This window comes from Salmo salar, chromosome 04 (assembly GCF_965601325.2).
Source record: "Salmo salar chromosome 04, fSalSal1, whole genome shotgun sequence".
Lineage (NCBI taxonomy): Eukaryota > Metazoa > Chordata > Actinopteri > Salmoniformes > Salmonidae > Salmo > Salmo salar.
The window spans coordinates 13,015,742-13,087,830 of NC_138294.1; the positions used below are offsets into that span (position 1 = coordinate 13,015,742).

Genomic DNA, 72,089 nt, shown 5'->3' on the forward strand with positions numbered 1-72,089 from the left:
CACAGTCAGAGGCTGGCACAAAGATAGCATTGAATGAGCTGTATTCTGCCATAAGCAAACAAGAAAACACTCATCCAGAGAATGCGCTCCTAGTAGCCGGGAACTTTAATGCAGGGAAACTTATATCAGTTTTACCAAATTTCTATCAGCATGTTAAATGTGTAACCAGAGGGAAAATAACTTTGGACCACCTATACGCCCCACAGAGATGCATACAAAAATCTCCCTCACCCTCCGTTTGGCAAATCTGACCATAATTCCATCCTGCTGTTTCCTGCTTACAAGCAAAAATTATAGCAGGAAGCACCAGTGACTAGATCAATAAAAAAAAGTGGTCAGATGAAGCAGATGCTAAGCTACAGGACTTTTGCTAGCACAGACTGGAATACCTTCCGGGATTCCTTCAATGGCATTGAGGAGTACACCTCATCTGTCATTGGCTTCATCAATAAGTGCATCGATGATGTCGTCCCCACAGTGACCGTACGTACATACCCCAACCAGAAGCCATGGATTACAGGCAGCATCCACACTGAGCTAAAGGCTAGAGCTGCCGCTTTCAAGGAGCGGGACTCTAACCCGGAAGCTTATGAGAAATCCCGTTATACCCTGAAACATGCATGAGAGCACTAGCTGTACCGGAAGACTGTGATCATGCTCTCCGTAGCCAATGTGATAAAGACCTTTAGACAGGTCAACATTCACAAGACCGCAGGGCCAGACGGATTACCAGGACGTGTAGCAAGTGTCTTCACTGACATTTCAACCTCTCCCTGTCCGAGTCTGTAATACCAACATGTTTTAAGCAGACCACCATAGTGCCTGTGCCCAAGAACACTAAGGTAACCTGCCGAAATGACTACCAACCCGTAGCACTCATGGCTGTAGCCATGAAGTGCTTTGAAAGGCTGGTCATGGCTCACATCAACACCATCAACCAGAAACCCTAGACCCACTCCAATTTGCATACCGCCCCAACAGATCCACAGATGATGCTGTCTCTATTGCACTCCACACGGCCCTTTCCCACCTAGACAAAAGGAACACCTATGTGAGAATTCTATTCATTGACTACAGCTCAGCGTTCAACACCATAGTGCCCTTAAAGCTCATCAATAAGCGAAGGACCCTGGGACTAAACACCTCTCTCTGCAACTGGATCCTGGACTTCCTGACGGGCCACCCCCAGGTGGTGAGGGTAGGCAACTACACATCTGCCACGCTGATCCTCAACACAGGGTCTAGCTGCACTATCAAGAGCATCCTTACTGGCTGTATCAGTGCCGGGTGAGGCAACTGCTCAGCCTCCGACCGCAAGTCACTACAGAGGGTCGTGCGACCAGACTAGTACATCACTGGGGCCAAGCTTCCTGCCATCCAGGACCTCTATACCAGGCGGTGTCAGAGGAAGGCCCTAAAAATTGTCAAAGACTCCAGCCACCCTAGTCATAGACTGTTCTCTCTGCTACCACACTGCAAGCGGTACCGGAGCGCCAAGTCTAGGTCCAAGAGGCTTCTAAACAGCTTCTACCCCCAAGCCATAAGACTCCTGAACATCTAGTCAAATGACTACCTAGACTATTTGCATTGCCCTCCTCCCCTTTCCACACCACTGCCACTCTCTGTTGTCATCTATGCATAGTCACTTTAATTAACTCTACCTACGTATACATACTACCTCAACTAACCGGTGCCCCTGCGAATTGACTCTGTACCGGCACACACCTGTATATATTATTTTTTACTGCTGCTCTTTATTTACTTGTTACTTTTATCTCTTATTCTTTTCTGTATTTTTTGAAACTGCCCTGTTGGTTAGGGGCTCTTAACCTGATGTGAATAGGGGGCAGTATTTTCACGGCCGGCTTAAAAAAACGTACCCGATTTAATCTGGTTCTCTTGCCCAGAAACTAGAATATGCATACAATTAGTAGATTTGGATAGAAACACTCTAAAGTTTCTAAAACTGTTTGAATGATGTCTGTGAGTATAACAGAACTCATATGGCAGGCAAAAACCTGAGAAGATTCCAGGCAGGAAGTGGCCTGTCTGTGAAATTGTAGTCCTTCTGTTGCATCTCTATCAAAATTACAGTATCTGAGCTGTTACGTGACACTTTCTAAGGCTTCCATTGGCTCTCTAAAGCCTTCGGAAAGCGGATTGACACGTCTCCTGTCTCTGGGCAAAGTATAGCAGGTCAGTTTCTGAGTGGTCTGTCTGGTGACTCAGAGACTGGAGATGCGCATTCACGAGACCTCGCAATTTTTTATTTTCCTCTTTGAATGAATACAACATTGTCCGGTTGGAATATTATTGCTATTTTACAAGAAAAATAGCATAAAAATAGATTTTAAACACCGTTTGACATGCTTCGAAGTACGGTAATGGAACATTTTGAATTTTTTTGTTTCGATATGCGTTACCCTTGGCGATGCGCGTTACCCTTTGGATAGTGCCCTGAACGCACAAACAAAACTGAGATATTTGCACATAACTATGGATTATTTGGAACAAAAACAACATTTGTTGTGGAAGTAGCAGTCCTGGGAGTGCATTCTGACGAAGAACTGCAAAGGTAATACAAATTTTCTAATAGTAATTCTGAGTTTAGGTGACCCCGAAGTTGGCGGGTGTCTGAATAGCTAGCCTGTGATGGCTGAGCTATGTACTCAGAATATTGCAAAATGTGCTTTCGCCGAAAAGCTATTTTAAAATCTGACATAGCGATTGCATAAAGGAGTTCTGTATCTATAATTCTTAAAATAATTTATGTATTTTGTCAACGTTTATGATGAGTAATTTAGTAAATTCACCAGAAATTTTGGGTGGGAATGCTAGCGGAACATCTAGATGTAAGAAGTTAAGTAAGCATTTCACTGTAAGGTCTACACTTGTTGTATTTGGCGCATGTGACTAACACAATTTTGTTTTATTTGATTTGAATTTATTGAAAATAAAAACAGAAATACCATATTTACATAAGTATTCAGACCCTTTGCTATGAGACTCGAAATTGAGCTCAGGTGCATGCTGTTTCCATTGTTCATCCTTGAGATGTTTCTACAACAGGATTGGAGTCCACTTGTGGTAAATTCAATTGATTGGACATGATTTGGAAAGGCACACACCTGTCTATATAAGGTCCCACAGTTGAAAGTGCATGACAGATTAAAAACCAAGCCATGAGGTTGAAGGAATTATTAGAACTACGAGACAGCATTGTGTCGAGGCACAGATCTGGGGAAGGGTACCAAAACATTTCTGCAGCACTGAAGGTCCCTAAGAACACAGTGGCCTCCATCATTCTTAAATGGAAGAAGTTTAGAACCACCAAGACTCTTCCTAGAGCTGGCCTCCCGGCCAAACTGAGCAATCGGGGGAGAAGGGCCTTGGTCAGGGAGGTGACCAAGAACCCAATGTTCACTATGACAGAGCTCCATAGTTCCTCTGTGGAAATCAGAGAAGCTTCCAGAAAGACAATCATCTCTGCAGCACTCCACCAATCAGGCCTTTATGGTAGAGTGGCCAGACTGAAGCCACTCCTCAGTAAAAGGCACTTAACAGCCCTTTTGGAGCTTGCCATAAGACAACTGAAGGACTCTCAGTCCATGAGAAACAAGATTCTCTTCTCTGATAAAACCAAGAATGAACTTTTTGGCCTGAATGCCATACCAAAGATGACTTTAGACTGTAATAGCTGCCAAAGGTGCTTCAGTTTTTCATTGTTAGTAAATTGCAAAACATTCTAAAAACATGTTTTTTCTTTGTCGTTATTGGCTATTGTTTGTGGATTGATGAGGAAAAAATACATCTTTAGAGAAAGGCTGTAACGTAACAAAATGTGGAAAAAGTCAAGGGGTCTGAATACTTTCCGAATGCACGTGGAATAGCATCCCAAATCCCTATTTAATGCATTGCTATTGACTAGTCCACTAGTAGGGTGTCATTTGGGATACAGGCTCACTCACAGAAAGCCAGTCTCAGGGAGATGTTGAGAATGACTTGTAGAACACACAGCACTCCAAAACACACAGCAGCCAGCCTGTAGAGTCTTGTTCTTTCATCTGCAGAGGAACACGCACTATGATTAAAACACAACACATATCCTCCTACATCACTAACGATTATGATTAGAACTTTGAGAAACAAACATTTCCATTGCGCCATTGGCTTTCCACCGATTTAGGGTTGGCAGGAAGAGTTTGCTCAAGAGTGCTGTCATCATAAAGCTAACTCTCTCTCCTCTGCTCTCATCCTTCTAGACCTATCTGCTGCCTTTGATACTGTGAACCATCAGATCCTCCTCTCCACCCTCTCCGAGTTGGGCATCTCCGGCGCGGCCCACGCTTGGATTGCGTCCTACCTGACAGGTCGCTCCTACCAGGTGGCGTGGCGAGAATCTGTCTCCGCACCATGCGCTCTCACCACTGGTGTCCCCCAGGGCTCTGTTCTAGGCCCTCTCCTATTCTCGCTATACACCAAGTCACTTGGCTCTGTCATATCCTCACATGGTCTCTCCTATCATTGCTATGCAGACGACACACAATTAATCTTCTCCTTTCCCCCTTCTGATAACCAGGCGGCGAATCGCATCTCTGCATGTCTGTCAGACATATCAGTGTGGATGACGGATCACCAGCTCAAGCTGAACCTCGGCAAGACGGAGCTGCTCTTCCTCCCGGGGAAGGACTGCCCGTTCCATGATCTCGCCATCACGGTTGACAACTCCCTTGTGTCCTCCTCCCAGAGTGCTAAGAACCTTGGCGTGATCCTGGACAACACCCTGTCGTTCTCCACTAACATCAAGGCGGTGACCCGATCCTGTAGGTTCATGCTCTACAACATTCGCAGAGTACGACCCTGCCTCACACAGGAAGCGGCGCAGGTCCTAATCCAGGCACTTGTCATCTCCCGTCTGGATTACTGCAACTCGCTGTTGGCTGGGCTCCCTGCCTGTGCCATTAAACCCCTACAACTCATCCAGAACGCCGCAGCCCGTCTGGTGTTCAACCTTCCCAAGTTCTCTCACGTCACCCCGCTCCTCCGCTCTCTCCACTGGCTTCCAATTGAAGCTCGCATCCGCTACAAGACCATGGTGATTGCCTACGGAGCTGTGAAGGGAACGGCACCTCCATACCTTCAGGCTCTGATCAGGCCCTACACCCAAACAAGGGCACTGCGTTCATCCACCACTGGCCTGCTGGCCCCCCTACCTCTGAGGAAGCACAGTTCCCGCTCAGCCCAGTCAAAACTGTTCGCTGCTCTGGCACCCCAATGGTGGAACAAGCTCCCTCACGACGCCAGGACAGCGGAGTCAATCACCACCTTCCGGAGACACCTGAAACCCCACCTCTTTAAGGAATACCTAGGATAGGATAAAGTAATCCTTCTAACCCCCCCCCCCCCCCCCCCCCCCTTAAAAGATTTAGATGCACTATTGTAAAGTGGTTGTTCCACTGGATATCATAAGGTGAATGCACCATTTTGTAAGTCGCTCTGGATAAGAGCGTCTGCTAAATGACTTAAATGTAATGTAATGTAAATGTAAATCTCAATTCTGAAAACAGGAAGCTACTGTATGAAGAAATTACATGTAACTTTAGCATGATTTAAAGGGGCAATCTGCAATATCACATTATTTTTTTACATTTAAATGAATGATATTTCCCCATTGATTCTGAAGAATGGAACTTAAAACGTAAATGCTCTATGAACTTAGTTTAACTTTCTAACCCCATCAGGACCCAAAATATAAGTTTGTTCTACCATGGAATTGTAAACAAACACTGTGTAGCCTCAGATGGTTGAAACTATCATTTTGATCTCGTGGATGATCAGTCCTTGAAAACATACTGTAGCTCTGTCTATGAATTTGAGAGTGGTTACATTTTTACAACCCCGGCGGGGTGTCCACTGTGCTGTTGTTTAAAGAGGTTATTTTCAAATAATCGTATATTTAAAAAGTTCCTAATCGTTTTTAAAATTGAAGTGAAAAAATACATTGAATTGATACATTTTAGTGAACGTCACCCCAGCATGTTTTGAACCCGAAGCTCCATACCAACTGAACCAGCTCCATACCAACTGAACCACCCAGAAGACAGAACAATAAAAATGTACAAGTGTTTTTCTATTATGTGGTATTAGTGTGTGTTTTGTGCATTCGGTTCATGCCTGCATTGTTAGGTGTGTGTTACAGTGTGTGTGAGAGAGGATAAGATACACAGAATTATTTGTCCTTACCTGAGAGTTGGGTCTCACTCTTCATGCTCCTCGTTGCTCTGTTCTGGTTTTCTTCAGTAACTTCATTTAATTCAATCACCTGTTTGTTGACGTAGTTGGCCATCTTAACTAACTGTACCGACTATCAATGATTACCCCAATCAATGAATCAACTAATTCAGTCTGTTTGGCTTCTTATTGTAATATACATTATTTTTGCATTTACTTATACTATTAACTTACTTATGATTACCTTTCTAACTGACTCCTAATGGTAATATCTACTGTATGATTACCTTTCTAACTGACTCCTAATGGTAATATCTACTGAATGATGACTAGTAGTTGAGTATTTGCTTTGATATGCGTCTCCACTGGTACCTCTCTGATGACTGTCTGTGGTCGACTGCAGTTGATAGAATGTTTTAAGTACCCAATCACTTTCAAGCAGGACGTCATATTTCGCAAGGCCTGTTTGTGGCATTGTTCATAAGGAAGTGACATTATGGCTTGCACTCCATGACTAGCAATCGATGGCCAAATAGGGGAATTTTTTCCTCTATACTGTCTGTGTGACATCAGTTTGAGGAAATATTCAGAAGTTTGTAAGAAATCTGTCTGCATCTTTTAGCAGAGGTTTGAAAGGGGAACTTCACAGATGTGCGTGTGTTTGTGCGTGCGTGTGGTTCTGACTGTGTGCAGTGTGCGGCTCTGTCTGTGCAGCTTTCTGTTCTGCCCTCTGTGTCCAACTGCAGGTCACACTTTAAAGGTCCAATCACATTTGATCAGAAATCTGGTAGACCATGTTCAAGGACATTGTTACTTTATTTATTAATTTGTGCTTTTGTTAAAATTCTCACTCACTCACCTGTTCCATATCACTGTTTATGATCACCAGGTCTGCTCCTCTCTCCAGACAGTCCTCTCTGCTCTCATTCCAGGTTTTAGTCTCAGTAGACAGGAAGTACCAACTGGATTCAAACTTCTGCCAGCATTCAGGACAGGTTTGTTCTACAAGACAAAAACATTTTACTTTTTATTATTCTGCACCTCTTATTATTAAACAACACAAACACAAGTTTTCTGCATATGAGGCATGTGCAATTGACGTCATGATCATATACTCTCTTTAGTCAGGTTGTTGTATCTGATCTCTAGCTGATCTCTCTCTCTCCTCAGTCAGCTTGTGTTAAATAGGCTTTAAGTTTTCTATATCTTTAGTCAGGGTGTGGAGGCTGGTCTCTCTTTTTTCAGGTTGTTGTAGCTGGTCTCTCTCTTTAGTCAGGGTGTTGTAGCTGGTCTGTAGTTGGTCACTCTCTGCAGCTGTGTTGGTCTTATAAATGGAAAACCTCTTTCTCATGATCATTTATTAAGTAAACGATTAGAGAACTTTCTCATGATCATCTCTCTCCCTATGTAGCTGGTCTCTCTCTTCAGTCAGTTTGTAGCTGGTCTCTCTCTTTTTTCAGGTTGTTGTAGCTGGTCACTCTCTTTAGTCAGGTTGTTATAACTGGTCTCTCTCTTTAGTCAGGGTGTTGTAATTGGTCTGTAGCTGGTCTCTCTCCTTAGTCAGGTTGTTGTAATTGGTCTGTAGCTGGTCTCTCTCCTTAGTCAGGTTGTTGTAATTGGTCTGTAGCTGGTCTCTATCCTTAGTCAGGTTGTTGTAATTGGTCTGTAGCTGGTCTCTCTCCTTAGTCAGGTTGTTGTAATTGATCTGTAGCTGGTCACCTTCTTCCACTTCTTTTCACCTTTTTATCAGATTCCTGAGTAACATCCACGTCTACTGGGGGAAGTTTGTCATGGAAATTCAGTACTTAGAGACAGTTGGTCATTTATTCAAACAATCATCTTTATTTAATATCGATTAATTATTGCAATAATGAAACCGTCAGCCCAACAGTCTTGACTGACTGTTAAGCTGAGAGCTTATCCTTTACAGACAATGCACAGTTTATATAGGGAATACCTAGAATGCTTGGTTCCACACCTCCCATATAGTTTGGGGGGCACCATAAGCCACTTTGGGCTCATCCTGTCTTTATCTGCACCTGGCGTTATCTTAACCCCTGACCTTGGCCTAATTTCCCAGATGCCAGGATGTCTAAGGACCATTGAGGCCTTTGTTCTAGTCCTCTCTATCCCAATTACAACCACCCCACATCCTGTCGCTGGATTGCCAGCTGCCAATTGTCAGCTCAAGCTATCCCTAATAAAACCATACGCCCAGATTAGCTGCAGAGTGTTAGAGTGGAGACCATAAAATACAGCATTAGCAGGAAATAAATATCATACTGTTTGTTAAGTAAATAATTGTTAGATATCCAACAAATCAGGTAAATATCTAATTTAAGTTCCACCCACATACACCAGACACATAAAGCTTCTTATAAATGTCTGTTACAACTCTATATCACTAATGAAAATGTTGAATATATATATACAGGGGACTTTAATTACCTACTGTTTATCTTATTGGAAGCCTCTAACATAAACCAGGTAGTCTGGGATACCCCAGAGCAGCTTTCTAGGCCCTTAACTTTTTTCAGTTTTTACTAATGACCTACCACTAGCACTGAGTAAAGCCTGTGTGTCAATGTATGCTGATGATTCAACATTATACAAGGCAGCTACCACAGCAAGGGAAATCACTGCAACACTTAACAAAGAGCTTCAGCCAGTTTTAGAATGGCTGGCAAGTATTTAGCTAGTCCTAAATATATCAAAAACAAAAGGCATCTATTTGCATATTTAAAGTGAAATCTGCAGTTGCTACATCAATTTTTTTGTCTTAAACATTTATGATATGTCCCGATTTGATTCTTGAACAATATAATTTATAAATGCCTCATGACTTTCTTTAACTGTTGTACCCCATCAGAACCCCAAATATATACTTGTTTTCATACATTGTTTGTAAACAAAGTAACTATATAGCCTCAACTATCATTTTTTATATAATGGATGGCCATTTCTTGCATCCATAGTGCTGTTTATGGAATTGAGTGGTTTATATTTCAGCTATTTATCGAAACAGGGGTGGGGAGTACGCTTTCTTTTAGTTTCAACTGCTGATTGTCCTTTAGAAGATAATATAAATATACACTGCTCAAAAAAATTAAGGGAACACTAAAATAACACATCCTAGATCTGAATGAATGAAATGATCTTATTAAATACTTTTTTCTTTACATAGTTGAATGTGCTGACAACAAAATCACACAAAAATAATCAATGGAAATCCAATGTATCAACCCATGGAGGTCTGGATTTGGAGTCACACTCAAAATTAAAGTGGAAAACCACACTACAGGCTGATCCAACTTTGATGTAATTTCCTTAAAACAAGTCAAAATGAGGCTCAGTAGTGTGGGTGGCCTCCACGTGCCTGTATGACCTCCCTACAACACCTGGGCATGCTCCTGATGAGGTGGCAGATGGTATCCTGAGGGATCTCCTCCCAGACCTGGACTAAAGCATCCGCCAACTCCTGGACAGTCTGTGGTGCAACGTGGCATTGGTGGATGGAGCGAGACATGATGTCCCAGATGTGCTCAATTGGATTCAGGTCTGGGCAATGGGCGGGCCAGTCCATAGCATCAATGCCTTCCTCTTGCAGGAACTGCTGACACACTCCAGCCACATGAGGTCTAGCATTGTCTTGCATTAGGAGGAACCCAGGGCCAACTGCACCAGCATATGGTCTCACAAGGGGTCTGAGGATCTCATCTCGGTACCTAATGGCAGTCAGGCTACCTCTGGCGAGCACATGGAGGGCTGTGCGGCCCCCCAAAGTAATGCCACCCCACACCATGACTGACCCACCGCCAAACCGGTCATGCTGGAGGATGTTGCAGGCAGCAGAACGTTCTCCACGGCGTCTCCAGACTCTGTCACATGTGCTGTGTGAACCTGCTTTCATCTGTGAAGAGCACAGGGCGCCAGTGGCGAATTTGCCAATCTTGGTGTCCTCTGGCAAATGCCAAACGTCCTGCACGGTGTTGGGCTGTAAGCACAACCCCCACCTGTGGACGTCGGGCCCTCATACCACCCTCATGGAGTCTGATTCTGACCGTTTGAGCAGACACATGCACATTTGTGGCCTGCTGGAGGTCATTTCTGGCAGTGCTCCTCCTTGCACAAAGGCGGAGGTAGCGGTCCTGCTGCTGGGTTGTTGCCCTCCTACGGCCTCCTCCACGTCTCCTGATGTACTGGCCTGTCTCCTGGTAGCGCCTCCATGCTCTGGACACTACGCTGACAGACACAGCAAACCTTCTTGCCACAGCTCGCATTGATGTGCCATCCTGGATGAGCTGCACTACCTGAGCCACCTGTGTGGGTTGTAGACTCCGTCTCATGCTACCACTAGAGTGAAAGCACCGCCAGCATTCAAAAGTGACCAAAACATCAGCCAGGAAGCATAGGAACTGAGAAGTGGTCTGTGGTCACCACCTGCAGAACCACTCCTTTATTGGGGGTGTCTTGCTAATTGCCTATAATTTCCACCTGTTGTCTATTCCATTTGCACAACAGCATGTGAAATTTATTGTCAATCAGTGTTGCTTCCTAAGTGGACAGTTTGATTTCACAGAAGTGTGATTGACTTGGAGTTACATTGTGTTGTTTAAGTGTTCCCTTTTATTTTTTGGCGCAGTGTATATAAAAAAAATATTCTTTTTTATCCATGTTTCTGTGTCATGTATTTGTGTAAGTCTTTGTCAGTGTGTGATAGATTCCTTAGTTCTTACCTGAGCGATGGGTCTCACTCTTCACTCCTCATTGCTGTGTTCTGGTTTTCTTCAATAACCTTGTTTTCTTCAACAACCTTGTTTAGTGCAATAACCTGTCTGTTGACTCAGTCATCCATCCTAACATTATGATTACCTTTCTACCTGACTCCTAATGGTAATATCTACTGTATGATTCTAACTTCAGTGACTAGTAGTTGAGTAGTTACTCTGATATGCGTCTCCACTGGTACCTCTCTGATGTCTGTCTGTGATTGACTGCAGTTGATAGAATGTTTTAAGTATCCAATCACTTTCAAGCAGGACGTCATATTTTGCAAGTCCTGCTTGTGTCATTGTTCATAAGAAGGCACGTTTTGGCTTGCACTCCGTGACTGGCAATCGATGGCCATATAGGGGCCTTTTGTCCTATCTATGCTGTGTGTGTGTGTGTGACATCAGTGTGAGGAAATATTCAGAAGTGTGTGTAAGAAATCTGTCTGCATCTTTATCAGAGGTTTAAAAGGAGAACTTCACAGATGTGCGTGCGTGTGTGCGTGTCTGCCTGCATACAGCGTGTGTCCTCTAAGTTCTGTTCTGTTCTGTCCTCTATGTCCAACTGCAGGTAACACTTTAACAATCCAATCACATTCAATCAGGAAGCTGGTAGACCTCAGAGGACGTTGTTCATTTATTTATTAATCTGTGCCTTTGTTCTTCTTATTATAAAAGGGATTGATGATAATAATTGATCATGAAAAAAATACAGAGAAATTATTAATGAACTTAGCGGAAGCATGGCAAATCACATGACATGTTGCTAATAAAAACAATGAATACAAGCATTTTAGAGCAGAGTGTCTACACACTCATCAATACGTAACATAAAATTCCTCTCCTCCTCAACCCTATTAGAGAAGGTCCCTCTCCGAGGATTGTATTCTCCAATATGTTTTGAGAAGGAAGGGAGGAGAGAGGATGCTGGGAGTAATCGAGGAAGGATGAATTGAGGAAAAGCCCATATGCAAGTCTGTAATACCACTATTTCAACTCTATGGTGAGTTCATCTCTCACTTTAACCACTAGGTGGAATCATCTCGTAACCTTTCAGCACTGTAAACAACCATCAACATGAGAAAGGTAGAGGTAGAGAGAGAGAGATTTGTGTACAGCCTACATGCAATGTTACATAATGAACTATACATCTTAACATTGACAACAGCTATTGGGTGATATATACCTGATTTGTTTTGTGTGTGTGTGTGCCTTTCTTTCCAACGTCTAGTTCAGAGTGCCATTGTAACAAAATATATAATCCGTCTTCATTGTTCCTTAAACAGCAGTACCTACAAGAGGCCTTTTTCACACATCCAGTACTGTGGATATGAACAACGATAGTCCCACCATCCTCTGTAGCCTGATGACCAGTAAGGTAACACCACACAGTTCTCCACTCCACCACCATAAGGGCCTCCACTCCTCCAATAGCTGCAGTAGAAACAACAGTTACACTGATCACTCTCTCTAACCCTAGAGTATGAACAACACAGAGTTAGACTGACAACTCTCTCAGAACCTAGAGTATGAACAACACAGAGTTAGACTGACCTCTCTCTCAGAACCTAGAGTATGAACAACACAGAGTTAGACTGACCACTCTCTCAGAACCTAGAGTATGAACAACACAGAGTTAGACTAACCACTCTCTCAGAACCTAGAAGATGAACAACACAGAGTTAGACTGACCACTCTCTCAGAACCTAGAGTATGAACAACACAGAGTTAGACTGACCACTCTCTCAGAACCTAGAGTATGAACAACACAGAGTTAGACTAACCACTCTCTCAGAACCTAGAGTATGAACACAGAGAATCAGTCCAACTCCTTAAACTGTGGTCAGTGTTATTAGAGAGCAGTAGTCTGTATCCCATCCGGCCTTGATTGGGAGTCCCATAGGGCAGCGCATAATTCGCATAATTGGCCCAGCGTCGTCCTTGTTTGGCCAGGGTAGGTCGTTATTGTAGATAAGAATTTGTTCTTAACTGACTTGCCTGGTAAGTGTTATTATAGAGCAGTAGTCTGTTACCTTAGGGTGGTCAGTGTCATTAGAGCAGTAGTCTCTTACCTTGGGGTGATCAGTGTTATTATAGAGCAGTAGTCTCTTACCTTGGGGTGGTCAGTGTTATTATAGAGCAGTAGTCTCTTACCTTGGGATGGTCAGTGTTATTATAGAGCAGTAGTCTCTTACCTTGGGGTGGTCAGTGTCATTAGAGCAGTAGTCTCTTACCTTGGGGTGATCAGTGTTATTATAGAGCAGTAGTCTCTTACCTTGGGATGGTCAGTGTTATTATAGAGCAGTTTCTCTTACATTGTGATGGTCACTGTTATTAGAGCATTAGACTCTTACCTTGCCGTGGTCAGTGCGGTGCCATCCACCCATTTCCAGGTCCCCCCAGTAACGGAGTTAGTTAGACCAATCCAGACAATCTTGTTGATGCCACAGAGATACTCCTGTTGGTGAGAAATATACTGATATTGTCAATTACTATAGACCACATGTGTTAAATACTAGAAGATACATTACTGACCAATTACATTTGATTCTCACTCACTCACTCACATGTTCCTCCTTGTTGTTTATGATCATCAGGTCTGCTCCTCTGTTCAGACAGTCCAGTCTGCTCTCCTGCCAGGTTTTCATCTGAGTCGACAGGAAGTAACAGCTGGATCCCAAGAGCCTCCAACCCTCTGGACAAGATTTCCAGATTTTCTGACAAATGTTTAGCTCTGTTGAAGAAATGTACATAATATGTGAAATATATAACACGTGTTTATTGTACTGTATATTTTCATTTACATTGTCATTTAACTATTGCTGAATCCATGATTGGTGTGCACAGCACACAGTGTTGTTCCACCCTGGTCTCAGTAACATACGTAACATGGTAAACGTTGGTATGGTATGTAAAATCTCACATAGTATGTATTAATTTGTAGATGTCCATCATCCATTTTGTATGATATGTTATGAATTTCACTTTGTTGTGGCTAACGTTAGCTATGTGGCTCGGTTGCTAACATTATCTAGGCTAGGTTTTAGGGATTATGTTTAGGGTTGGGGTTACGTTAAGGTTATGGGAATTGTTAGCTCACATGTTAAGTATATACGTAGTTACAAAGTAACTAAAAAGTAGTAAGTAGTTGCATAGTTGCTAATAAGTTAAAAATACTGAATTCGTCCATGATGTGATTAAAACACGCAACCTTTGGGTTGATAGACGGTTGCATCATATGGCCACCCATCTCCCTTCTTTTTTTGCCTTAAGTAACCTTCTGTCTTATGTAACTAAACCAAACGTAACATATCATAGTAATTTGAGTGCCACAGATTTACTTTTACTATGTTACGTCTAGTCTTTGTGGTCAGGCTGTAAATTCACCCTTCGGGAGAATGAACGGTAGAGAAGAGGGATGCAGCCCTAGTGACTGACTTGACTACTTACCACACTCAGAGAGCCTCTCCTCCAGTGCCACCTTCTCATTGGTCAGAACACTGACCCTGTCTCTCAACATGTCCCTGTCTTTAGTCAGGGCATTATTACGCTCCTGTAACTGTATTTTGTCATCTGTTTTCTCTGACTGGTCTCTCTCACTCTGTAACTGGTCTCTCTCACTCTGTAACTGGTCTCTCTCACTCTGTAACTGGTCTCTCTCCTTTAGTAACTGGTCTCTCTCATTTAGTAACTGGTCTCTCTCACTCTGTAACTGGTCTCTCTCACTCTGTAACTGGTCTCTCTCATTTAGTAACTGGCCTCTCTCACTCTGTAACTGGTCTCTCTCCTTTAGTAACTGGTCTCTCTCCCTCTGTAACTGGTCTCTCTCCCTCTGTAACTGGTCTCTCTCCCTCTGTAACTGGTCTCTCTCCCTCTGTAACTGGTCTCTCTCACTCTGTAACTGGTCTCTCTCACTCTGTAACTGGTCTCTCTCCCTCAGTAACTGGTCTCTGTCCCTCAGTAACTGCCCTCTCTTCCTCTCTAGCTGGTTCATGTTCCTCCGGCATTGGTCTCTCTCCTTCTGCAGCTGGTCTCTTTCTGTACACAGGCCAATGATACGACTACTGGTATCTGACTGGTCTCTGTCTTGCGGCAGGCCAGTGGTGTTGTAACATGCCTCTAACTGGTTTCTCTCTTCGTTAGAGCCAGCTGAAAAACAAAGACGTTCTTGCATGTTTTGCGTCCCAAATGACCCCCTATTCCTTCTATAGTGCAGTACCATGGACCAAAGCCCTATGTACCCTGGTCAAAAGTAGTGCCCTTTAAAGAGGATAGGGTGCTATTTGGAACACAATCCTGGTTGTGGTGTTTACAATGTACACCATGTTCAGTGACGTACACAAGGCCAAGTGCACCAATTACAGTAGATTCTACTTTCTCCATGGACCATGTCAACAATATTGACAAACTACCATTCCCACAAGTTATGTAACATCAAGTCTGAATTGAGATCCTTGCACTGTAAGTACAGAACTATGGTGTGATAATAAAATACACATCTGTCCTATGGGCCCTGGTCAAAAGTAATGCACTACACATGGAATAGTGTCCCAAATGGGATAGAGTCCCAAATGGCACCCTATCCCCTATATAGTGCACTACGTTTGACCAGAGCGCTAATAGGGTGTCATTTGGGACAAAACCTCACTCACAGAAAGCCAGTTTCAGGGAGATGTTGAGAATGACTTGTAGAACACACAGCACTCCAAAACACACAGCAGCCAGCCTGTAGAGTCTTGTTCTTCCATCTGTAGAGGAACACACACTCGCTGACACACATACACACACGCAGACAGACACACACACCATCATCACTAATGATTAAGATTAAAAGAGAACACACATCCCTAACTTATTCTGAGAACCAAACATTTCCATTGCGTCATTGGTTTTCTTTCGATTAAGGGTTGGCAGCAACAGTTTGCTCAAGCTTGTGGTCATCTCCAATCTGATAAACAGGAAGCAACTGTATGAAGAAATGACCAAAGTAACACAATATAGCCATAGCATGATTTAAAGGGTCAATCTGCGATTTCTATATTTAAAAAAAATTAACATAAATTTAAATTAATAATATTTACTGAATTGATTCTTGAAAAATGTAACTTAGAAATACCTCATGATCTTAGTTTAACTGTCTAGTCCCATCAGAACCGAAATATAAACTTGTTTTACCATGGAATTATAAACAATGGAATTGTAAACAAACACTGCATAGCCTCAAATGGTTCAAACTATCATTTTGATCATGAATGGTCACTCCTTGCAGACATACTGTAGCTCTCTCGATGAATTTGAGAGTGGACACCCCTCAGGCGGGGTGTCCACTGTGTTGTTGTTTAAAAAGGATATTTTCAATTAATCATATTTAAATAGTTCCTAATAGTTTCAATAACTGAAGAAAAAATACATTGAATTGATACATTTTAGTGTACGTGACCACAGCAGGTTTTGAACCCCAAGCTCCGTACCAACTGAACCACCCAGAAGACAGGACAAAATGTAGAAGTGTTTTACTAGTGTGTGTTTGTGTCCGTGTGTGAATGCGTTCGGTTTGTACGTGCAGACCTGCCTGCGTGCCTCAGCTACTGTGTGAGAGACTAAGATACTTAGAATACTTAGTTCTTACCTGAGAGATGGGTTTCAGTCTTTACACTCCTCGTTGCTCTGTTCCGGTTTTCTTCCATAAATTTGTTTAATTCAATCACCTGTTTGTTGACGTAGTCGGCCATCTTAATTAACCGTACCGAATATCAATGATTACATCAATCATTCAATAAATCAACTAATTAAGTCTGTCTGACCTCTTATTGTAATATTTAGGATTCTAACTTAGTTTTACTTACAGTATTGACTTACTGTATGATTACCTTTCTAACTGTCTCCTAATGGTAATATCTACTGTATGATTACCTTTCTAACTGACTCCCAATGGTAATATCTACTGTATGATTACCTTTCTAACTGACTCCTAATGGTAATATCTACTGTATGATTACCTTTCTAACTGACTCCTAATGGTAATATCTACTGTATGATTACCTTTCTAACTGACTCCTAATGGTAATATCTACTGTATGATTACCTTTCTAACTGACTCCTAATGGTAATATCTACTGTATGATTACTTTTCTAACTGTCTGAGCAGCAGTTGGTGTGATGTGTCTAAATCCTGTACTTCTCTGTTCTCTGTCTGTGGCTGAAAGCTGGTGACATGATGTTTCAAGGCTCTATCCACCAATAGGAAGGCTGTAGGTGTTAGAATATTTCAAGGCTCTATCCACCAATAGGAAGGAGACTATTGGGATGTGAGACAAATGGCACCATATTCTCTTTAAGTGCACTACATAGAGAATAGGATGCCATTTGGGATTAAGCCTTGTGGACCAGAGAGTTGTGTGTAACTTCCTCTTCATCCCTTGATCATTCTGTTGCGTGCTTTATTTCTTCCTCTTTTTCATGTTTTTTTGGGCCTAATATTATAAGTGATTTGTCATCCCAAACACAAGTAATAATTGGTCAACAGTAGGTCTAGTAAATGAATATATTAACTAAGATGATGCTGTTTACTTTGTTTGTTGATTTGGGTCGAAAACAAGACATCTAAATACATTTTGCAATAGAAATAATTAAACAAAATCAACTTTTTACAATAAACAAATCTTCAATCTCTCCTGTTTGTCATCATGTCAATTAGCAATCTATTACACACTGCTTCACCATACCATAGGTATTCATTAGTCCTTTAACAAGTAGATGTTACTTCATATGTGGCGGATGAATCAGAATTAGTTGGGTAACATAGATCATTAAAATGTTTGATTTGCATAATATGCTTATGTGAGATACTTGTCATATGTGAATGTATCTGTTAAACCATGTGAAGAGATGGCGTGATTAATTGGGAACCAATTATTTGTCTCCACAATGTCTGTGTGCAAGTCACTCCCCTCAGTGAGCTTGTCCAGGAGTGGAGTCAAGAGGGGGTTTACTTGAGATGGGAGTATCTAGAGTTGTCAATTGATTTATGCCATTGGATGAGCTAATGGTTCTGTTCTATACCGTACCAGGGAGAGACGGTTCCAGTTTGGGGTAGGAGGACCAGATACTGGTCTATACAATGAACACTGTTGATACAGCAGTTGCTGTCTGCTATGTTTTATAGATACAGTCGTATGAAAAACTTTGGGCACCCCTGACAATTTCCATGATTTCCATTTATAAATAATTGGGTGTTTGGATCAGCAATTTCATTTTGATCTATCAAATATCTGATGGACACAGTAATATTTCAGTAGTGAAATTAGGTTTTTGGATTAACAGAAAATGTGCAATATGCATCAAAACAAAATTAGACAGGTGCATAAATTTGGGCACCCCAATAGAAACATCACATCAATATTTAGTAGAGCCTCCTTTTGCTAAAACTACACCCTCTAGACGCTTTCTATAGCCTCTAATGAGTGTCTGGATTCTGGATGAAGGTATTTTGGACCATTCCTCCTTACAAAACATCTCCAGTTGAGTTAGGTTTGATGGTTGCCAAGCATGGACAGCCCGCTTCAAATCATCCCACAGATTCTCAATGATATTCAGGTCTGGGGACTGGGATGGCCATTCCAGAACATAAATGTCCGGGTAGATTTTGAGCAGTGTTTTGGGTCGTTGTCTTGTAGAAATATCCAGCCCAGGCGTAACTTCAACTTTGTGACTGATTCTTCAACATTATTCCCAAGAATCTGCTGATATTGAGTGGAATTCATGCGACCCTCAACTTTAACAAGATTCCCAGTACCGGCACTGGCCACACAGCCCCACAGCATGATGGAACCCCCACCAAATTTTACTGTGGGTAGCAAGTGTTTTTCTTGGAACACTGTGTTCTTTTGCCGCCATGCATAACGTCCCTTGTTATGACCAAATAACTCAATCTTTGTTTCATCAGTCCACAGCACCTTATTCCAAAATGAAGCTGGCTTGTCCAAATGTGCGTTTGCATACCTCAAGCGACTCTGTTTGTGGCGTGTGTACAGAAAAGGCTTCTTCCGCATCACTCTCCCACACAGCTTCTCCTTGTGCAAAGTGCGCTGAATTGTTGAACGATGCACAGTGACACCATCTGCAGCAAGATGATGTTGTAGGTCTTTGGAGGTGGTCTGTGGGCTGTTTGTGACCGTTCTCACCATCCTTCGCCTTTGCCTCTCCGATCTTTTACTTGGTCTGCCACTTCTGGCCTTAACAAGAACTGTGCCTGTGGTCTTCCATTTCCTCACTATGTTCCTCACAGTGGACACTGACAGCTTACATCTCTGCGATAGCTTTTTGTAGCCTTCCTCTAAACCATAATGTTGAACAATCTTTGTTTTCAGGTAATTTGAGAGTTGTTATGAGGCCCCCATGTTGCCACTCTTCAGAGGAGAGTCAAAGAGAACAACAACTTGCAATTGGCCACCTTAAATAACTTTTCTCATGATTGGATGCACTTGTCTATGAAGTTCAAGCTTAATGAGCTCACCAAACCAATTGTGTCTTCCAATTAATCAGTGCTAAGTAGTTACAGGTATTCAAATCAACAGAATGACAAGGGTGCCCAAATTTTTGCATAGCCTATTTTTCACATCTGATTTAATTTCATACAACTTAATATTACTACACTAAAAATCTTTGTCTGGACAATACCCCAGTACTCAGCTTTTATTAGAAAATGAATGGCATGCCACTGTGATCATTTTCTGTGACGACAGAGTAAATTATTATGCAGCCTCAAGAGGGGTGCCCAAACTTTTTCATACGACTGTATCTTTCATACAAAACTTAACATTTGTGAACTGTTCCTAAGATCTGTTGTTCGTCATGTACGTTCAGAGGGGTGTATCTTGGCTATAAAAGATCTTTGTACTTTTGTGTAGTCACTTTTTCAACGGTTCATTAGAGATAGCGCATCATTGAAGGTCAAGTGCTTTTGCAAAAGCATCTTAATTATTAAAGATGTAGTTTTAAGTATAACTCTGACTGGTGTGCGAAGTTTGTAACTCTCCTCATTTGGTAATGCAGAAATTAGCCACCACACATACCATAGATATTCATTAGTCCTTTAACAACTGTTACTCCATACCATAGTTATTCATTAGTCCTTTAAAACCTCTTCAGCGTCTCGTCCCGCAAGCGGGATCAAAATCCAGGGAAAACTCCTAGCGACATTAGCATAACGAAATGTAATTGAAAAACAAATTCAAATATAGGACTGTCTCATATCGTTTTATAGATACACCTCTCCTGAATCGACCCACGTCGTCCGATTTCAAAAAGGTTTTACAGGAAAAGCAAATAATTAGATGATGTTAGAGGAGTTCATCGTAAAAAGCAGCAACATAGCCATTTTCCGACCAACCACATGCATCACAAATAACCAAAAAACAGCTAAATGCAGCACTAACCTTTTACAAACTTCATCAGATGACACACCTAGGACATCATGTTACACAATGCATGCATTCTTTTGTTCAATAAAGTTCATATTTATATATGAAAACAGCATTTTACATCGGCGTCTGACGTTGACTAACTATTTTCCCGTCAAAAGCATCCGATGAAACAGTGCTACAATTTACTGAATTACTATTCGAAAACAAGTTTAAAATGTAATATTGTCATTCTAAGATTTATAGATGAATATCTCTTGAAAGCACCTGTCATACCAGATTTAAAAATAACTTTACTGGGTAATCACACTTAGCGATAAAAGGGGATGCGATACTCAGAAAATGAGCTAGTAAATACAGCTCGGCGCCATCTTGGAACAATCGCATATCACATCTAATGTTGTATAATATTGTCAATAATCCCTTACCTTTAGTTGTCTTCATCAGAAAGCACTTCCAGGAATCCCAGGTCCACAACAGATGTATTTTCGGTCGAAAAAGTCCATCCTTTATGTTCCATTAGCTTGCTGTTGTTAGCGCGTCTGAAGGCTGTATCCAAAAGCTCTGCCGGCCGCGGGACAGCCGTGTCGGAATTTTTTTTTTTTTCCCATTTAGGTTCGTTCAAACATGTCAAACGTTGTATAACATAAATCTTCAGGGCCTGTTTCAACAAGAGAGCCAATAAGATTCGAGGGGGACGATTTCATTGTGTTTCAAAACGTTTCCAAAGGTGGGGGTAGACAGGGCCGCCGGCGTCATAATGGTGATGGCCCTCCCCCTGTGACCAATTTCCAACGCGTCTCATTCACTGAGTTTCGACAGTAGAAGGCTCAAAACACTTTGTAAAGACTGGCGACATCTTGTGGAAGCAATAGGAAGTGCTCAAATAACGATAGTTCACGGTGTGAATAATAGGCAACGACGTGAAGTTGAGTCCACAATTCAGAATTCCACTTCCTGTTTCAATCGGTCTCGGGGTTTTGACTGCCATATGAGTTCTGTTATACTCACAGACACCATTCAAACAGTTTTAGAAACTTTAGGGTGTTTTCTATCCACAGGTATTAATTATATGCATATCCTAGCTTCTGAGTTTGATTAGTAGGCCGTTGAAAATGGGCACGAATTTTTTCCAAAATGCGCTGTGGCGCCCCCTATCCTAGGGTAACGTCAAGAGGTTAACAACTAGATGTTACTCCATACCATAGTTATTCATTACTCCTTTAACAACTAGATGTTACTCCATACCATAGTGATTCATTAGTCCTTTAACAACTAGATGTTACTCCATACCATAGTGATTCATTAGTCCTTTGACAACTAGATGTTGCTCCATACCATAGTGATTCATTAGTCCTTGAACAACTAGATGTTACTCCATACATAGTGATTAATTAGTCCTTTAACAACTAGATGTTACTCCATACCATAGTGAGTCATTAGTCCTTTAACAACTAGATGTCCTTAATGTTAAATTACAATATACTGTATTACAGTAACTGGTCTGTAGCTGGTCTCTCTCCTCAGTCAGGTTGTAGTCACTGTCCAGTGTGTGTGTGTGTGTGTGTAGAGCACATGGAGATGTGTGAAACTTAGTCCTCAGCCTGAAGTGTCCTCACTTGCGCCAGCGAATAGCTAACTTTTCACGTGGCATTGACTGGTAAGACTCTTCAGGAGGGCTCAGTAAAGATGGGCTCAGACATTTCCAACAACATACTGTTTTCTGTCTAACATGTCTATGTTAAGACTACACAGGTTCTTGTGATAATGTTACCTCTGCCTGTGTCTGTCCCTGTGCCTTACTGTAAGTGACATTGTTTTAACTGAAACTGTCAAATCAACAAGTCACTGGCCTCCACGTGACTTCCCTCACTTTACCTTCTAACGGAAACATTTGTTTCCCACCCTGCACATGGTTTAAACATATGATTCAGGTTATAATTGAAGTTATCATATATTTTAGTGGATAAAAAAATTTGACCCTCTGAATTCACATATAGATCATATAACATTACTGAGGCTTTAACACCTCAGCCTTCAAACTGAGGTCACGTTATGGCTTGAGGCCAGCCACCGATTTCATCCCATACATCACCAATGGCCTGATGCCATATAGGGGCCTTTTGTCTTTCTATACTGTCTGTGTGTGACGTCAGTGTAAGGAGTTATTCAGAAGTGTGTGACATCAATGTAGAGTTATTCAGAAGTGTGTGGGGAAAATCTATGTCAGCATTTCTCAGAATTTTAAAAGGGAAGTATGTGTGTGTGTGCGCTCAGTAATGTTCCGAATTCTGTGTGTGTCCAACTGCAGGTCACACGGTTTTATGAAACCATTTTTTTTAACTAAGCATAAGCCTATGGCAATGTTGCTAATAAAAATAACGAAGAAGCATTTTACAGAGTAATGGTATTAGACACGCCGATGGGCTTTCCTCAATTCATCCTTCCTTGATTCCTCCTTGTACCCTCTCGCTCTCTTCGCTTCCTTCTCAAAACACATTGGATAATATTGTCCAATGGGAAAGACCGTGGACTTTTTCCTCCGGTAGGGAGGAGATGGGATTAGAAGAGACAGGAGGAGACGAGAGGAGACAGGAGGAGAGGTGAGGAGAAAGGAAACAGGAGGAGAGGAGAGGAGTTGGGAGTAGAGGAGATGGGAGAAAGGAGCCTTAGTGTCAGAGAGAGACAGAGGAGGAAGAAGAAAATTAAAAGACTGAGGAAGAGAGAAAAAAGACAAATAATTGTTGTGTTTAGATTTAAAGAAGAGTATGTAGACATACTGTACTCTGTATTTCACACAGAGTGAGTCTATGCAACTTATTATGTGTCAAGGTTAAGCACATTTTCACTCCTGAACGTATTTAGCCATAACAAAGGGGTTGAATACTTTGACTCAACACATTTCAGCTTTAAATCTTTTATTAATTTGTAAAAAAAAAAAATGAAAAACATATTTCCACTTTGACATTATGAGTTATTGTGTTTAGGACAGTGACAATGAAATCTCATTTTAATCCATTTATAAATTCAGCAAAGTGTAAACAACAAAATGTGGAAAAAGTCTAGGCTGTGAATACTTTCTGAAGGCACTGTAGCTGGTATCATGACTTTCAGCATGACAATCAACATCTTAACTAAGAGTGAGAGAGAACTATTTCTCACACATCCAGTAACTTAGAGATGAACACGGATAGTCATGCCATTTTCGTTGGTCTGATGAACTGTAAGAGAACCACACACAGTTCTCCCCTCCATAACCATTAGGCTGTCCACTCTCCCAATACCTGCAGTAGAAACAACAGAGTTAGACTGGCCACTCTCTCAGAACCTAGAGTATGAACAACACACAGAATCACACTGTGGTCAGTGTTATTAGAGCAGTAGTCTCTTACCTTTGGGTGGTCAGTGGGCTGCCGTCCACCCATTTCCAGGTCCCCTCAGTAACAGAGTCAGTCAGACCAATCCAGAAACTTTTGCTGAATTTGAAGAGAAACTCCTGTTGGTGAGAAAGATACTGTAACGCCCTGGCCATAGAGAGGGGTTTTTGTTCTTTATTTTGATTAGGCCAGGGTGTTACATTGGGTGGGCGTTCTATGTTCATTTTTCTATGTTTTTGTATTTCTTTGTTTTGGGCCGTGTGTGGCTCCCAATCAGGCACAGCTGTAGTTCGTTGTTGCTGATTGGGAGTCACACATAAGGAGCCTGTTTTTCCTTTGGGTTTTTGTGGGGGATTGTTTCTGTTTAGAGTTATTCCTGACAGGACTGTTTTGCTGTCTTTTGTTTATTTTTGTAGTGTTCTTTCATTTATTAAAATTCCTAATGATGAACACATCCTCCGCTGCGTATTGGTCCACTTTTTCAGACGATGACTTCGCTGTTTCGTCTGACAATGAAGACAGCCGTTACAGATACTGATATTGTCAACTACTATAGACCACATGTGTTAAATACTGGAAGATACATTACTGACCAAGGGATGTTTGATCATAAACCCCCCCCCCCCACCATATCTCTCTCTGTCTCTCACCTGTTCCATATCACCGTTTACGATCACCAGGTCTGCTCCTCACCCCAGACAGTCCTGTCTGGCGTAATACCAGGTGTTCTTCACAGTAGAGATGTAGTAACAGCTGTGCTCAAACCTCATCCATCCATTAGAGTAACAGTTTTGCTCTGTTGAAGAATACAACACAATAAATAAATATAATTACTTGGGGCTATCCAAAAAGTGTTACCTAAAGGTTTTATACGGTTGACATCATTGAAGCAAAACCGTTTCAATTCCTCAAGGCTTTAGGATTGAGATACACATGGAACAGCTGGGGGTCCCCCTGAAATACACATGGAACAGCTGGGGGTCCCCCTGAAATACACATGGAACAGCTGGGGGTCCCAGAGAAGAGGTTTAAAAACCACTGGTCTTGTCACGACTTCCGCCGGAGTCGGTCCCTCTCCTTGTTTGAGCGGCGCTCGGCGGTCGATGTCACCGGCCTTCTGGCCATCGCCGATCCACTTTTCATTTTCCATTTGTTTTGTCTTTGTTTTCTACACACCTGGTTTCAATTCCCTCATTACATGTTCATTATTTAACCCTCTGGTTTCCCCCTTGTTTGTGAGCGTGTTTGTTCTATTGTTCTATTGTTATTACGCCCGTTTATTTCGTGGTACTGGTATTTTTCCCGCACCTTAGTATTGTGTTTATACTGGTGTTATCTTGTATTAAATACCTTATCCACGCATCTCAGCTCTCCTGCGCCTGACTCCTTTCACCAGTTACCCACAGCCTTGACAGGTCTATAAAGGGTGCACATTTTTGTATTGACATTAGCATTTCACACGTAATTCTAATCCTCAAAGCTTGATGAGTTGATAATTTGAATCAGCTGTGTGCTGCTATGACAAAAATAAAAATGTGCACCCCTTTTGGTGCCCCTGGACCAGGATTGAGAAACACTGGTCTAGAGAGTCTACTGAAAGAAGATACAATATCTTGGATGTGGTTTGCAAGTTCCTTAAACATGTCTAACAGAGGACGAACTTAGGGAAGTTGAGACCTTGTTGTGAAAGTCTGATATATTGTGATGATTAGATAACAATACACTCACAGACTAGTCTCAGGGAGATTTTGAGAGTGACTTGTAGAACACACAGCATCCCCAAGCTCACAGCAACCATCCTGTAGAGTGTTCTCCCTGAATCCTCAGGTCCTGAGGAGATGCACACTGATGTGAGAACACACACACACACACACACACACACACACACACACAAACACAAGCATACACACACACACACACACACACACAGGTATAAGAGGGTGGGGGTGTGACATAATCAGCCACAATAGGACTGTTTCTCACAGCTGTTGTATGATATAAAGTCTACCAATCCATTCTTAAAGATATAAGTTATAAATGCCTCATGCCTTAGTTCAACAGTCATTCCCCATCAGAACCCAACGTATAACCTGTTAATTAATTGTTTCTAAACAATATTGTAAACAAACTGTATGTATAGCCTCAAAAACACAGTTCAAACTATAAGTTGCTATCAGTTAGCATTTTTGTTTAGTGCTTTTGTTCATGTGTTTAAGTCTTTGTCTGTGTACGGTATGTGTGTGATAGAGAGCTTTCCTTGTTTTTACCTGAGCGATGGGTCTCAGTCTTCACTCTTTTCTTTGTACATACTAACTCAATCAGTGTCTGTATGTAGCCTCGCTACTTTTATAGCCTCACTAATGTATATTGCCTCGCTACAGTTATTTTTTCTGTTTTATTTCTTTACTTACCTATTGTTGTTACGTGCCTCCTAGGAGGAGGGAGGTGCAGGAATCAGGAGCAGGAGAGCAAGGAAGTCCCAGTGGCACAATCGTTTATTAAGGAGTCCCAACTCAACAACAACATGGGGGAAACACACCCAAACGAAGTCGCCACACACAGGGAAAGTAATGCAACACACGGAGGAGAAACCTCTACTCCTAAACAAATTCCAAAACGGCACAACTACCGTGAGAAAAGAAAATCCCGTGGTGCAGACACGCACCCCTAACAAAGTAACACAGCAAACACTCCCGCACAAAGACTAGTAGGCAGCGGAGGTAAATAAACCCACTGAAATCAACTAATAGGACACAGGTGTGACAAAACAGACAGACACAAACGAAAAGGAAAAATGGATCGGTGGCATCTAGTAGGCCGGCGACGACGACCGCCGAACCCCAGCCCGAAAATGGAGAGGAAGTCGTGACAATTGTTCACCTAATACGTTTTTTGCACTGTTGGTTAGAGCCAGTAAGTAAGCATTTCACTGTAAGGTCTACACCTGTTGTATTTGGTGCACATGACAAATACATTTTGACTTGATTTGCTCTGTTCTTGTTTTCCGCAATAACTTTGTTTTCTTCAATAACCTCTTCATTGACGTAGTCATCCATCTTAACTAACTGTTTGATTACATTTCTAACTGACTCCTAATGGTAATATCTACTGTATGATTACCTTTCTAACTGACTCCTAATGGTAATATCTACTGTATGATTCCCTTTCTAACTGACTCCTAATGGTAATATCTACTGTATGATTCCCTTTCTAACTGACTCCTTATGGTAATATTTACTGTATGATTACCTTTCTAACTGACTCCTAATGGTAATATCTACTGTATGATTCCCTTTCTAACTGACTCCTAATGGTAATATCTACTGTATGATTCCCTTTCTAACTGACTCCTTATGGTAATATCTACTGTATGATTACCTTTCTAACTGACTCCTAATGGTAATATCTACTGTATGATTCCCTTTCTAACTGACTCCTAATGGTAATATCTACTGTATGATTCCCTTTCTAACTGACTCCTTATGGTAATATCTACTGTATGATTACCTTTCTAACTGTCTCCTAATGATAATATCTACTGTATGATTACCTTTCTAACTGACTCCTAATGGTAATATCTACTGTATGATTCTCTTTCTGACTCCTAATGGTAATATCTACTGTATGATTCCCTTTCTAACTGACTCCTAATGGTAATATCTACTGTATGATTCCCTTTCTAACTGACTCCTTATGGTAATATTTACTGTATGATTACCTTTCTAACTGACTCCTAATGGTAATATCTACTGTATGATTACCTTTCTAACTGACTCCTAATGGTAATATCTACTGTATGATTCCCTTTCTAACTGACTCCTAATGGTAATATCTACTGTATGATTCCCTTTCTAACTGACTCCTTATGGTAATATCTACTGTATGATTACCTTTCTAACTGTCTCCTAATGATAATATCTACTGTATGATTACCTTTCTAACTGACTCCTAATGGTAATATCTACTGTATGATTCTCTTTCTGACTCCTAATGGTAATATCTACTGTATGATTCCCTTTCTAACTGACTCCTAATGGTAATATCTACTGTATGATTCCCTTTCTAACTGACTCCTTATGGTAATATTTACTGTATGATTACCTTTCTAACTGACTCCTAATGGTAATATCTACTGTATGATTACCTTTCTAACTGACTCCTAATGGTAATATCTACTGTATGATTTCCTTTCTAACTGACTCCTAATGGTAATATCTACTGTATGATTCTCTTTCTAACGACTCCTAATGGTAATATCTACTGTATGATTCCCTTTCTAACTGACTCCTAATGGTAATATCTACTGTATGATTCCCTTTCTAACTGACTCCTTATGGTAATATCTACTGTATGATTACCTTTCTAACTGACTCCTAATGGTAATATCTACTGTATGATTCCCTTTCTAACTGACTCCTAATGGTAATATCTACTGTATGATTCCTTTCTAACTGCTCCTATGTAATATTACTGTATGATTCCTTTCTAACTGACTCCTAATGGTAATATCTACTGTATGATTACCTTTCTAACTGACTCCTAATGGTAATATCTACTGTATGATTACCTTTCTAACTGACTCCTAATGGTAATATCTACTGTATGATTCTCTTTCTGACTCCTAATGGTAATATCTACTGTATGATTCCCTTTCTAACTGACTCCTAATGGTAATATCTACTGTATGATTCCCTTTCTAACTGACTCCTTATGGTAATATTTACTGTATGATTACCTTTCTAACTGACTCCTAATGGTAATATCTACTGTATGATTCCCTTTCTAACTGACTCCTTATGGTAATATTTACTGTATGATTACCTTTCTAACTGACTCCTAATGGTAATATCTACTGTATGATTCCCTTTCTAACTGACTCCTAATGGTAATATCTACTGTATGATTCCCTTTCTAACTGACTCCTTATGGTAATATCTACTGTATGATTACCTTTCTAACTGTCTCCTAATGATAATATCTACTGTATGATTACCTTTCTAACTGACTCCTAATGGTAATATCTACTGTATGATTCTCTTTCTGACTCCTAATGGTAATATCTACTGTATGATTCCCTTTCTAACTGACTCCTAATGGTAATATCTACTGTATGATTCCCTTTCTAACTGACTCCTTATGGTAATATTTACTGTATGATTACCTTTCTAACTGACTCCTAATGGTAATATCTACTGTATGATTCCCTTTCTAACTGACTCCTTATGGTAATATTTACTGTATGATTACCTTTCTAACTGACTCCTAATGGTAATATCTACTGTATGATTCCCTTTCTAACTGACTCCTAATGGTAATATCTACTGTATGATTCCCTTTCTAACTGACTCCTTATGGTAATATCTACTGTATGATTACCTTTCTAACTGTCTCCTAATGATAATATCTACTGTATGATTACCTTTCTAACTGACTCCTAATGGTAATATCTACTGTATGATTCTCTTTCTGACTCCTAATGGTAATATCTACTGTATGATTCCCTTTCTAACTGACTCCTAATGGTAATATCTACTGTATGATTCCCTTTCTAACTGACTCCTTATGGTAATATTTACTGTATGATTACCTTTCTAACTGACTCCTAATGGTAATATCTACTGTATGATTACCTTTCTAACTGACTCCTAATGGTAATATCTACTGTATGATTACCTTTCTAACTGACTCCTAATGGTAATATCTACTGTATGATTCTCTTTCTGACTCCTAATGGTAATATCTACTGTATGATTCCCTTTCTAACTGACTCCTTATGGTAATATTTACTGTATGATTACCTTTCTAACTGACTCCTAATGGTAATATCTACTGTATGATTACCTTTCTAACTGACTCCTAATGGTAATATCTACTGTATGATTACCTTTCTAACTGACTCCTAATGGTAATATCTACTGTATGATTCTCTTTCTGACTCCTAATGGTAATATCTACTGTATGATTCCCTTTCTAACTGACTCCTAATGGTAATATCTACTGTATGATTCCCTTTCTAACTGACTCCTTATGGTAATATTTACTGTATGATTACCTTTCTAACTGACTCCTAATGGTAATATCTACTGTATGATCACCTTTCTAACTGACTCCTAATGGTAATATCTACTGTATGATCACCTTTCTAACTGACTCCTAATGGTAATATCTACTGTATGATTACCTTTCTAACTGACTCCTTATGGTAATATCTACTGTATGATTCCCTTTCTAACTGACTCCTTATAGTAATATCTACTGTATGATTACCTTTCTAACTGACTCCTAATGGTAATATCTACTGTATGATTACCTTTCTAACTGACTCCTAATGGTAATATCTACTGTATGATTACCTTTCTAACTGACTCCTAATGGTAATATCTACTGTATGATTACCTTTCTAACTGTCTCCTAATGATAATATCTACTGTATGATTCCCTTTCTAACTGACTCCTTATGGTAATATCTACTGTATGATTCCCTTTCTAACGACCCCTTATGGTAATATCTACTGTATGATTACCTTTCTACTGACTCCTAATGGTAATATCTACTGTATGATTACCTTTCTAACTGACCCCTTATGGTAATATCTACTGTATGATTACCTTTCTAACTGACTCTTAATGGTAATATCTACTGTATGATTACCTTTCTAACTGACTCCTAATGGTAATATCTACTGTATGATTACCTTTCTAACTGACTCCTTATGGTAATATCTACTGTATGATTCCCTTTCTAACTGACTCCTTATGGTAATATCTACTGTATGATTACCTTTCTAACTGACTCCTTATGGTAATATCTACTGTATGATTCCCTTTCTAACTGACTCCTTATGGTAATATCTACTGTATGATTCTCTTTCTGACTCCTAATGGTAATATCTACTGTATGATTACCTTTCTAACTGACTCCTTATGGTAATATTTACTGTATGATTACCTTTCTAACTGACTCCTAATGGTAATATCTACTGTATGATTCCCTTTCTAACTGACTCCTTATGGTAATATCTACTGTATGATTCCCTTTCTAACGACCCCTTATGGTAATATCTACTGTATGATTACCTTTCTACTGACTCCTAATGGTAATATCTACTGTATGATTCCCTTTCTAACTGACCCCTTATGGTAATATCTACTGTATGATTACCTTTCTAACTGACTCCTAATGGTAATATCTACTGTATGATTACCTTTCTAACTGTCTCCTAATGATAATATCTACTGTATGATTCCCTTTCTAACTGACTCCTTATGGTAATATCTACTGTATGATTCCCTTTCTAACGACCCCTTATGGTAATATCTACTGTATGATTACCTTTCTACTGACTCCTAATGGTAATATCTACTGTATGATTCCCTTTCTAACTGACCCCTTATGGTAATATCTACTGTATGATTACCTTTCTAACTGACTCCTAATGGTAATATCTACTGTATGATTACCTTTCTAACTGTCTCCTAATGATAATATCTACTGTATGATTCCCTTTCTAACTGACCCCTTATGGTAATATCTACTGTATGATTACCTTTCTAACTGACCCCTAATGGTAATATCTACTGTATGATTCCCTTTCTAACTGACCCCTTATGGTAATATCTACTGTATGATTCTAACTTCATTGTTGAGTAGTTGGTCTGATTGCAGCCTTTCAGCCTATCACTTTAAAAGGCCTGTTTATTGCATCATTCATAAGGTAGTTACGTAATGGCTTGTGACCGGCCATCGATGGCCAAATCAAGTCCTTTCTTCCTATCTATGCTGTCTGTGTGTGATAGCAGTGTGAGGAAATCTATGTCTTCATCTTTACCAGAGGTTTAAAAGGGGAACTTCACGTGTGTGTGTCTTCATGCGCCATGCATGTGTCCCCTCAGTACTGTTCTGGCCTTTGTCTGTGTCCAACTGCATGTGACACTCTTTTATTAAGTATCCAATCACATTCAATCAGGAAGCTGGTAGACATTGTTCCTTTATTTATTAATATGTGCCTTTTAATAAGAAGGAGAACGAAGCGATTTTTGCTAATAATTAACCATGAAAAAAATCAAGAAAATAATTTAGCTGAGCATATGCCTATGGCAAACCACATGACATATTGCTAATAAATGATTGATATATTTCCAGGGTACTGTATGTCTACATAGTCTCCTCTAAATCTAAACATCAATATTTGTCTTATTTTTCTCTCTTCCTCATTCTCCAGTTGTCTTCTTCCTCCTCTACGGCTCTTTCTGACACTAAGTGTCACGTCTGCTCCCGCTCTTCCCTCCACCTGGCGCTTGAGGGCACCAGGTTGCCCTGCATCACGCACTCCTGCAATCCATCATGCACACCTGGCTTCCCTCGTCACGCGCATCAGCGAAATTGGACTCACCTGGACTCACTTATCATCTGTTTGTTTCCTCCCCTATATTTGTCAGTTCCCTAGCTCTATTCCCCGCTTCTGCATTGTATTGTTTTTGTCTTTTGTATTAGTTTGCTGACGCTGTTCCTGTCTCATTCCATGTCCGTCTCATTCCACTCCCCGTACCTGCTTCGTCTCTCCAGCATCATTCCATGTGACACTAAGGCTCTATCTCAATCAGGTCAAGATTCTAGGAAAGACTATCTCCTCTCCTACTTCTCAAACCTACACTCTAAGAAAAAAGGGTTCTGGGGCCTCCCGAGTGGTGCTGCGGTCTAAGGTGCTAGAGGCGTGCTAGAGGCGTCACTACAGATCCGGGTTCGATCCCGGGCTGTGTTGCAGCTGCCCGAGACCGCGAGACCCATGAGGCGGCGCACAATTGGCCCAGTGTCGTCCGGGTTAGGGGAGGGTTTCGCCGGCCGAGATGTCCTTGTCCCATCGCGCTCTAGCGACTCCTTGTGACAGGCCAGGCGCAAGCACACTGACTTCAGTTGCCAGCTGTACTGTGTATCCTCTTACACATTGGTGCGGCTGGCTTCCGGGTAAAGCGAGCAGTGTGTCAAGAAGCAGTGAGGCTAGGCGGGGTTGTGTTTCAGAGGATGCATGGCTCTTGACCTTCGCCTCTCCTGAGTCCATATGTGATTTGCAGCGATGGGACAAGACTGTAACTACCAATTGGATTTCACGAAATTGGGGAGAAAAAAAGGGTTAAAAGTACACCAAAAAATACAAAAGGGTTCCAAAAGGGTTCTGCTGCTGTCCCCAGATGAGAACCCTTTTTGGTTCCAGGTAGAACTATTTTGGGTTCCATGTAGAATCCTCTGTGGAAAGGGTTGTACAGGGAACCCAGAAGGTTTCAACCTGGAACCGAATGGGTTCTTCCTAGAGCCAAAAGGGCTCTCCTATGGGGACAACCGAAGAACCCTTTTCAGTTCTAGATAGAAAAAAAGGTGCTAAGAGTGTAGAGATGCAAGAGTAGGTTATTGTTAACTCTTTTTCTCATGGATCCAGTTATGGTTTGTGCCACAATTGTCAACTTTCCATGTCTTTAAAAGTCTTTAAAATAATCAAGGGGTCTAAATACTTTCCGAATGCACCAAGTATAGGTACGAGCTAGCGAATGTCATTTTTGATGAGTTTAGACATTTACAAGCGAAGGTGAATGAGAGACATTGTATACATGAATACTGGCTCTCCAGCAGCATGTCTACACACTATGTCTGTGTGGAGTCTGTACTTAGTAGGGCTACAGGCCTGTCTGCTCAGAGAAGAGGGGGAGGAGCAGATGGGAAACGCAAGGAAATCAAGATAGCAGTGGCAGCTGTACAAGTAACTCATCCAAAGGGATTTGCCTTCTCAAACACGGAAGAAAGCTAACACAATATGACGCCGCGATACGGGTCATGTTAACGCAGAATTCAGTTTTTTTTACAGAGGAAAGAAAAAGAAAACGCATAAGAAATATCTTGCTGTGTTTTGTAAACACAGATCTAAAATGCTCCTTATTGTTAATTTCTGAGACAAAGTTAGTGCTTCAGTTGCACTTCCAATTCGGATGAGAATTCACTTTCTATCAGCAGAAAGTGCTCCAACTGATGTGTAGCTTTTTCCCCACCGGTACATTTCTGGTAAAATGAAAGATTAACTTTAAGCAAAACATTAGAAATATGATGGCCATGCATCGTTTAAAAACACCTTGCTTTTTCATTCTAAGCTCATTTACTTGTGTGGCTGCCAGCCAAATAGTGTTACACTTCATCTGAAGAAAATGAAGCTATTTTCTGCCAAATGTGTTGCACTAATGTATTTTCTTTGAAGGAAAACTGTAGTTGCAGGTCCCTGATCACTCTATTGAATAAAAAAAACACTGAATGTCAATATAAAAATGCGACCCCTGTCGACACACAGCTGGACTCACCTGCTCCCACTTTCTCCTGTTGTGCTACATACAACAAATATGTGACTGTCTCAACTGTGCTGGGGAACTAAGTAAGCTTCATAATGTCAAATAATGTGACATCTGAAATAAGAACGCGGTCTGTTTTATCTACTAAATCATTGCACAATTTGACTGCAGGTATTTACATAAAAATTACTACAAATATTAAAGGTTAAAAGGTATTGAAAATCTCTACGGCATTGACGGTATTGAAAAACCATTCAGTGGCTATTTCCAAATACCCTGGTTTACCGTCCAAGCCTAATCTGAGACAACTGTGGGGAGCAATGGAGTCAACATTGGCCAGCATCCCTGTGGAACACTTTCCTCACCTTGTGGAGTCCATGCACGGACTATGATTAAAGAGTAACATGGGTGGTTGAGGCTATCACATTTTATTCTCCTTTTCACCTTTTTATCTTATATTCCTGACAACTGAGTGTGGACTTCAAAACTATATGAAATAATCAAAAATATTTAAGCTGTGCTGTGCTTAATTGAGCTTACCTGTTGCAATAGAAAAGTCTCAAAAGTTCAAACCCCGCCCATCTGACATTCTAGCAGGCTATCACAAATGCACAAAGTATTTTTATACGATTTGAAATAGTATTTGATTCCAATGTATAACACTTATCAGGAGTCCACTGTACGAAGTTAATAACCTCATGGTGTTCCCTTCCATCTGTTCTTATGCAGCCGTGTACTTGTAGTGTGTCATTCATTGTCTGGCGATGTGTCCATCACATAACTACTGAAGACAGGAAACTACTACTGTATCTCAGAAAGTAAATACTGTAGGTTTTAAATAAATTCATGAATATGTTCAGAGAGAGAGAGATTTAATTGATGAAGATGTCTATATATCTCACATTTATAAATGAAATATCAGTGACATCATCAAATGATCTCACCCTCATCAGCCCTTCCCCTCTCTGTCATCTTGTTCTCTCTCTTTATTCAGGTTGTTGTAACTGGTCTCTCTCTTTAGTCAGGGTGTTACTACTGGTCTGTTGCTGGTCTCTCTCTCTTTAGTCAGTGTGTCGTAACTGGTCTTTTGCTGGTCTCTCTCTCTTTAGTCAGGGTGTTGTATCTGGTCTGTAGCTGGTCTTTCTCTTTAGTCAGGGTGTTACTACTGGTGTGTAGCTGGTCTCTCTCTCGTTAGTCAGGGTGTTGTATCTGGTCTGTAGCTGGTCTCGCTCTTTAGTCAGGGTGTTGTATCTGGTCTGTAACTGGTCTCTCTCTTTAGTCAGTGTGTTGTAACTGGTCTGTAGCTGGAATCTCTTTAGTCAGGGTGTTACTACTGGTCTGTAACTGGTCTCTCTCTTCAGTCAGGGTGTTGTATCTGGTCTGTAGCTGGCCTCTCTTTTGTCAGGGTGTTACTACTGGTCTGTAGCTGGTCTCTCTCTCTTTAGTCAGGGTGTTGTAGCTGGTCTCTCTTTAGTCAGGGTGTTACTACTGGTCTGTTGCTGGTCTCTCTCTTTAGTCAGGGTGTTGTAACTGGTCTCTCCCTTTAGTCAGGGTGTTGTATCTGGTCTGTAGCTGGTCTCTCTCTTTATTCAGGGTGTTACTACTGGTCGGTTGCTGGTCTTTCTCTTTAGTCAGGTTGTAGTATCTGGTCTGTAGCTGGTCTCTCTATATAGTCATGTTGTTGTATCTGGTCTGTATCGGGACTCAATGCAAATAGTCCGGGCAGCCATTTGATTGCCTGTTCAGGAGTCTTATGGGTTGGCGTTAAAAGCTGTTGAGAAGCCTTTGGTCCTAGACTTGCCGCTCCGGTACTGCTTGCCATGCGGTAACAAAGAGAACAGTCTCTGACTTGGATAGCTGGGGTCTTTGACAAGTTTTAGGGCCTTCCTTTGACACCACCTGGTGTAGAGGTCCTGGATGGCAGGCAGCTTAGCCCCAGTGCTGTACTGGGCCGTATGCACCACCATCTGTAGTGCCTTGCGATCGGAGGCCGAGCGGTTGCCATATCAGGCAGGGATGCAACTAGTTACTAGGATGCAACATAGTTACTAGGTAAAACAATAGGTGAATAGTCGTAATCACCAGCACTTCTTACAACTAGGTGATAAGCAATGAATTTGGACACCAACTCACAGTAGACAGACAGGCCTATGATCCAAGCTATTAGAATACACAGCAGCCCCAGACACACTGCAAAATCTGGGAAGGGTCTCTTCCCTGAGCTATCAGGCTCTGTAGACACATCAAATAAACCTTTGTGCGTGTGTGTGTGTGTGTGTGTGTGTGGTGTGTGTGTGTGTGTGTGTGTGTGTGTGTGTGTGTGTGTGTGTGTGTGTGTGTGTTACCTGAATGCTGGTCTCCTGGTCCATTATTAGGAGCAGTGTCTGCTGTCTCTTCTCTCTTGGTGTTGTTCTCATCGTCTCTCAGGGTGTCTGCACTGACGTAGATATCCACAATCCTCTCCGCCATCTCACCTCTGTCAAACTTGACCTTATTGGTCATATCTGCCTCAGCATAGATGGCCTCAGACATCTACAACAACGTACTGTGTTTTCTGTCTAGCAGGTGTATGTTAAGTCTATCCAGGTTCTTGTGATATCGTTACAAATGCCCTGTGTCTGTTCCTGTGCCTTACTGTAGGTGGCACTGTTTTAACTGATGAGAAACTGTCAAGGGTTCGTCTGGGAGACGCTCAGTCGGATACTCTTTACTATAACATTGGGGTCACACAAGGGTCAGTATTAAGCCCCCTTCTGTTTACCGTTTATATAAATTATCTCCCACTGCTTGCCCACAAGTTAACATGCAGATGTAGGCACACGATACACGATACAGCGAAAAATCCTATCGCCATTAGCATAACAAAATGTAATAATCTTTTTTAAACAATTTTTTTTTTCAAATTATATCGTTTTATAGATACACCTCTCCTGAATCGAACCACGTTGTCCGATTTCAAAAAGGCTTTACAGCAAAAGCAAAACATTAGATTATGTTAGAGGAGTATATCGTAAAAGTAGCCACATAGCCATTTTCCGACCAATCACATGCATCACAAATAACCAAAAACAGCTAAATGCAGCACTAACCTTTGACAATCTTCATCAGATGACACACCTAGGACATCATGTTACACAATACATGCATTCTTTTGTTCGATAAAGTTCATATTTATATATAAAAACAGCATTTTACATCGGTGCGTAACGTTGACTAACTATTTTCCCTCAAATGCATCTGATGAAACAGCGCTACAATTTACTAAATTACTATTCGAAAACATTTTTAAAATGTAATATTGTCATTCTAAGATTTATAGATGAATATCTCTTGAAAGCACCTGTAATGCCAGATTTAAAAATAACTTTACTGGGTAATCACACTTTGCGATAAAAGGGATGCGATACTCAGAACAATAGGCTAGCAATACAGGTCAGCGCCATCTTGGAACAATCGCATATCAAATCTAGTCTTGTATACTATTGTCAATAATCCCTTACCTTTGATTATCTTCATCCTTAGGCACTTCCAGGAATCCCAGGTCCACAACAAATGTATTTTCGTTCGAAAAAGTTCATCCTTTATGTTCCATTAGCTTGTTGTTGTTAGCGCGTTCTGAAGGCTGCACCAAAAGTTCCGACGTGCGCGGGGCTACTCTTTCAACAAAATGCATTTTTTTCTTATTTAGGTTCGTTCAAACATGTCAAACGTTGTATAACATAAATCTTTAGGGCCTCTTTCAACCAGAGCTCCAATAAGATTCAAGGGGGACGATTGCATTGTCTTTATAAACGTTTCGAAAGGGGAGGGTAGCCAGGGGCGCCGGCGTCATAATGGTGATGGCCCTCTCCGTGTGACCACGTTCCACAGCGTGTCATTCTGTCAGTTTTCACAGTAGGAGACTCAAATCACTTTGTAAAGACTAGGGACATCTAGTGGAAGCAATAGGAAGTGCTCAATGAACCATAGCTCACGGTGTGATTAATAGGCAACGTGATGAAGTTGAGTCCGCAATTCAGAATTCCACTTCCTGTTTCGATCTGTCTCGGGGTTTTGACTGCCATATGAGTTCTGTTATACTCACAGACACCATTCAAACAGTTTTAGAAACTTTAGGGTGTTTTCTATCCACAAGTATTACTTATATGCATATCCTAGCTTCTGAGTTTGAGTAGTAGGCCGTTTAAAATGGGCACGAATTTATTTCAAAATGCGCTGTGGCGCCCCCTATCCTAGGCGACCGTCAAGAGGTTAATGTGCACTGTCCCCTATAAAAACGTGACCACGTGACTTCCCCCACTTTAGCTTCTAATGGAAAAATGTTTGTTTCCCATAGTGCACATCAGTTTTAAACATAAGATTCAAGCGATAATTGAGGTGATAATTTTTTTGCGGAATAATTTTGACCCTGTGACATCATCACATACATCACCAATGGCCGTATGCCTTATAGGGGTCCTGTTTTCTATCTATGCTGTCTGTGTGGCACATCAATGTAACATCACAATGTATTATGACAGAGTTCATTACATATTTCCACCCTGTCTTTTTGTACAAGATAACATGTTATGTCTGATGACTTGACTCTCTTTGCAATGATTTCACTGTTCCACATGACATCTACCTACATGAGCTATTATACAACTCTACAGCTCTACTCTATTCCACAGGAGGAGATAAAGCATTACACAGATCCTTAGATACAGGGACAGAGTCAAACGTGGCCCCAAGGAGGATGTAGTACTAACTACAGGTACAGCTGTAGTGTTGGTGACGGAGACCTGGGCTGTAGAGCTCACAACCACCCCCACAGAGTCACTCACTGAGCCCAGACACACACCCACGTTGCCTGCCCTGTCCACTACCACCAGTTCTACCTTCTTTGAACAGCAGGTGGCGCTGTATGCCACCCGGGTCATGTTCTCGCCCCCGGTGCCCACCTCTGTAGAAGTGTTCAGGGTTCCGTTGCCCTGGCGCAGGGTGACTCGGTCGATGCCCGTCCCATTGGCACCGTCGGTGAGGTTGGCAGAGAGCTGCCAGTAAGAAGGACTGCAGTCAGCCGGGCAGCTGGACGAGAAGCTGACCACCCCGCACTGGGGAGGGGTGAAATCTGTCACCTGGAGGAGGGGGGAGACAGAGAGGGAGCGATAGAGAGCTTAGTCAGTCAACTGAAGTAGTAGTGGTGGTGGTAGAACCATCTCTGACCTGTAGAGCCGGTAGTGGTAGAACCATCTCTGACCTGTAGAGCCGCTAGTGGTAGAACCATCTCTGACCTGTAGAGCCGGTAGTGGTAGAACCATCTCTGAACTGTAGAGCCGCTAGTGGTAGAACCATCTCTGACCTGTAGAGCCGCTAGTGGTAGAACCATCTCTGACCTGTAGCGCCGGTAGTGGTAGAACCATCTCTAACCTGTAGAGCTGCTAGTGGTAGAACCATCTCTGACCTGTAGAGCCGCTAGTGGTAGAACCATCTCTGACCTGTAGAGCCGGTAGTGGTAGAACCATCTCTGACCTGTAGAGCCGCTAGTGGTAGAACCATCTCTGACCTGTAGAGCTGCTAGTGGTAGAACCATCTCTGACCTGTAGAGCTGCTAGTGGTAGAACCATCTCTGACCTGTAGAGCTGGTAGCATTCAAATCAGGGGCCATGAGGGAGAGAGGATATGAGGAAAGGAGGCCAGGCCCATTTTAGAGTTTTGGAATATGAGACTTACCTTGCTGACAACAGAGAAATGCAGACTGTGTAGTTAATTGTTGAGTTTTGGAACATGACCCTTACCTTGCTAACAGAGAGATGCAGGACGGAGTAGTTCATTTTAGGGTTTTGGAACATGACCCTTACCTTGCTGAAAACAGAAGAGACGCAGGATGGAGTAGTTCAAGTCTGTGGCTCCAGCGGACTCGGCCTCAATGGTCAAGGTGACGTCCGTTACCGATGGGGTGCTGGCAGGCGCCGTTAGGGTCACGTACCGTTGGCCGCTCCTCCCCCGGTCCCAATGGAGACACTGGCGGGGAAGGAGGAAATGAAGCCGCGGTTGTTCGTGGCTCGGATGGTAAAAGTTCCTCCTGTTCCGTTGGCCATTGACACGGTGAAGTGGACAGAGATGGTGGACCCGGGTTCTAGAGTACTGTCAGCCTGGGCCTGGCGAGAGAAGAACTTCACTTTTTAACAATAAGACAGAGTGTCCAAAATGCCATCCTATTCATTATAGTGCACTGCTTTTCATCAGAACCCTAGCGGCCCAGGTCCAACGGAAAAGTGTGCAATTTCCGAGCTCTACAAGACTGACATTAACAGAGATGCTGGAAGTCTTTATCTGAGTGAAGGCCTGTCTCTGGAAGAGACTAGGTGATGATTTGGTGGTGGCGCTATTGCTCTCTCCCCTCAGACACACCATGGAGGAAGAGGAGAGAGAGAGGGGGTGTAGAGACAGGGTGGTGAACAGAGAAATAGAGGAAGGGGAGGAGAATGAAGAGAGAGGAAAATAGAGAGTAAGAATGAGAGAGAGGGTAACGGAGCGAGGGAGAAAACGAGGTAGAAACAGAGAGCTAAGGTGAAGTAGAGAGGAAGAGGAAGTTATTATTTTTTACATTATTTGAAACTACTCTGCTGTGATGCTATGGAAGATGAAGATGAAAAAGTTGGTACTGAAGATGGTTTCTTCTGTTATTTATTGTTACCTGTGAGAGGACGGCCCTCTCTGAGGCCAAAGTCTCCATGAGCCCCTCCGAAAACCTCCACGAAATGGTAGCCAAAATGAACAGAGTTCTGACCTGAAACAGACACACACGCACTTTAGATAATCCATTAATAGACAGTACATTAGATATGTTAACAACACAGTCACCTGGAGGAAGAGGAGGAGGAGGAAGAGGAGGAGAGGTTAATAGACAATACATTAGATATCTTAACAACACATTCACCAGGAGGAGGAAGAGGAGGAGGGGTTAATAGACAATACATTAGATATGTTAACAACACAGTCACCTGGAGGAAGAGGAGGAGGAGGGGTTAATAGACAATACATTAGATATGTTAACCTCTCTGGGCTAGGCGGGACGAATTCATCCCACCTACGTAACAGCCACTTGAAGCCTGTGGCGCGATTTTCAAAACCTTAAAAATCCTATTACTTCAATTTCTCAAACATATGACTATTTTACAGCTATTTAAAGACAAGACTCTCGTTAATCTAACCACACTGTCCGATTTCAAAAAGGCTTTACCACGAAAGCAAAACATTAGATTATGTCAGCAGAGTACCAAACCAGAAATAATCAGACACCCATTTTTCAAGCCAGCATATAATGTCACCAAAACCCAGAAGACAGCTAAATGCAGCACTCACCTTTGATGATCTTCATCAGATGACAACCCTAGGACATTATGTTATACAATACATGCATGTTTTGTTCAATCAAGTTCATATTTATATCAAAAAACAGCTTTTTACATTAGCATGTGACGTTCAGAACTAGCATACCCCCCGCAAACTTCCGGGGAATTCGCTAACATTTTACTAAATTACTCACGATAAACGTTCACAAAAAGCATAACAATTATTTTAAGAATTATAGATACAGACCTCCTCTATGCACTCGATATGTCCGATTTTAAAATAGCTTTTTGGTGAAAGCACATTTTGCAATATTCTAAGTACATAGCCCAGGCATCACGGGCTAGCTATTTAGACACCCGGCAAGTTTAGCACTCACCATAATCATATTTACTATTATAAAAGTTTGATTACCTTTGTTGTCTTCGTCAGAATGCACTCCCAGGACTGCTACTTCAATAACAAATGTTGGTTTGGTCCAAAATAATCCATCGTTATATCCGAATAGCGGCGTTTTGTTCGTGCGTTCCAGACACTATCCGAAATGGTAAAGAAGGGTCGTGCGCATGGCGCAATTCGTGACAAAAAAATTCTAAATATTCCATTACCGTACTTCGAAGCATGTCAACTGCTGTTTAAAATCAATTTTTACGCCATTTTTCTCGTAGAAAAGCGATAATATTCCGACAGGGAATCTCCTTTTCGGCAAACAGAGGAAAAAATCACAAAGGCGGGGGCGGTCGGGTCACACGCCTAAGCCCAGTGTCCCTTGATCGGCCACTTGAGAAAGGCGATAATGTGTTTCAGCCTGGGGCTGGGATGACGACATTCTGTTTTTTCCTGGGCTCTGAGCGCCTATGGACGACGTAGGAAGTGTCACGTTAGAGCAGAGATCCTTAGTAAAAGATAGAGATGGAAAAGAAGTTCAAGAAATGGTCAGACAGGCCACTTCCTGTAAAGGAATCTCTCAGGTTTTGACCTGCCATTTGAGTTCTGTTATACTCACAGACACCATTCAAACAGTTTTAGAAACTTTAGCGTGTTTTCTATCCATATGTAATAAGTATATGCATATTCTAGTTACTGGGTAGGAGTGGTAACCAGATTAAATCGGGTATGTTTTTTATCCAGCCGTGTCAATACTGCCCCCTAGCCCTAACAGGTTAACAACACAGTCACCTGGAGGAAGAGGAGGAGGAGGAGGGGTTAATCGACAATACATTAGATATGTTAACTTCTCAGGGCTGCCTGGGACGCTACCGTCCCACCCACGGTTCACACTATTCAACAGCCAATGAAATATCAGGGTGGCAAATTCAAAACAACAAAATGTCATAATTCAAATTTCTCAAACATACAACTATTTTACACCATTTTAAAGATAAACCTCTCTTTAATCCAACCACATTGTCCGATTTCAAAAAGGCTTTACGACGAAAGCATAAAGTTAGATTATGTTAGGACAGTACATAGACATAAAATTACACACAGCCATTTCCAATGCAAGAACAGGCGTCACCTTTGACGATCTTCATCAGATGACACTCCTAGGACATCATGTTACACAATACATGCATTTTTTTGTTCGATCAAGTTCATATTTATATCCAAAAACCCCATTTTATATTGGCGCGTGACGTTCAGAAAATGTATTCCTCCCAAAACTGCCGGTGAATCAGCACATCAATTTACAGAAATACTTATCATAAACGTTGACAAAATATATAACAATTATTTAAAGAATTATAGATAAACTACTCCTTAATGCAACCGCTGTGTCAGAATTCAAAATAACTTTATGGAGAAAGCTTATTGTTCAATATTCTGAGTACAGAGCTCGGCCATCAATGCAAGCGATACAGTTAACCGTCAAGCCACGGCGTCGTCAAAACACTAAAATACTGTTATAAATATTTTAGGGTGTTTTTAACATAAAACTTTGATAATATTCCAACCGGACAATAGCGTATTCATTACAGAAGAAAAAGAAAAATGGCTAGCTCTGCGTGACTGCGCATGAGGTAACTAAGTGACCCCAGCCAGGCCACTACTTGTTCCGGGTGTTATTCAATCAAATTGCACAGTAGAATCCTCAAACAAGGTTCTAAAGACTGTTGACATCTAGTGGAAGCTGTAGGAAGTGCAATATGACATCACAGACACTGTAGTTTGGATAGACAATCATTTGAAAAGACTACAAGGTTCTAAAGACTGTTGACATCTAGTGGAAGCCGTAGGAAGTGCAATATGACATCACAGACACTGTAGTTTGGATAGACAATCATTTGAAAAGACTACAAGCCTCAGAGTTCCCACTTCCTGGTTGGATACCTCTCAGGCTTTTGCCTGCCATATGAGTTCTGTTATACTCACAGACATCATTCAAACAGTTTTAGAATCTTTAGTGTTTTCTATCCAAATCTTCTAATAATATGCAAATATTTGACTCTGGGCCCGAGTATTAGGCAGTTTACTCTGGGCACGCTTTTCATCCAAAAGTGAAAATACTGCCCCCTATACCTCAACAGGTTAACAACACATTCACCAGGAGGAGGAGGAGGAGGAGGAGAGGTTAATTGACAATACATTAGATATGTTAACAACACAGTTGAGGTCATTGTTAGGGTGTGCAATTGTACAGCTTGTCCAGTGAGAGAGAGTGACTGACTGAACACTGAGCAGGAGGACATTGATCTATAGCCTGTAAGCCAAAACATTACCATACCTGTGCTGCAGCGGAGGCGTCCTCGATGATGCTGGTGGCCCGGTGCAGATCCTCCTTGGTTACCTCAATGGCCTGACCTGGAGGGAAGGGACCACAGTATGTTCTGAGAACTCTATAAGAAGCTGTAAAACACTTTGGGACAACTGCTTTATGAACACGATCAATTGATTGACTGATTGGTTGACCTCCAGAGGCCTGGGCAAGGTCACGATACAGCTGAGCGTCTGATTGGGCCATCCGGTTGGAGGCTCCATCCTGACTGGGCCATACGGCTGAAGCTCCGCGCACGGAATGCCTACGGGGACGTCGACTGGATCGGAGGTTGTCAGTCAACATGAAGGTCACCTGAGGAGAGGGAGCAGAGGAGAAGTAGAGAGAGGAGAAGAGAGTTAGAGGTTGATGACAGAATAAAGGATGAAAGGAAAGTGGATGTTAGGAAAGAATGTCAGTAAAGAAATAAGATATGTTGAGATGAATCATAATGGCTAGCCTTTACATCACACTTCATCAGATCTCACTCAGACAACTTGTGAGCCCACGAACAGTAAACTGTCTCCAAAAGGGGGAGAGACAGAGAAAGTGATGAATAGAAGCACAGAAAGAGACAGAAAGAGGAGACAGAGAGAGAGAGAGAGAGAGAGAGAGAAAGAGAAGGAGACAGAGAGAGAAAGATTAACAGTAGTGAAAGCTACTAACCACAGACTTGGTGCTCTCTATGAGGGCAGTGACAGTGCTCTTCAGTGCAGTGTCTTTAGCAGGAGCATCAGTGAACACAAAGATCTCAGAGGAGGGTGGCGCCGCCGTGAGGGCCAGCTGGGAATTACAACACACACATCAGAGAGTCAGACCACACTGCGATCAAGTACTGGAATTCTATGGGAAATAACATGTTCAGTCCACTGGCTAATTAACCAGCTCTGGCAGAGTTACCAAAACAGGAAACCACATTTCAAATGCAGCCGTTCAGCCTTCATATTGGCACTGTGAATGTAACTTTTGCTCATGACAATGCCTGTACACACACACACACACACACACACACACACACACACACACACACACACACACACACACACACACACACACACACACACACACACACACACACACACACACACACACACACACACACACACACACACACACACACACACACACACACCTGTAGTCCTGACAGACACAGCTCTGGTACATCTCCTCCTCCTGATGCTGTCAGGGTGTTGATGCTCTTTTAGAAAATGTCTGTCATTTGTTGTGATGATCAGAGGCCCAAATCCTGCAAACACAAACACACACCACAAATTACTAATTGTGTAAGATTTGATGGGACGTGAAAATGTAATGTTATTCCACACAAGTAAAAAGAGAAGAGCTTTGGGTTAAAATTGCCTCCCAATTTCAGGGAGGCAATTGGCATGTGGCTTGACCATAATGTTGGAGTTGGCCACAACAGATCTGGGACCAGGCTAACACCTGGGTCGTTGAAGGGGACCAGGATGTATGTTGCTGCTGATCTGAGACCAGGCTAACACCCACCTGGGTCATTGCATTGAAGTGGACCAGGATGTATGTTACTGCTCATCTGAGACCAGGCTAACACCCACCTGAGTCATTGAAGGGGACCAGGATTTATGTTCCTGCTGATCTGAGACCAGGCTAACACCCACCTGGGTTGTTGAAGGGGACCAGGATGTATGTTCCTGCTGATCTGAGACCAGGCTAACACCCACCTGGGTCTTTGAAGTGGACCAGGATGTATGTTCCTGCTGATCTGAGACCAGGTTAACACCCACCTGGGTCGTTGAAGGGGACCAGGATGTGAAGTATGTTCCTGCTGATCTGGGACCAGGCTAACACCCACCTGGGTCGTTGAAGGGGACCAGGATGTATGATGAAGTTTCCTGCTGGGTTCCTCTCTTACTGTCGATGACGGAGAAGGACACTCTCTTAGCCTCAGTGATGTCACCACTCATACTGCCTATGGTGTCGATAAAAAAACACAACACTGCCTAATGGGTGATGCCTATTAACCCGGAGGGGGGGATGAGAGAGTGCGAGGGAGATTATGGAGTAGAAATTATTAACCAAAAACACCCTTTGTTATCCTAGCTCCTCACAACAGTTTACCATGACATCTCCCTCATCATATAGTAGTCTAATCCTTGCCTATAGTAGTGATAAAATCCTCCAATTTAACACAAAACATCACAAATAATCACCTCGCCTAAACATTGCCCACCTACTTCCGCCTTTCTCTCTCACTGTAGGAAGTCCTTGTCCCCGGCAGCTCCTCTGATGTCCTCCAGTAGTTCCATGGTAGCGTTGACGGCCACGTCAGCTGCAGTGTGGTGGAGGTGACCGTGACTGGACCCCACGTCGTCCTTGTTGATGCCCCCTACCGGGTCCCGACCGCTGGTCCATTCAAACAACCTGCCGTGGCTACACTTACCTAGGAGTGGGAGAGATGAGTGTGTGAGTTAGTTTGCATCAATGCTCCAAAGTGGCGCAGCGGTCTAAGGCGCTGCATCTCAGTGCAAGCGGCGTCACTACAGTCCCTGGTTTGATTCCAGGCTGTATCATAATCCGGCTGTGATTGGGAGTCCCATATGGCGGTGCACAATTGGCCCAGCGTCGTCCGGGTTTGGCAGGGCTAGCCCGTCATTGTAAATAGGAATTTGTTCTTAATTGACTTGCCTAGTTAAATAAAGATTACATAAAATGTTTTTGTTGTTGTATTTATTAGGATCCCCATTAGCTGCTGTCTATCAAGAAGAGGAAGAAATGGTGTGTGCGCGCGTGTGTGTGTGTGTGTGTGTGTGTGTGTGTGTGTGTGTGTGTGTGTGTGTGTGTGTGTGTGTGTGTGTGTGTGTGTGTGTGTGTGTGTGTGTGTGTGTGTGTGTGTGTGTGTGTGTGTACATGCAGGTTTGTTGGAGGAGAACAGGTTGAAGTATCCAGAGGTGAGCAGGCCCTGCTGTAAGACCTCTGGTAGGATGTTATCAGTACAGTTACCTCCCATACAGTTCCTACAGGTTGGAGTACTGGGGCCTAGAGAGGGGGTTAGAACAGGAGTACTGGGGCCTGAAGAGGGAGGAGAGGGGTTTAGAACAGGAGTACTGGGGCCTGAAGAGGGAGGAGAGGGGGTTAGAACAGGAGTACTGGGTCCTGAAGAGGGAGAAGAGGGGGTTAGAACAGGAGTACTGGGGCCTGAAGAGGGAGGAGAGGGGGTTAGAACAGGAGTACTGGGGCCTGAAGAGGGAGGAGAGGGGGTTTAGAACAGGAGTACTGGGGCCTGAAGAGGGAGGAGAGGGGGTTAGAACAGGAGTACTGGGGCCTGAAGAGGGAGGAGAGGGGGTTAGAACAGGAGTACTGGGGCCTGAAGAGGGAGGAGAGGGGTTTAGAACAGGAGTACTGGGGCCTGAAGAGGGAGAAGAGGGGGTTAGAACAGGAGTACTGGGGCCTGAAGAGTGAGGAGAGGGGGTTAGAACAGGAGTACTGGGGCCTGAACAGGGAGGAGAGGGGGTTAGAACAGGAGTACTGGGGCCTGAAGAGGGAGGAGAGGGGGTTAGAACAGGAGTACTGGGGCCTGAAGAGGCAGGAGAGGGGGTTAGAAAAGGAGTACTGGGGCCTGAAGAAGGAGGAGAGGGGGTTAGAACAGGAGTACTGGGGCCTGAAGAGGGAGGAGAGGGGTTTAGAACAGGAGTACTGGGGCCTGAAGAGGCAGAAGAGGGGTTTAGAACAGGAGTACTGGGGCCTGAAGAAGGAGGAGAGGGGGTTAGAACAGGAGTACTGGGTCCTGAAGAGGGAGGAGAGGGGGTTAGAACAGGAGTACTGGGGCCTGAAGAGGGATGAGAGGGGGTTAGAACAGGAGTACTGGGTCCTGAAGATGGAGGAGAGGGGGTTAGAACAGGAGTTCTGGGTCCTGAAGAGGCAGGAGAGGGGGTTAGAACAGGAGTACTGGGGCCTGATGAGGCAGGAGAGGGGGTTAGAACAGGAGTACTGGGGCCTGAAGAGGCAGGAGAGGGGGTTAGAACAGGAGTACTGGGTCCTGAAGATGGAGGAGAGGGGGTTAGAACAGGAGTACTGGGGCCTGAAGAGGGAGGAGAGGGGGTTAGAACAGGAGTACTGGTGCCTGAAGAGGCAGGAGAGGGGGTTAGAACAGGAGTACTGGGGCCTGAAGAGGCAGGAGAGGGGTTTAGAACAGGAGTACTGGGGCCTAGAGAGGGAGGAGAGGGGGTTAGAACAGGAGTACTGGGTCCTGAAGAGGCAGGAGAGGGGGTTAGAACAGGAGTACTGGGGCCTGAAGAGGGAGGAGAGGGGGTTAGAACAGGAGTACTGGGGCCTGAAGAGGGAGGAGAGGGGGTTAGAACAGGAGTACTGGGGTCTGAAGAGGGAGGAGAGGGGTTTAGAACAGGAGTACTGGGGTCTGAAGAGGCAGGAGAAGGGGTTAGAACAGGAGTACTGGGGCCTGAAGAGGGAGGAGAGGGGGTTAGAACAGGAGTACTGGGGCCTGAAGAGGGAGGAGAGGGGGTTAGAACAGGAGTACTGGGTCCTGAAGAGGCAGGAGAGGGGGTTAGAACAGGAGTACTGGGGCCTGAAGAGGCAGGAGAGGGGGTTAGAACAGGAGTACTGGGGCCTGAAGAGGCAGGAGAGGGGGTTAGAACAGGAGTACTGGGGCCTGAAGAGGGAGAGAGAGAGAGAGAGAGAAGCGAGAGAGAGAGACAATCTGCTGTAGAGTGCAGTGTGTGGGTCATCAAATTGTAATTGTCACATGCGCCGAATACAACAGTGAAATGCTCACCTACAAGCCCCTAAAACAATGCAGTTAAAAAAATAAAAGTGTTAAGTAAAAAATAAAAGTAACAAATAATTAAAGAGCAGCAGTAAAGTAACAATAGCGAGGCTATATATACAGGGGGTACCGGTACAGAGTCAATTTGCGGAGGCACCGGTTAGTCGAGGTAATTGAGGTAATATGTACATGTAGGTAGAGTTAAAGTGACTATTTATAGAGGGGTGTGAAGTGTGTAGAAGCGATGACAAGTCTATTATCTCCAGGCTGGTTGGTCGACTGATACAAAGAGGGAGTGGTTTAGTGTTGACAATGGCACACACCCAAATACTTCTTTATCAATCCGTGAGGAGAGGTTTCTTTATTTTATGAACAAATGCCTTTATAATGTAGGCGTTTTAGCTACGTGTTTGTGTTGCATGTAGTTAGTTACCTGTATTGTGCCGATATAGGTGGGTATATCTGGGGGTGGTTTAAATAAACTACAGATAGTTCCACAAACAATACCTGCCAGGTTCACCAGTTGCAGGTCAGGTCTAATCAGAGTGCTGTACGGCTGTCTGTTCCCTTCTCAACCCAGTTACTGTGGCTGTAGAAATCCTGGAGAGACAGTCACAATCAACTCAACAGTATCAGCACAATCAGTCTTCATCATCTCCCTCTCTCACCTGTAGTATGTGTGTGTGTGGGTCTGTGCGTGTGCATGCATGCTTGTTTGTGTCACCTCATCTGTAGTGTGACAGACAGCTCACCTGTAGTGTGTTACAGACGCGTCCCAGCGCCAGCCTGGCCAATAGGAAGCTCCCTCTTTTGACGCTGGCCTTGACCTCCGACACCCCCCCTGGAAAGTCTCACCGTCGAAGTGGTGCGCCTCGCTCACATCATCATCAGCAACATCATTATCATCGTGTCATCATTATCATCTTGTCACCATTATCATCACCATCATCAACCTCATATATGTTATCATCACCATTATCGTCATCCCCATTACCATCATCATCATTATCCTCAACCACAGCATTATCATCATAGTTATCGTAATTGTCATCATTATCATCACTGTCACCATCATCAGCATGATCATCACCATTATCATAATCCTAATCATCATCCTCATCACCATTATCATCACCTTCATTATCATCCTCATCTCCATTATCATCACCATTATCATAGTCATCATCATCACTAAATTCATCATCACCATCATCATAACCATTATAATCATCACCATCATTCTCATAGTCATCTTGTCATCCTCACCTTGCTCAGAGCAAACGCCATGTCCACCAGGGCGTTACTAAGGTACATCTTGACAATGGCGCTCTGGATAAGGATGGTGGAGACGAGGAGTCTGCAGAGCAGGCCTTCTGTAGTTTGACGATGGAGAGATTGTCATTAGTCTGGAGAGAGAAAGAGAGACTGTCATCAATCTGGAGAGAGAGAGAGAGAGACTGTCATCAATCTGGAGAGAGAGAGAGACTGTCATCAATCTGGAGAGAGAGAGAGAGAATTGTCATCAATCTGGAGAGAGAGAGAGAATTGTCATCAATCTGGAGAGAGAGAGACTGTCATCAATCTGGAGAGAGAGAGAGAGAGAGAGAGAGAGAGGCAGTGGAGACTTGTATTGAGAACTTTGTTTTCTGTCACAACAGTCATTCATCAATGAGTTTAACTCAGTCAGGATTGGTCTGACTGACTGTTACTGACGGAACAGTCAGTCAGACCCGTCAGAGAGAGAGGTTATTAATTGGTTTGTAGGGGAAACTCACAAGTAAGAGACTTACTATCAGTCTGGTGAAAAAAAATATTAGCACATTCATTACTTTATTATAGAACCAATTACAAAAACATTAGTTCATTTCCAGTAGCTCATTGCGGTCTGTCACAACATTGACCAATGGTCAATTCACCGGCAGGCTGAAGTTCCGCCCCTGGGCGGCAGCCAGGGCGCGGAAGACCTCGGCGGTTTTGCGTAATACAGCCCTTTGTGTGATGTCACGGTGTGTGAACGAGCCCCCTCCTGCGATACGGAGTTTGAAGGCCTGGGTGCCCCCTGGAATGGACAGGTACAGCGCCATCAAGAGGGAGGTCTGCATTGCAGCGTATAAAGTCTTGAGGGTCCAAGGAGATTGGTAGAGAAGGTATCCAATAACTCTCTCTATGTGTGATATATGATCAGAGTCCAATATCAAGTATCTTCCTGGTTCTGTGAGCCTGTTGGAACATACAGAGACACAATGGACAGAGAGCAAACCAAGGAGAGGTTACTCAAGGTTAAGGATCTGTAGTTGAATGCCTGGGTGGAGATTGGGAATGAAGAGGGAAGCATGAGAGAGAAAAGGGAATGAAGGGGGAAGCATGAGAGAGAAAAGGGAATGAAGAGGGAAGCATGAGAGAGACAAGGGAATGAAGGGGGAGACATGAGAGAGACAGAGGGGAGCCAGAAATATTCTCACGTAAGTCCTGACCATATCTCAAATCACATTGTACCATATCACTAAAATAACTTGTAGTTATCTAACGAACGCACTTTAACCTGTTAGGGCTAGGGGGCAGTATTGACACGGCTGGATAAAAAACATACCCGATTTAATCTGGTTACCACTCCTACCCAGTAACTAGAATATGCATATACTTATTACATATGGATAGAAAACACCCTAAATTTTCTAAAACTGTTTGAATGGTGTCTGTGAGTATAACAGAACTCAAATGGCAGGTCAAAACCTGAGAGATTCCTTTACAGGAAGTGGCCTGTCTGACCATTTCTTGAACTTCTTTTCCATCTCTATCATTTACTAAGGATCTCTGCTCTAACGTGACACTTCCCACATCGTCCATAGGTGCTCAGAGCCCGGGAAAAAACAGAATGTCGTCATTCCAGCCCCAGGCTGAAACACATTATCGCCTTTCTCAAGTGGCCGATCAAGGGACACTGGGCTTATGCGCGTGACCCCGACCGCCCCCGCCTTTGGGATTTTTTCCTCTGTTTGCCGAAAAGGAGATTCCCTGTCGGAATATTATCGCTTTTCTACGAGAAAAATGTCGTAAAAATTGATTTTAAACAGCGTTTGACATGCTTCGAAGTACGGTAATGGAATATTTTGACATTTTTTGTCACGATACGCGCCGGGCACGTCACCCTTCGTTACCCTTCGGATAGTGTCTTGAACACACGAACAAAACGGCGCTATTTGGATATAACTATGGATTATTTGGAACCAAACCAATATTTGTTATTGAAGTAGAAGTCCTGGGAGTGCATTCTGACGAAGAACAGCAAAGGTAATCCAATTTTTCTTATAGTAAATCTGAGTTTGGTGAGTACCAAACTTGGTGGGTGTCAAAATAGCTAGCCTGTGATGGCCGGGCTATCTACTCAGAATATTGCAAAATGTGCTTTCACCAAAAAGCTATTTTAAAATCGGACACCGCGATTGCATAAAGGAGTTCTGTATCTATAATTCTTAATTTTTATGTTTTTTGTGAACTTTTATCGTGAGTAATTTAGTAAATTCACCGAAGTGTCCGGTGGGAATGCTAGTCACATGCTACTCACATGCTAATGTAAAAAGCTGGTTTTTGATATAAATATGAACTTGATTGAACAAAACATGCATGTATTGTATAACATAATGTCCTAGGAGTATCATCTGATGAAGATCATCAAAGGTTAGTGCTGCATTTAGCTGTGGTTTTGGGTTTTGTGACATTATATGCTAGCTTGAAAAATGGGTGTCTGATTATTTCTGGCTGGGTACTCTGCTGACATAATCTAATGTTTTGCTTTCGTTGTAAAGCCTTTTTGAAATCGGACAGTGTGGTTAGATAAAGGAGAGTCTTATCTTTCAAATGGTGTAAAATAGTCATATGTTTGAGAAATTGAAGTAATAGCATTTCTAAGGTATTTGAATATCGCGCCACGGGATTCCACTGGCTGTTGACTAGCCCAGAGAGGTTAAACTGCCTCCTACTCAGACTCAGAAGGTAGGATATGCATATTATTAGTAGATTTGGATTGAAAACACTCTGAAGTTTCTAAAACTGTTTGAATGATGTCTGTGAGTATAACAGAACTCATATGGCAGGCAAAAACCTGAGAAAAATCCAACCAGGAAGTGGGAAATCTGAGAATTGTAGTTCTTCTTTTGAATCCCTATCGAAACTACAGTGTCTGTGGGGTCACGTTGCACTTCCTAAGGCTTCCATTGGCTGTCAACAGCCTTTAGAAACTTTTTTCATCCGTCTCCTGTTACTGGGCAGAAAATAGGAGCTCAGTCAATTAGTGGCCTGTCTGAGGACAAGGGACTTGGTGATGCGCGAGCCCGCGAGCTCGCCATTCCTTCTTTTCCTTCTGGAATGAATACGCTATTGTCTGGTTGGAAAATTATCGCATTTTTACGTTAAAAATACCCTAAAGATTGATTGTAAACATCGTTTGACATGTTTCTACAAACGGTAATGGAACTTTTGAGCTTTTCGTCTATTTAATTGCGCCCCCGCCTCGTGCCTTTGGAATAGTGTTCTGGACGCACCAACAAAACGGTGGTATTTGGACAAAAATGATGGACTTTATCGTACAAATGAACATTTCTTGTGAGAGTGGGAATCCTGCGAGTGCATTCCGCCGAAGATCAGCAAAGGTAAGGAAAGATTTATAACACTAATTCAGAGTTTTGTTGATGCCATGAGCGCCATACTCAGAATATTGAACAATGTGGTTTCTCCGTAAAGTTATTTTGAAATCTGACACAGCGCTTGCATTAAGAAGTAGTATATCTATAATTCTTTAAATAATTGTTATATATTTTGTCAACGTTTATGATGAGTATTTCTGTAATATATGTGTGCTCATTGACCGGGGGTTTTGGAGGCAAAACATTTTCTGAAAATTTTCTGAACATCACGCATCAATGTATAATTCTGTTTTTGGATATAAATATGAACTTGATCGAACAAAACATACATGTATTGTGTAACATGATGTCCTAGGAGAGTCACCTGATGAAGATCGTCAAAGGTTAGTGCTTATTTTTAGCTGTATTTTGGGTTTTTGTGACACATCTCCTTGCTTGGAAGATGGCTGTGTGGTTATTTTTGTCTATGTACTGTCCTAACATAATCTAATTTTTTGCTTTCGCTGTAAAGCCTTTTTGAAATCGGACAATGTGGTTACATTAAGGAGAAGTGTATCTTTAAAATGGTGTAAAATAGTTGTATGTTTGAGAAAGTTGAATTATGACATTTTGTTGTTAACGGGATCCTATCTCGAAGGGGTCACTAAGAGGATAACTTGCTACACCGGGGTGGAGTGACAAGGGGAGGGGAAGTCACTCATTCAGTGTTCAGGTGGCCGTGACAAGACTTCCAAACCAGAACACTCCTCCAGATACACAGGAGGAGGAGGGCCGTGTGTGTACAGTACGTGTTTACTTGTGTATTTCTGTGTGTGTGTGTTTCTGTGTGTGTGTGTGTGTGTGTGTGTGTGGTGTGTGTGTGTGTGTGTGTGAGAGAGAGAGAGAGTCAGAGCAGTGGGAGGACAGTGGGAGAGGTCTTACTGTCCGTATCGAGGTCTGACTCCAATATTTTATTTCACCTTTATTTAACCAGGTAGGCAAGTTCAGAACAAGTTCTCATTTACAACTGCGACCTGGCCAAGATGAAGCAAAGCAGTTTGACACATACAACAACACAGAGTTACACATGGAGTAAAACAAACATACAGTCAATAATACAGTAGAAAAATAAGTCTATATACAATGTGAGCAAATGAGGTGAGATAAGGGAGGTAAAGGCAATAAATAGGCCATGGTAGCGAATTAAATACAATATAGCAATTAAAACACTGGAATGGTAGATTTGACAGTAGATGAGTGTGCAAAGTAGAAATACTGGGGTGCAAAGGAGCAAAATAAATAAATAAATACAGTAGGGGAAGAGGTAGTTGTTTGGGCTATTTATAGATGGGCTATGTACAGGTGCAGTGATCTGTGAGCTGCTCTGACAGCTGGTGCTTAAAGCTAGTGAGGGAGATAAGTGTTTCCAGTTTCAGAGATTTTTGTAGTTCATTCCAGTCATTGGCAGCAGAGAACTGGAAGGAGAGGCGGCCAAAGGAGGAATTGGCTTTGGGGGTGACAAGTGAGATATACCTGCTGGGACGCGTGCTACGGGTGGGTGCAGCTATGGTGACCAGCGAGCAGAGATAAGGCGGGACTTTACCTAGCACATGAATACACAATACAATACACACAATACAATACACATTAAGGTAGTGTCCCAAATTACACCCTTTTCCTTATATATGAGCCCTATGAGCACAATGAGTCCTATGAGTCCTGTGAGCCCTATGAGTCCTGTGAGCCCTATGAGTCCTGTGAGCCCTATGAGTCCTATGAGCACTATGAGTCCTATGAGTCCTGTGAGCCCTATGAGTCCTGGTCAAATGTAGTGCACTATTTAAGGAATAGGGTACCATTTGGGGGACATTCTGTGAAGTGATGTATCTCATAACAATTGGCTAACTTTTCATTCCCATAAAGGCTTCTTTTCTCTGTCAGCAGTTGTCGGTTTTGTCTTAGTTCAATAAGAGAAGCAGCATTTAGCAACACATAGGAGAAAAGTGATATTTCATGTTTTATGAGTGAATGTGTATTGTGAACGTACTGTTAGATCAGTGGAGGCTGCTGAGGGGAGGTAGGCTCATAATAATGGCTGGAATGGAGTCAATGGAATGATATCAATATCAAACATCAACCTGCCATTATTATGAGCCATCCTCCCCTCAGAAGTCTCTACTGTTTAGATGTCTCAGGGGGGGGGGGGGGGGGGGTGTGTGTGTGTGTGTGTGTGTGTGTGTGTGTGTGTGTGTGTGTGTGTGTGTGTGTGTGTGTGTGTGTGTGAGCTAATGTATCCTTTTCTGGCGTCCCACTGTTTCATCACTATTACCCGCAGGGGCGAATCCTAACTTCCACTTACAGTGGGGGGAAAAGTATTTGATCCCCTGCTGATTTTGTAGATTTGCCCACTGACAAAGAAATGATCAGTCTATAATTTTAATGGTAGGTTTATTTGAACAGTGAGAGACAGAATAACAACAAAAATATCCAGAAAAACGCATGTCAAAAATGTTATAAAATGATTTGCGGGAATCGAACCCACCACCCTTACATTGCTAGGGACACATGTTATCAGCTAAGAGAAACATGACCTCAGTTCTTAACCCAGGAAGCACTGTCAATGTGTTTCACCTTGGCTAGATTTTTGACCACTAGCAATACTGTATGACGTGGTATAATTAATCAATAAGGTCTAAGGGGGTGTTGTATATTGCCAATATACCCCGGCTAAGGGCAGTTCTTACATACGACTCAACGCGGAGTGCCTGCATACAGCCCTTAGAGGTGGTATATTGGCCATACATCACAAACCCCTGAGGTGCCTGATTGCTATTATAAACTGGTTTTGTCATACCCGTGGTATACAGTCTGATATACCACAGCTGTCAGCCAATCAGCATTCAGGGCTGGAACAACCCAGTTTATAACACAACCTGAGTTATTGTAACTTTAGTGACACAGGTCCGAAGTACGACAATGGCACCATTTTATCCAAACACATCAGAATGTTTTCTGAACGTTGCTGGAATGCAGACATCCAACATTCTGTTTTTGAGAGAACATTGACACCGACTTTCAAATCTGTAGAAATCTGTGATTGTGAGTGTTTGTGCCAATGTCTCCTCCTTCTCTAGCCTTCCGCTGGACACAGTCACCCACAGGTCCGATACAGAGAAAAATAAGATGTCCCTGTATTGAAGCAGTAACAGGGTGACGGTGGACTAATAAAATGTCCCTGTATTGAAGCAGTAACAGGGTGACGGTGGACTAATAAAATGTCCCTGTATTGAAGCAGTAACAGGGTGATGGTGGACTAATAAAATGTCCCTGTATTGAAGCAGTAACAGGGTGATGGTGGACTAATAAAATGTCCCTGTATTGAAGCAGTAACAGGGTGATGGTAAACTAATAAAATGTCCCTGTATTGAAGCAGTAACAGGGTGATGGTGGACTAATAAAATGTCCCTGTATTGAAGCAGTAACAGGGTGATGGTGGACTAATAAAATGTCCCTGTATTGAAGCAGTAACAGGGTGATGGTGGACTAATAAAATGTCCCTGTATTGAAGCAGTAACAGGGTGATGGTGGAACATACTTACACCTTTTCTCTCCCCTTCTTGGTAAATAATGAGTGTTGACATTCTGAACGACATTAGTGTTTATCAATGGCAACATTCTCCTGAACAAACATTGATATTCATGTGACTTTTTTGTGTCTTATGGAGAGTGGCTGGACTCCACCATAGACTACACAGTCAGTGGCTGGACTCCACCATCAACTACACAGTCAGTGGCTGGACTCCACCATCAACTCCACAGTCAGTGGCTGGACTCCACCATCAACTACACAGTCAGTGGCCTGTGAACTATCTTACCAAACACTAAGGCCACATCCCAATAGTCTCAATCTGCTTCCTTTCTTATCTCCTATCATTTGTAACCACCACAGATCTGAAAGACAACACCATTTGAACGTGATATGATGACAATCTCACATCTCAGTCATAACATAGGAATGGAACCCTATCAACCTACCAGGTCTCTCACATATCAGTCATAACAAAGGAAAGGTAACAACCATAACCAGCATTATTAGAATATTGGGATACTGTCTAAATCATACCCTGGCCACTGACAGGAGAGACCACTGAAAACCAAACACACGCTAATGTGTAAGAACCAATGCTGGAGTCGATAAGCAGGTACGGGGAGTTGAACATTTAATAAGTAACAGACATCAGACATCAAACAGGACAGCGACAGCGTCAGAACCGGGTATTTAAGACCAACAAACATTAACTCTGAAGTGGTGAAAAGACATATATAGGGGAGGTAATATCACAGGTGACTGAGTCCAGTTGAGTCCAATAATCGCTCATGCACGTGACGGGGTGAAGGCAGGTGTGCGTGATGCTGAGGAGCCTTGCACCTTCGAGCACCAGGGAGGGGGAGCGGGTGCAGGCGTGACAAATGTACCCAGAGGCCTTTAGTGCAGTGTTTCTCCCAAAGGGGTGCACGGTTTGGTTTTTGCCCCAATGCTACACAGCTGTTTCAAATTATCAAAGCTTGATGATTAGTTGAATCAGCTGTGTAGAGCTAGGCCTAGGCCAAAAACCAAAACGTGCCCCCTTTAGGGTCCCCAAACCGAGATTGGGAAACCCTGCTTTAGTGTCTTGACCCGATGCATTCTGCACAGCAGCCAGAAGAGGGCAGTATTTCATTAAACCAGCTAAAGGAATGATTGACAGACTCCTGGAGTGCTGCAGGTATTGCAGGATTTTTTCCCAACTGGGGACCTAGTCAGTCGCACAACTGAATGCATTCAAACAAAATGTGTCTTCCACATTTAACCCAACCCTTCTGAATGAGAGAGGTACAGGGTGCCTCCTTAATCGATGTCATCCGCACCCGGGGAGCTATGTGTGAACATGACTTACACCACCAACACCACTGCTGATACTGAGAAACGGTGTGTTTGTGTGTGTGTGTGTGTGTGTGTGTGTGTGTGTGTGTGTGTGTGTGTGTGTGTGTGTGTGTGTGTGTGTGTGTGTGTGTGTGTGTGTGTGTGTGTGTGTGTGTGTCTGAACTGTGGTGTTTGTGGTTTGAGGGGGACTTGTGCATGTATGTGCCTGTATTCAGTCAGAGAGGAGGGACTGTGAAATGACCAAAAGAGCACTGGTATAACAAGGCTCTCTGAAAGTTTAACATTTCAATGCTGATTCTGTATCTTAAAAGACAATTCATCTCCATTACAAGTTGCCATTGGACCAGTACATTTTGATATCATGGCAAGACACAAGATCCTCACCTTTACTGTGATGTATTTCATCCAGGCTTGGACTTTGGGTGTGGACTCCAAGATGGTAAGATACTATACTATTTTGGCTGCAATTAAGAAAGAAAGAATTTGAGATAGAAAGAAAGGAGAGAGAGAAATGTGTATTACATTTTTGTATTAGATATATATTTGTTTATTTGTTCGATTTGTTAAAATATGGAAAAACTGAAGGGGTCTGAATACTTTCCGAATGCACTGTATATATAGTATTTTTATAGTATTATAGCTACTACTTGTATTATTGTCACTGTTGTTTTCATAATTGTGTGTGTCACTTTTCTGTGGCAACATTTACCTTGTTATTCATTTCATTAAAGTATATTGAATTTAATTTAATGAATTTGAGAACGTGAGAGTGAGAGATAGAAAGAGAGAGAAAGACTATTTAAATAAAATTAAATATATAAAAAAATCCTTGCTTTTTCACTTTTGCCTGTTTTATTCCCTCCATATTTTCTGAAGGTTCATCTCCGTCAGCCTGGTCTCCATTCCCCCATACCCTTAGACATGGTCCCTAACTCTGTTGACGACAAGTACAAACGCTGCACTGAAAAAATGTACAAGAAGGTGCAGGAGGAGTATCTCCCAAATGAAAACTCCACTGAAGGGATCTTCAAACAAGCCTGGATGAAAGCAGAAAGATGTGCAAAAAATGTGACGCAACGATTCGAAAAGGACAAGTCCAAGTACAATTCTAAAGACAAACTTACACATGATCATATTAAGGCTATCTGTGCTTACACAGCAGAGAAACCTGACATATACTCAGTGTTCAACCAAGCAGTTCGGACCAATAGAACAGAGTACACAACCTCCTTCCACTTCCACTCCCTGCATTTCCTGCTGACTGACGCCATTCGCCTCCTGAAACTTAACCAACTGGGCTGTCACACCACATATCGAAGAACCAAAGTGGAGTTTGTCAGTAAAGTTAACAAAGTAATTAGATTTGGCTTCTTTGCCTCCAGTTCCCTCGACAAGGAAATGAGTAAAAACAAATTTGGCGACAAGTCTTGCTTTGAGATAAAGACATGTTTTGGCGCTGACCTGAAGTCCTTCCCCAAACTGGGGAATCATGAAAAGGAGGTGTTGATTCCACCGTATGAAGTGTTCAAAGTTATTGCTGTGCTGAAGAAAGAAAATGATAGAAACCTTTGGTGTGATGTTGTGTACAAACTAAAAAATATCAAAGCCCCCAGGAGTAACCTGAATTGCAAACTTTTTAAGAAAACAATTATTCATTAAGAAAATCTCTTGATCTTGAGTCATTGATTTAAATGATCTTTAGGGACAAACATCCAGGCTTCTTATCCTCTTAAAGCAAAAAAATTTGTTTTCAGTGTCTAAAGATTTCATTGTAATAAGGTAAATTCATTGGTTGATGTTACATACAAACCTCATTCTGACTACCTGAAATAGTGATTATTAAGATGTTTGAACTAACCTGTGTATCAGACTCCATAGGAGACTTTAAAGAACGTATATGCCTTCTGCAGCTTGTTTCAACATGAATAAAGAAAATCATTGAGCTTGACTACAGTATGTCTCATCCTTTTAGTTTTCACCTTCACTGTACTACATTTAGACAAACTGAAGTTATAACATTACATGGGCCACTGATTAAGATATAATATAACATGACACAAGTTGAATTGTCCAATAAAGTGATACTGGAAACTACCAACTGCTGGGGGAATATTTACTGTACTGTCTTGCTTTGTGTAGCAGTATCACTCAATGGGTTACAACAATTGCAACAAATGACTAAATACTACAACAAACTCTCCACCCTCCTGAACATTTTGTCTCCAATAAGAGGGAAATCAGAGAGGACAATAAGAACTGGGTAGAGAAAGAGCAACGGAGAAAGAAGCCTACAAGCGGTACCTAGCATATCCGGTAATACACTTATTTCAACTTCACAAAAAACCCTACTCCGATTGGCCCACTGGTATCACCAGCTAATTCTCACAAGAGGTGGGGCCCCGCCCCTGCCGTCCTTGATTGGTTCCGAAGTTTTGACCTAGTGCTATTTTCCTTATTCCCTGAAAGTTTATTAATTTATTATTTGGTCGGTTGATTGATCGACAGATCGAACAGTCAAAGGATTGATTAGTGGTATATTGGCAATCAGTATTCCAGGCCTGAATCAGTCTCTGATTAGAGGAGAAGGATGATGAGCTTTAAGGAACTTTCTGTACTGTTACGCATTCACACAAACACACACACACACAAACACTTTTTCTCAGTATCAGCAGTGGCTTTACAGTTATTAGTCATGTTCACACATAGCTCAGATGGAAAGAATTGTGAACCAACAATTCTCAGAAGCCTTGTGGTGTGAATCCTGCCTGTGTATGTGTGTGTGTGTGTGTGTGTGTGTGTGTGTGTGTGTGTGTGGTGTGGTGTGTGTGTGTGTGTGTGTGTGTGTGTGTGTGTGTGTGTGTGTGTGTGTGTGTGTGTGTGTGTGTGTGTGTGTTAGAATGTGACCTCTATTGATCTGTGTGAACACACATCCCTCTACAGATATGTCTGCTGGATTAGGTGCTACAGTATCTAGACAGTGGCTGGACTCCAGAATAAACTACACATTCATCAGCTATGTTCTCAAACAGTAAGGCCACGTCCAAATAGTCTCAATCTGCTCCCTTCCTTTCCTTGTCTCGTTTCCTTGTCTGTTTTCCTTTGTAAACACCACACCATATGACTGTAATATGATGGAACTCTATCAACTTACCAGGCCTCTCACATCTCAGTCATAACAAAGGAATGGTAACAAACATAACCAGCAGTATTTGAATATTGGGACACTGTCTAAATCATACCCTGGACTCTGGTGAGAGAACCCTGAAAAACAAACAAACACTAATGTACCCAGAGGCCTTCAGGGCTGTGTTTCCCAAACTCGGTTGTTGGGACCCCAAGGAGTGCACTTTTTGGTTTTTGCAAGAACACGACACAGCTGTTTCAAATGATCAAACCTTGATGATTAGTTGAATAAACTGTATAGAGCTAGGGGAAAAACCCCAAATGTGCACCCTTTGGGACCCGTGGACAGAGTTTGGGGAATGCCACTTTAGTGTCTTGACACGGAGCATTCCTCACAGCAGCCAGAAGAGGGCAGTATTTAATTCAACCAGCAATAGGAATGATTGACAGACAAAGCTTAGTCTAGGCCAGGGGTAAGCAACCCTATTTCTTGAGTGCAGCAAGTACTGCAGGATTATGTCCCAACCTGGTACCATACTGTACAGTATATGTGTGAGTATGTGAAGGGAAAGGTAATACCTAGTCAGTTGCACAACTGAATGCATTCAACCAAAATGTGTATTCCACATTTAAACCAACCCTTCTGAATGAGAGAGGTGCAGGGGGCTACCTTAATCAATGTTATCGGCACCCGGGGAGCTATGTGTGAACATGACTAACACCAGCAACACCACTGCTGATACTGAGAAAAAGTGTGTGTGTACTGTGGTAAGGGGGTTGTGGTTTGAGGGGTACTTGTGCCTGTAGGTGTCTGTTCTCAGCAAGAGAGGAGGGACTGTGAAAATACCACAAGACCACTGGTATAACAAGGCTTCCTGAAAGCTGGACATTTCAATGCTGTTTCTGTATCTGACCAATATATGTTGACATCATGGCAAGACAGAAGATCCTAACCTTTGCTGTGATGCATTTCATCCAGGATTGGACTTTGGGTGTGGACTCCAAGATGGTAAGACACTACACTATTTAGACTGCACATGAGAAAGAAAGAAAATAAATCAACAACGAGAGAGAGAGAGAGAGAGAGAGAATTTAAATTAAATTAAATAAATTATATTTTTTTCCCTCCATATTGTATGAAGGTTCATCTCCATCAGCCTGGTCTCAATTTCCCTGTACCCTTAGACATGGTCCCTAACTCTATTGACGACAAGTTCAAACACTGCACTGAAAAAATGTACAAGAAGGTGCAGGAGGAATATCTTCCAAATGAAAACCCCACCGAAGGGATCTTCAAACAAGCCTGGATGAAGGCAGAAGGATGTGCAACTATTGAGAAAGTGAAGAAACGATTCCAAAAGGACAAGTCCAAGTACAATCCTGAAGAACTTACACATGATCATATCAAGGCTATCTGTGCTTACACAGCAGAGGAACCTGAGATATACTCAGTGTTCAACCAAGCAGTCCGGACCAATAGAACAGAGTGCACCACCTCCTTCCAGTTCCACTCCCTGCATTTCCTGCTGACTGATGCTCTCCGCCTCCTGAAAGAAAACCAACTGGGCTGTCACACCACATATCGAAGAAGCAACATGTCAGTAAAAGTTAACAAAGTAATCAGATTCGGCTTCTTTGCCTCCAGCTCTCTCGACAAGGGAATTAGTAAAAGATTTGGAGAAAAGTCTTGCTTTGAGATAACAACGTGTTTTGGCGCTTACCTGAAGTCCTTCCCCAAACTGGGGAATCATGAAAAGGAGGTGTTGATTCCACCGTATGAAGTGTTCAGAGTTACTGCTGTGCTGAAGAAAGAAAATGATAGAAACCTTTGGTGTGATGTTGTGTACACACTTAAAAGTATTACCAAGCCCAGGAGTAACCTGAATTGCAAACATTTTAAGTAAACAATTATTAACTAAGAAAATCTCTTGATCTTGAGTCATTGATTTAAATGATCTTTAGGGACAAACATCCAGGCTTCTTATCCTCTTAAAGCCAAACAATGTGTTTTCAGTGTCTAAAGATTTTAATATAGTAAGGTAATTGCTTCGTTGGTGAATGTTACATACAAACCTCATCATGACTATCTGAAATAGTGATTATTAAGATGTTTGAACTAACCTGTGTATCAGACTCCATAGAAGACTTTAAAGAACTTATATGCCTTCTGCAGCTTGTTTCAACATGAATAAAGAAAATCATTGAGCTTGACTGCAGTATGTCTCATCCTTTTAGTTTTCACCTTCACTGTACTACATTTAGACAGTCTGAAGTTATAACATTACATGGGCCACTGATTAAGATGTAATATAACATGACACAAGTTGAATTGTCCAATAAAGTGATACTGGAAACTATCGATTGGTGTGGGGAATATTTACTGTAATTTCTTTATTTGTGGAGCAACAGCAAACAATGGGTTACAACAATTACAACAAAATACTAAATATTACAACATACTCCCCCCTGGACATTCTGTCTCCTATAAGGGGGAAATCAGAAAGGACAATAAGAATTGGGTAGAGGGAGGGAGAGCGAGAGAGACAGAGAGAGACAGTGCAACAGAGAAAGAAGTCTACAAGCGGTACCTGGTTTATCCGGTAATACATTAACTTCAATTAAGTCAATTCTGGACGTCTCTTCACAAAGCGCACCGCCCTGATTGGCCAAAAGTCATGTCACACATCACCAGCTGATTCTCATAGCAGGTGGGGCCACACCCCTGCAATCCATGATTGGCTCTGAAGTTTATACTAGGGGCCTCAAGGTTTGCCATAGTGCTGTTTTCCTTATTCCCTAAAGGTTGATTAATTAATTGGTTGATTGATCGACTGATCGATCAATCAGTTGATAGATTAAAGTGGTATATTGGCTATTAGAATTCCAGGCCTCAATCATCCCCTGATTAGAGGGGAAGGATGATGATGATGATGTTGAAGGGTCTTTCTGTACTGTTAGGCATTCACACACACACGCACCCACACACACACCTTTTCTCAGTGTCAGCAGTGGTGTTGCTGGTGTTATGCCTGTGTGAGTGTGTGTGTTAGAATGTGACCTATATTGATCTCTATTCAATCTATACATTGGCTGGACTCTAACATAAACTTCACACATTCAGTAGCAATGTTTCCAAACACTAAGGCCAGATCCCTTCCTTTCCTTGTCTCCACCACCGATCTGAAAGACCCATCATATTGTGTTCATATGGTGTAAACTCTATCAACCTACCAGGCCTCTCACATCTCAGTCATAACAATGGAAAGGTAGCAACCGTAACCAGCAGTATTAGAATATTGGAATAATGTCTAAATCATACACAGGCAGGAGAGACCACTGAAAACCAAAACGCACACTAATGTACCCAGAGGCCTTAGTGTCTTGAAAAGGTGCATTCCTCACAGCAGCCAGAAGAGGACAGTATTTAACTCAACCAGCTAAAGGAATGATTGGCAGACAAAGCTTAGTCTAGGCCAGGGGTAAGCAACCCTGTTCCTGGAGTGCTGCAGGGTTTTGTCCCAACTAGGCACCACACCAGACCAACTGAGCTAATAGATCAGTAAAGTGAATGATGAAATTCAACACACCTGGTATTCCTGGTCGGTTAAATCAAAAACATGAAGTGCCTGCAGCACTCCAGGACCAGGGTAGCTTACTAGGTTCAGTACTTAAAAAAATAAAATAAAAATGTTTAGGTTCAGTACTTTCCAACCCTCTCCTCAGGGATCACCAGACTGGCACACCTGCTTAATTTAGTCAAGGGGTTGATGGTTAGTAGAATGAATCAAGTGTGCTAGTGTAGCTCTAAAAACAAAATGTGACACGTCTGTTGGTCCCTGAGAAGAAGGTTGGGGAAACCCTGTACTGGGGACCTCAAGCTTCACTGTTGTGCTGCTTTCCATTATTCTGGGTGTTTGATTGATTGATTAGTGGTATATTGGCTATCAGTATTCCAGGCCAGAATCAGTCCCTGATTAGAGGAGAAGGATGATGATGAGGTTTCAGGGTCTTTCTGTACTGTTACTATGGGAACCTTTATTTAGTATCAGCAGTGGTGTTGCTGTTGTTAGTCATGTTCACACATAGCTCAGTATTGAAGAAGTATGAACAAACAATTCTCAGAAGCCATGTGGTGTTTCCTGCCTGTGTGGGGGTGTGTGTATGCCTGCGTGCATTAGATTGTGACCTGTATTAATCTGTGTGAACACACATCCCTCTACAGATATAACTGTTGGATTATGTGCACCTATACAGTGACTGGACTCCACCATAAACTACACAGTCAGAAGCTGGACTCCACCATAAACTACAGTCAGTGGCTGGACGCCACAATCTACTACACAGTCAGTGGCCCAAACACTAAGGCCACATCCCAATAGTCTCAATCTGCTTCCTTCCTTTCCTTGTCCCCTTTCTTTATCTCATATCATTTGTAAAATATCACAGATCTGAAAGAACTCACCATACAATCACAATATGATGGAACTCTATCAACCTACCAGGCCTCTCACCTCAGTCATAACAAAGGAAAGGTAACAATCATAACCAGCATTATTAGAATATTGGGATACTGTCTAAATCGTACCCTGGACACTGGCTCGATAGACCACTGAAAACCAAACACACACTAACTTACCCAGAGGCCTTTAGTCTTGGCATGGTGTGTTCTGCACATCAGCCAGCAGAGGGCAGTATTTAACTCAACCAGCTAAAGGAATGATTGGCAGACCCCCTGAAAGTTGAACATTTGAATGCTGATTCTGTACCTTAAAGGACAATTAATCTCCGTTGAAAGTTTCCATTGGACCAATATATAATATATTTTCACATCACGGCAAAAAAAAAAGTTCCTAACCTTTACTGTGATGTATTTTGTCCAGGCTTAGACTTTGGGTGTGGACTCCATGATGGTAAGATACTTCACTCTTTTGAGAGAGAGATCTACAAGCGGTACCTGTAAATTCTGGACGTCTCTTTACAAAGCGCCCCGCCCTGATTGGCCCACAGGCATGTCACCCATCACCAGCTGATTCTCATGTGGTGGGTGGTGGGGCCCCGCCCCTGCAGTCCTTGATTGGCTCCGAAGTTTATACTAGGGGCCTCAAGGTTTGACGTCGTGCTGTTTTCCTTATTCCCTGACAGTTTATTAATTGGTTGGTTGATTGATTGATCAACTGAGATGTGTGTAGTCACGCACACACACACACACACACACACACACACCTTCTCTCAGTATAAGTGGGGATGTTGCTGGTGTTAGTCATGTTCACACATAGCTCAGTATTTCTAGAAGTGTGAACAAACAATTCTCAGAAGCCATGTCGTGTTTCCTGCCTGTGTGTGAGTTCAAATGTGACCTCTATTGATCTGTGCAAACTCACATCCCTCTACAGATATGTCTGCTGGATTAGGTGCTACAGTATCTAGACAGTGGCTGGACTCCGGCATAAACTTGAAAGATTCAGCAGCTATGTTCCCAAACACGAAGGCCATGTCCCAATAGTCTCAATCTTCTCCATTCCTTTCCTTTCCTTGTCTCATTTCCTTTGTAACCACCACAGAACTGAAATACCTCAACATATGAATGCAATATGATGGAACCCTGTCAACCTACCAGCCCTCTCACATCTCAGTCATAACAAAGGAATGTAAACCCAGTCAACCTACCAGGCCTCTCACATCGCAGTCATAACAAAGGAAAGGTAACAACCATAACCAGCATTATTAGAATATTGGGACACTATCTAAATCATACTCTGGACACTGGCAGGAGAGACCACTGAAAAGTAAACACACACTAATGTACCCAGAGGCCTTCAGTCTAGATGCGATGCATTCTGGGCAGAAGAGGGCAGTATTTAACTCAACGGAATGATTGGCAGACAAAGCTTAGACTAGGCCAGGGGTAGAAAACCCTGTTCCCGGAGTGCCGCAGGTACTGCAGGATTTTGTACAAACTAGGCACCATACTGAATGTGTGTGAGTATGTGAAGGGAAATGGGATACCTAGTCAGTTGCACAACTGAATGCATTCAACCGAAATGTATCTTACACATTTAACCCAACCCTTCTGAATCAGAGATGTTCAGGGGGCTACCTTAATCGACGTCCTCGGCAGCCGGGGAGAATGGGAGATTTTTCCACCTTGCCAGCTATTGGATTCAAACCAGCAACTTTTCGATTACTGGACCAACGCTCTTAACCGCTTGGCTATGTGTGTCTGTGTGTGTGTGTGTGTGCGTGCACTGGTGTTTGTGGTTTGATGGGTACTTGTGCCTATTCCTAGCAAGAGAGGAGGGACTGTGAAAGTAACCTCAAGAACAGTGGTATAACAAGGCTCTCTGATAGCTGAACATTTGAATGCTGTTTCTGTATCTTAAAAGGCAACTCATCTCCATTACATTTTGCAATTGGACCAATATATGTTGACATCATGGCAAGACACAAGATCCTAACCTTTGCTGTGCTGTATTTCATCCAGGCTTGGACTTTGGGTGTAGACTCCAAAATGGTAAGATACAACACTATTTTGAGAGAGAGAGAGAAATATTTGCACGTAATATGACATTTGAAATGTCTTTATTCTTTTGGAATTTTTGTGAGTGTAATGTTTCCTTTCATTTTTATTGTTTATTCAACTTTTGTTTATCATCTACTTCACTTGCTTTGGCAATGTTAACATATGTTTCCCATGCCAATAAAGCCCTTAAAGTGAAATTGAATTGAGAGAGCGGTATTAAAGTATTTTCTTTTTGTATTACATTTTTGTAATATATATGTATTTGGTTTTTTTTCTATTTGATATATATATATATATATATATATATATATATATATATATATATATATATATATATATATATACACTGCTCAAAAAAATAAAGGGAACACTTAAACAACACAATGTAACTCCAAGTCAATCACACTTCTGTGAAATCAAACTGTCCACTTAGGAAGCAACACTGATTGACAATAAATTTCACATGCTGTTGTGCAAATGGAATAGACAACAGGTGGAAATTATAGGCAATTAGCAAGACACCCCCAATAAAGGAGTGGTTCTGCAGGTGGGGACCACAGACCACTTCTCAGTTCCTATGCTTCCTGGCTGATGTTTTGGTCACTTTTGAATGCTGGCGGTGCTTTCACTCTAGTGGTAGCATGAGAAGGAGTCTACAGCCCACACAAGTGGCTCAAGTAGTGCAGCTCATCCAGGATGGCACATCAATGCGAGCTGTGGCAAGAAGGTTTGCTGTGTCTGTCAGCGTAGTGTCCAGAGCATGGAGGCACTACCAGGAGACAGGCCAGTACATCAGGAGACGTGGAGGAGGTCGTAGGAGGGCAACAACCCAGCAGCAGGACCGCTACCTCCGCCTTTGTGCAAGGAGGAGCAGGAGAAGCACTGCCAGAGCCCTGCAAAATGACCTCCAGCAGGCCACAAATGTGCATGTGTCTGCTCAAACGGTCAGAAACAGACTCCATGAGGGTGGTATGAGGGCCCGACATCCACAGGTGGGGGTTGTGTTTACAGCCCAACACCGTGCAGGACGTTTGGCATTTGCCAGAGAACACCAAGATTGGCAAATTTGCCACTGGCGCCCTGTGATCTTCACAGATGAAAGCAGGTTCACACTGAGCACGTGACAGACGTGACAGAGTCTGGAGACGCTGTGGAGAACATTCTGCTGCCTGCAACATCCTCCAGCATGACCGGTTTGGCGGTGGGTCAGTCATGGTGTGGGGTGGCATTTCTTTGGGGGGCCGCACAGCCCTCCATGTGCTCGCCAGAGGTAGCCGACTGCCATTAGGTACCGAGATGAGATCCTCAGACCCCTTGTGAGACCATATGCTGGTGCGGTTGGCCCTGGGTTCCTCCTAATGCAAGACAATGCGAGACCTCATGTGGCTGGAGTGTGTCAGCAGTTCCTGCAAGAGGAAGGCATTGATGCTATGGACTGGCCCGCCCATTCTCCAGACCTGAATCCAATTGAGCACATCTGAGCCATCATGTCTCGCTCCATCCACCAACGCCACGTTGCACCACAGACTGTCCAGGAGTTGGCGGATGCTTTAGTCCAGGTCTGGGAGGAGATCCCTCAGGAGACCAGCCGCCACCTCATCAGGAGCATGCCCAGGCGTTGTAGGGAGATCATACAGGCACGTGCAGGCCACACACACTACTGAGCCTCATTTTGACTTGTTTTAAGGACATTACATCAAAGTTGGATCAGCCTGTAGTGTGGTTTTCCACTTTCATTTTGAGTGTGACTCCAAATCCAGACCTCCATGGGTTGATAAATTGGATTTCCATTGATTATTTTTGTGTGATTTTGTTGTCAGCACATTCAACTATGTAAAGAAAAAAGTATTTAATAAGATTATTTCTTTCATTCAGATCTAGCATGTGTTGTTTAAGTGTTCCCTTTATTTTTTTGAGCAGTATATATACAGTGGGGGGGGGGGGAGTATTTGATCCCCTGCTGATTTTGTACGTTTGCACACTTACAAAGAAATGATCAGTCTATAATTTTAATAGTAGGTTTATTTAACAGCAAAAAATGCAGAAAAACGCATGTCAAAAATGTTATAAAATGATTTGCATTTTAATGAGGGAAATAAGTATTTGACCCCTCTGCAAAACATGACTTAGTACTTGGTGGCAAAACCCTTGTTGGCAATCACAGAGGTCAGACATTTCTTGTAGTTCGCCACCAGGTTTGCACACATCTCAGGAGGGATTTTGTCCCACTCCTCTTTGCAGATCTTCTCCAAGTCATTAAGGTTTCGAGGTTGGCGTTTGGCAACTCGAACCTTCAGCTCCCTCCACAGATTTTCTATGGGTTTAAGGTCTGGAGACTGGCTAGGCCACTCCAGGACCTTCATGTGCTTCTTCTTGAGTACCTCCTTTGTTTCCTTGGCCGTGTGTTTTGGGTCATTGTCATGCTGGAATACCCATCCACGACCCATTTTCAATGCCCTGGCTGAGGGGAGGAGGTTCTCACCCAAGATTTGACGGTACATGGCCCCGTCCATCGTCCCTTTGATGCAGTGAAGTTGTCCTGTCCCCTTAGCAGAAAAACACCCCCAAAGCATAATGTTTCCACCTCCATGTTTGACGGTGGAGATGGTGTTCTTGGGGTCATAGGCAGCATTCCTCCTCCTCCAAACACGGCGAGTTGAGTTGACGTCAAAGAGATCCATTTTGGTCTCATCTGACCACAACACTTTCACCCAGTTGTCCTCTGAGTCATTCAGATGTTCATTGGCAAACTTCAGACGGGCATGTATATGTATTCTTGAGCAGGGGATATTGCGGGTGCTGCAGGATTTCAGTCCTTCACGGCGTAGTGTGTTACCAATTGTTTTCTTGGTGACTATGGTCCCAGCTGCCTTGAGATCATTGACAAGATCCTCCCGTGTAGTTCTGGGCTGATTCCTCACCGTTCTCATGATCATTGCAACTCCACGAGGTGAGATCTTGCATGGAGCCCCAGGCTGAGGGAGATTGACAGTTCTTTTGTATTTCTTCCATTTGCGAATTATCGCACCAAATGTTGTCACCTTCTCACCAAGCTGCTTGGCGATGGTCTTGTAGCCCATTCCAGCCTTGTGTAGGTCTACAATCTTGTCCCTGACATCGTTGGAGAGCTATTTGGTCTTGGCCATGGTAGAGAGTTTGGAATCTGATTGATTGATTGCTTCTGTGGACAGGTGTCTTTTATACAGGTAACAAGCTGCGGTTAGGAGCACTCCCTTTAAGAGTATGCTCCTAATCTCAGCTCGTTACCTGTATAAAAGACACCTGGGAGCCAGAAATCTTTCTGATTGAGAGGGGGTCAAACACTTATTTCCCTCATTAAAATGCAAAGATTGTTTTGTTATTATTCTGTCTCTCACTGTTCAAATAAACCTACCATTAAAATTATAGACTGATCCTTTCTTTGTCAGTGGGCAAACGTTGTCACGTCCTGGCCAGTATAAGGGTTAATTAGTATTGTAGTTTGGTCAGGACGTGGCAGAGGGCATTTGATTTAAGTATTCCGGGGTTTTTGGGCACTGTTTGGTTTTCATGTATTCTATGGTTAGTCTAGTGTGTGTGTTTCTATGTTGAGTTAATTGGGGTTGGACTTCCAATTGAAGGCAGCTGTTTGGTGTTGCCTTTGATTGGAAGTCCTATATTAGTTGGGTGTGTTTGTCTTGTATTTTGTGGGAGATTGTTCTGTGTTGAGCCTTATGCTTTGCCAGACTGTTTGTTGTTGTTGTTATTCGTTCATTTCGTTCGTTCGTTCGTTCGTTCTCGTGGTTTTGTTATTTTGATATTCATTTTTGAAAGTAAATAAACATCAAGATGAGCATACACATACCTGCTGCGTTTTGGTCCTCCATTACCGACGACAACCGTGACAAACGTACATAATCAGCAGGGGATCAAATACTTTTCCC

At 42.5% G+C, this 72,089-nt stretch overlaps 4 protein-coding genes and 1 long non-coding RNA gene across 5 annotated transcripts in view; 3 read left to right on the forward strand and 2 right to left on the reverse strand.

Annotated features, from left to right (window-relative positions):
• Positions 1-11,625: 11,625 nt before the first annotated feature.
• On the reverse strand, positions 11,626-17,165 carry LOC106602223 (uncharacterized). The gene is made up of 6 exons (XM_045716396.2): positions 16,630-17,165; positions 15,653-15,769; positions 14,451-15,149; positions 13,568-13,734; positions 13,355-13,458; positions 11,626-12,434 (listed from the first exon to the last, which is right to left on the reverse strand). The coding sequence occupies exons 1-6, from the start codon at positions 16,730-16,732 to the stop codon at positions 12,293-12,295; spliced, it is 1,332 nt and encodes a 443-aa protein (XP_045572352.2). The 5' UTR covers positions 16,733-17,165; the 3' UTR covers positions 11,626-12,292.
• A 27,330-nt stretch (positions 17,166-44,495) lies between these two features.
• LOC106602226 (uncharacterized) lies at positions 44,496-45,379 on the reverse strand. Its single transcript, XR_001328188.3, has 3 exons — positions 45,351-45,379; positions 44,885-45,001; positions 44,496-44,533 (listed from the first exon to the last, which is right to left on the reverse strand). It is a non-coding gene; the product is annotated as an uncharacterized LOC106602226 (long non-coding RNA).
• A 13,431-nt stretch (positions 45,380-58,810) lies between these two features.
• Positions 58,811-60,470, forward strand: nrt1 (NADP+--arginine ADP-ribosyltransferase 1). Its single transcript, NM_001141135.1, is given in 2 exon segments — positions 58,811-58,962; positions 59,400-60,470. Coding segments are annotated over 2 exon segments (861 nt in total). The 5' UTR covers positions 58,811-58,884; the 3' UTR covers positions 60,183-60,470.
• Positions 60,471-62,577: 2,107 nt separating this feature from the next.
• Positions 62,578-63,843, forward strand: LOC106602217 (erythroblast NAD(P)(+)--arginine ADP-ribosyltransferase-like). Its single transcript, XM_082973948.1, has 2 exons — positions 62,578-62,655; positions 62,804-63,843. The coding sequence occupies exons 1-2, from the start codon at positions 62,578-62,580 to the stop codon at positions 63,548-63,550; spliced, it is 825 nt and encodes a 274-aa protein (XP_082830074.1). The 3' UTR covers positions 63,551-63,843.
• Positions 63,844-68,018: 4,175 nt separating this feature from the next.
• The window catches only part of nar5 (Ecto-ADP-ribosyltransferase 5), a 10,901-nt gene continuing 6,830 nt past the window's right edge, over positions 68,019-72,089 (forward strand). Inside the window, 1 exon segment of the mRNA NM_001141011.1 lies at positions 68,019-68,157. Coding sequence (NP_001134483.1) covers positions 68,080-68,157 — 78 coding nt within the window. The 5' untranslated portion in view covers positions 68,019-68,079.

Excerpts from the sequence above, each read along its gene's own strand:
- LOC106602223 (XM_045716396.2), bottom strand. The coding sequence starts at position 16,732 with ATGGCCGACTACGTCAACAAACAGGTGATTGAATTAAACAAATTTATG. Across the intron at positions 15,770-16,629 it reads GACTGAAACCCATCTCTCAG|CGAGTGTGTGTTCCTCTACA; the intron begins GTAAGAACTAAG and ends TATGTGTGTCAG. Across the intron at positions 13,459-13,567 it reads TAAACAACAAGGAGGAACAT|GAGTATCTCTGTGGCATCAA; the intron begins GTGAGTGAGTGA and ends TCTCACCAACAG.
- LOC106602217 (XM_082973948.1), top strand. The coding sequence starts at position 62,578 with ATGGCAAGACAGAAGATCCTAACCTTTGCTGTGATGCATTTCATCCAG. Across the intron at positions 62,656-62,803 it reads TGGGTGTGGACTCCAAGATG|CCTGGTCTCAATTTCCCTGT; the intron begins GTAAGACACTAC and ends CATCTCCATCAG.